General features: G+C 41.0%; 3 protein-coding genes across 4 annotated transcripts in view; 2 read left to right on the forward strand and 1 right to left on the reverse strand.

Annotated features, from left to right (window-relative positions):
* The window catches only part of LOC115138729 (alpha-(1,6)-fucosyltransferase-like), a 177,964-nt gene extending 164,419 nt beyond the window's left edge, over positions 1–13,545 (reverse strand). For both annotated transcript variants that reach the window (XM_065025806.1, XM_065025805.1), the window contains exon 1: positions 13,377–13,545. The gene's annotated coding sequence lies outside the window, so the exon portion shown is untranslated. The remainder of the gene's footprint in view (positions 1–13,376) is intronic.
* Positions 13,546–17,549: 4,004 nt separating this feature from the next.
* On the forward strand, positions 17,550–24,587 carry dnal1 (dynein, axonemal, light chain 1). Its single transcript, XM_029647845.2, has 8 exons — positions 17,550–17,649; positions 18,459–18,497; positions 18,680–18,789; positions 19,066–19,121; positions 19,262–19,317; positions 19,431–19,557; positions 21,111–21,251; positions 21,499–24,587. The coding sequence occupies exons 1-8, from the start codon at positions 17,647–17,649 to the stop codon at positions 21,543–21,545; spliced, it is 579 nt and encodes a 192-aa protein (XP_029503705.1). The 5' UTR covers positions 17,550–17,646; the 3' UTR covers positions 21,546–24,587.
* A 2,300-nt stretch (positions 24,588–26,887) lies between these two features.
* On the forward strand, positions 26,888–45,700 carry tedc1 (tubulin epsilon and delta complex 1). Its single transcript, XM_029647844.2, has 8 exons — positions 26,888–27,087; positions 31,001–31,085; positions 31,206–31,411; positions 34,965–35,135; positions 35,335–35,424; positions 38,213–38,299; positions 43,727–43,912; positions 44,923–45,700. The coding sequence occupies exons 1-8, from the start codon at positions 26,953–26,955 to the stop codon at positions 45,352–45,354; spliced, it is 1,392 nt and encodes a 463-aa protein (XP_029503704.2). The 5' UTR covers positions 26,888–26,952; the 3' UTR covers positions 45,355–45,700.
* The last annotated feature ends 26,389 nt before the right edge of the window (positions 45,701–72,089 follow it).

Below are 72,089 nucleotides of genomic sequence, written 5' to 3' on the forward strand. Positions count from 1 at the left end.
GATTAGCAGTATGGTTAAGGTTAGGGCGAGGCATACGATTAGCAGTATGGTTAAGGTTAGGGCGAGGCATACGATTAGCAGTATGGTTAAGGTTAGGGGCGAGGCATACGATTAGCAGTATGGTTAAGGTTAGGGCGAGGCATACGATTAGCAGTATGGTTAAGGTTAGGGCGAGGCATACGATTAGCAGTATGGTTAAGGTTAGGGCGAGGCATACGATTAGCAGTATGGTTAAGGTTAGGGCGAGGCATACGATTAGCAGTATGGTTAAGGTTAGGGCGAGGCATACGATTAGCAGTATGGTTAAGGTTAGGGCGAGGCATACGATTAGCAGTATGGTTAAGGTTAGGGCGAGGCATACGATTAGCAGTATGGTTAAGGTTAGTTTAGCAGTATGGTTAAGGTTAGGGCGAGGCATACGATTAGCAGTATGGTTAAGGTTAGGGCGAGGCATACGATTAGCAGTATGGTTAAGGTTAGGGCGAGGCATACGATTAGCAGTATGGTTAAGGTTAGGGCGAGGCATACGATTAGCAGTATGGTTAAGGTTAGGGCGAGGCATACGATTAGCAGTATGGTTAAGGTTAGGGCGAGGCATACGATTAGCAGTATGGTTAAGGTTAGGGCGAGGCATACGATTAGCAGTATGGTTAAGGTTAGGGCGAGGCATACGATTAGCAGTATGGTTAAGGTTAGGGCGAGGCATACGATTAGCAGTATGGTTAAGGTTAGGGCGAGGCATACGATTAGCAGTATGGTTAAGGTTAGGTTAGCGAGGCATACGATTAGCAGTATGGTTAAGGTTAGGGGCGAGGCATACGATTAGCAGTATGGTTAAGGTTAGGGCGAGGCATACGATTAGCAGTATGGTTAAGGTTAGGGCGAGGCATACGATTAGCAGTATGGTTAAGGTTAGGAGGCGAGGCATACGATTAGCAGTATGGTTAAGGTTAGGGCGAGGCATACGATTAGCAGTATGGTTAAGGTTAGGGCGAGGCATACGATTAGCAGTATGGTTAAGGTTAGGGCGAGGCATACGATTAGCAGTATGGTTAAGGTTAGGGCGAGGCATACGATTAGCAGTATGGTTAAGGTTAGGGCGAGGCATACGATTAGCAGTATGGTTAAGGTTAGGTTTAAAATGATACTTTAAGAAGTGAAATTGTAGATACAGGCAGGGTTTATGACTTTCTGGTTGTGGAAACTGACGTTAGTGTTCAATGTAGAATTGTTAATCCATTTACAAAATTCCAAAGAACATAAATAAACTAAATCGAACGTCTCTATATCGAAAATAAGACTGATGTTGGTTTGTAACCCTGAAAAATGTGTCCTTCTACAATCAATTACCACACTGCTGAGGTTACTACCTTTTTGAAGATTGTGTTCCACTATATAATATAACCAATTAATCTTAAATGGCACTTGTTTTTGTATTGAATGAATATACAGTATATGAGGCAATTTAGCAATTAGGATTCGTTATCTATAATGGTTATGATAAATTAGGAGTTGTTGCTGACTGTTGGCACCAAAAATGTCCCAGTGCCGCCATTGTTCTAAAGATATAGTTTTTCATTTTTTTTTTTTCATTCCAGTACTATTCAACAACAAAAAAGGCCAAAAAAGGTCTCGAACAGTCCAAAAATGTAAAATGTCCATCCCTAGGAAAGAAGGGGTATGGAGCGAAAGAGAGAAATAAAGAGAGCAAGGAGAGGGAGAGGGAGAGAGAGAGGTGGGGCAGAGTGGGCTAGAGAAAGACAGAGAGAAATAGAGAAAAATAAAGAGAGAGAGAAGGATAAAGAAATACAGTGAGAGATATACAACCCCTCCCCCCAATATGCTACAAACACTGTCAGGCTGTGTGTGTAACAGTCAGTGGTGTAGGTGAGGCTGTTCGGGTCTGTGATGTGGACTAGGATCCCCATATGACCTCACTGGTATCAGATCCGCCTCAACTTCCTCCTGCACACTGAGGCCACAGTGAGTGGTAGGCTACAGACTGGAGAAAGCCACATGTTGTTGCAGGGACTTGGGCAGATAACACAAGCCTTTCTGGTAATGTTTGACTAACAAACACTGTGACTGTAAGGTTTACAGAGTTTTACAGATAACCCACACAAGGTGTGTTACATTTCAGCAACACTACCCCAGAGAGACTAGAGCTTGCTCCTACAGCAAACATGATATGTTTCAAACTTTTCGGGAATACAAAAGAACAAGGATATGGAAAATAACACTTTTGGGCTGATGTATTGTTATATCTAAATTCACACATTCACTGCCAAACAAAGCTTGCTGAGTTTTCAAGTAAAATGTAATATGAGTATTCCATTTGCGAACAAGGCAACAATGGCCTCTTAGACATCTGCCATGTTATCAAAATACATTGTAGCCTCGGCTATAAGATAGACTTGTTAAATAACACAGTGAGCAGTGCCAGAATGCATATATTTACTCTAGGCCTAGTGCATCTGTATATACTATGGGAAACAAACAGGGACATTGGAATATAAAGGAGACTATTATCAAGGCTCCAGCCTTGCGGCTATACTACAGACACCTTATACATTAGGGCTGGGAATTGCCAGGGACCTCACGATATGATATCATTACGATACTTTGGTGCCGATACGATATGTATTGTGATTGTATTGTGATTGTCATGATTCTATATATATTGCGATTCGATACTCTGATTGTATTGCAATTCCGTGTTCCAAACATTTTGCTCACCATATGTCTGAGAGAGAGCCATGAGAAAATGAGTTTTGATCATTCATGCAAATAAAAGGTCTCCCTATTTAAAAAGATGGAAAATAAACTATGAAGGAAAAATTAACCTGCTGGTACACCCAACTAGTGCAAAAATAACATTGCACTATTGTCAAAACGATACTATACGATATATCGTCAAAGATAATATCCCATATATGAAAGTGTATTGATTTTCTACCCCATAACTATAATACAGATTATACACTTCATACAGATTATAAATTTTATACAAAATATACACTTTTATACATAATATACACTTCATACAGATTATACACTTCATACAGATTATACACTATACAGATTATACACTTTATACAGATTATACACTTTATACAGATTATACACTTTATACAGATTATACACTTTATACAGATTATACACTATACAGATTATACACTATACAGATTATACACTTTACAGATTATACACTATACAGATTAAACACTTTATACAGATTATACACTATACAGATTATACACTTTACAGATTATACACTATACAGATTATACACTATACAGATTAAACACTTTATACAGATTATACACTTTATACATAATATATACACTTTATAAAGATTATACACTTTATACAGATTAAACACTTTATACAGATTATACACTTTACAGATTATACACTTTATACAGATTATACACTTTATACAAATTAAAACACTTTATACAGATTATACACTTTATACAGATTAAACACTTTATACAAATTAAACACTTTATACAGATTATACACTATACAGATTATACACTTTATACAGATTATACACTTTATACAGATTAAACACTTTATACAAATTAAAACACTTTATACAGATTATACACTTTATACAAATTAAAACACTTTATACAGATTATACACTTTATAAAGATTATACACTTTATAAAGATTATACACTTTATACAGATTATACACTTTATACAGATTATACACTTTATACAGATTATACACTTTATACAGATTATACACTTTATACAGATTATACACTTTATAAAGATTATACACTTTATACAGATTATACACTTTATACAGATTATACACTTTATACAGATTAAAACACTTTATACAGATTAAAACACTTTATACAGATTATACACTTTATACAGATTATACACTTTATACAGATTATACACTTTATACAGATTAAAACACTTTATACAGATTAAAACACTTTATACAGATTATACACTTTATCTAAATTAAACACTTTATACAGATTATACACTTTATACAAATTAAACACTTTATACAGATTATACACTTTATACAAATTAAACACTTTATAAAGATTAAACACTTTATACAGATTATACACTTTATACAAATTAAACACTTTATACAGATTATACACTATACAGATTATACACTATACAGATTATACACTATATACAGATTATACACTTTATACAGATTATACACTTTATACAGATTATACACTTTATCTAAATTAAACACTTTATACAGATTATACACTTTATACAGATTATACACTTTATACAGATTAAACACTTTATACAGATTATACACTTTATCTAAATTAAACACTTTATACAGATTATACACTTTATACAGATTAAAACACTTTATACAGATTAAAACACTTTATACAGATTATACACTTTATACAGATTATACACTTTATACAGATTATACACTTTATACAGATTAAACACTTTATACAGATTATACACTTTATCTAAATTAAACACTTTATACAGATTATACACTTTATACAAATTAAACACTTTATACAGATTATACACTTTATACAAATTAAACACTTTATAAAGATTAAACACTTTATACAGATTATACACTTTATACAAATTAAACACTTTATACAGATTATACACTATACAGATTATACACTATACAGATTATACACTATACAGATTATACACTTTATACAAATTAAACACTTTATACAGATTATACACTTTATACAAATTAAACACTTTATAAAGATTATACACTTTATACAGATTATACACTTTATACAGATTATACACTATACAGATTATACACTATACAGATTATACACTTTATACAAATTAAACACTTTATACAGATTATACACTTTATACAAATTAAACACTTTATAAAGATTATACACTTTATACAGATTATACACTTTATACAGATTATACACTTTATACAGATTATACACTATACAGATTATACACTTTATACAGATTATACACTTTATACAGATTATACACTATACAGATTATACACTTTATACAGATTATACACTTTATCTAGGTGGGGCACACAGGTGGTCGCATATAAATTATCCCGGAAACCATGGTTTAATCAACCCAAGCCCAGGATGATGCAAACAGACAGAGTTATGATTAAATACTTGGAGATGGCCCATCATCTATTCTATGCTATTATGTCTCTACCTGTTTGTGGCAGATATGAGTCATAGGGTTACAAAAGCTCAAGGAGGTGGTGTGGGGAGTACGGACCATACATTAGCTTTTTTCCATAATCCTCAAACTCTTAAGGGAAAATAACACCTTGACTATATACAGTGCCTTCAAAAAAAATGTCACTGGCCTACACACAATAACATTAAAGTGGAATTATAACATTAAAGTGGAATTATGTTTTTCGAACTATGTACAAATTAATTCAAATTAAAAGCTGAAATGTCTTGAGTACCTTATCTCTGTGCTCCAAACATACACCTATCTGTAATGTCCGCAGGTGAGCAGTGAATTTCAAACACATATTCAACCTCAAAGACCAGGGAGGTTTTCCAATGCCTCGCAAAGAAGGGCATCTATTGGTAGATGGGTATATATATTTTAAAAAAGCAGACATTGAATATTCCTTTGAGCATGGTGAAGTTATTCATTACACTTTGGCTGGTGTATCAACACCCAGTCACTACAAAAATACAGGCATCCTTCCTAACTCAGTTGCTAGAGAGGACGGAAACCACTCAGGGATTTAACAATGAGGCCAGTGGTGACTTTAAAACAGATACAGAGTTAAATGGCTGTGATAGGAGAAAACTGATGATGGATGAACAACATTATAGTTACTCCACAATACCAACCTAATTGACAGAGTGAAAGGAACGAAGCCTGTACAGAATACAAATATTCCAAAACATGCATCTTCTTTGCAGTAAGGCACTAAATTAATACTTCAAAAGAATGAGGCATTGCAAAGTGTTATGTTTCGGGCAAATCCAATACAACACATTACTGAGTACCACTCTCCATATTTTCAAGCATAGTGGTGGCTGCATCATGTTATGGGTATGCTTGTAATTGTTAAGGACTGGGGAGTTTTTCAGGATAAAAATGAATGGAATGGAGCTAAGCATGGGCAAAATCCTAGAGGAAAACCTGGTTTAGTCTGCTTTCCACCAGACACTGCGAAACAAATTCACCTTTCAGCAGGACAATAACCTACAACCAAATCTACACTGGAGTTGCTTACCAAGAATACAGTGAATGTTCCTGAGTAGCCGAGTTACAGTTTTGCCTTAAATCTGCTTGAAAATCTAAGGCAAGACCTGAAAATGACTGTCTAGCAATGACCAACAGTCATTTTGACAGAATTTTGAAAATAATAATGAGCAAATGTTGCACAATCCAGGTGTGGAAAGCTCTTAGAGACTTACCCAGAAAGACTCACAGCTGTAATTGCTGTAAAGGTGCTTCTACAAAATATTGACTCAGTAGTGTGAATACTTAGATATTGTAATTAATTAGATATTAATTAGTAATGTAATTTTGATATTTATGTATTTCATTTTCAATACATTTACAAACACTTCTAAAAACATGTTTTCACTTTGTCATTATCAGAGTATTGTGTGTAGATATATCCATTTTAAATTCAGGCACAACAGGCACAACAAAATGTGGAATAAGTCAAGGGGTATGAATACTTTCTGAAGGCACTGTGTATATCATATTGTCTATAGGTCCATAGGGAGGGAAACTATGTCCTGTAACCAAGCTGCCCAAAGGGAGAGAGACCCTGTTCTGTTATTCATTAGGAGAGGTGGTTGATTGACTGACTAATGACCACACCCGTCATTTACTGACAATGTGTGTAGGTGTTACAGGTTGTTGCCAGGTAGTCCTTCTGACACTCAAGGTATCTGATGCTATTGTGCTGACTGCTGAGAAGGTGTGGAGATCAGGGGTGGACTGGGACGAATAATCGGCCCTGGCATTTCTAGCACACCGGCCATTTTTCCTTGAAACCCTCATTATTCAGAGGGGTTGGGTTAAATGTGGAAGACACATTTCAGTTGAATGCATTCAGTTGTACAACTGAATTCCCTTTCCCTTTCATTATTAGCCAGATAATTATAATTTTGCGCCAAATAAAAACGAGTTAGACAGTCCCACTAGGCTAAAAATGGACCGAAATGCCAGATACCAGTCCGCCCCTGGGTGGAGTGACAGGTAGAACAATATTTCAATGGACCACATCATTAAAGTTATTTATTTGAAATTTTGCCGGATGATATCTCTTGATGCACCGACTCGTTTTCAAGAGAGTCCAAAAGTATTTTTTTATAATAAAACAACAAAAATAATTAGTTACAAGAAAAATATGGCAACTACCGTCTAACAATAATAACAATGAAATAATATATATATATATTACATTATTACATTAACAGCATAAACAAGTTATTGTACAACTACTAATAGGCCTAAAGCTACTGCTACAACTACTAATACAACTAATAAAAACTACTGCTACAACTAATAAAAACTACTGCTACAACTACTGCCACAACTAATAAAACTACTGCTACAACTACTAATACAACTAATAAAACTACTGCTACAACTAACAACTAATAAAACTACTGCTACAACTACTGCCACAACTAATAAAACTACTGCTACAACTACTGCCACAACTAATAAAACTACTGCTACAACTACTAATACAACTAATAAAAACTACTGCTACAACTAATAAAAACTACTGCTACAACTAATAAAACTACTGCTACAACTAATAAAAACTACTGCTACAACTAATAATACAAATAATAAAACTACTGCTACAACTACTAACACAACTAATAAAAACTACTGTTACAACTACTAATACAACTAATAAAAACTACTGCTACAACTACTGCCACAACTAATAAAACTACTGCTACAACTACTAATACAACTAATTAAAACTACTGCTACAACTACTAATACAACTAATAAAAACTACTGCTACATCTACTGCTACAACTAATAAAAACTACTGCTACAACTACTAATACAACTAATAAAAACTACTGCTACAACTACTAATACAACTAATAAAAACTACTGCTACAACTACTAATACAAATAATAAAACTACTGCTACAACTACTAACACAACTAATAAAAACTACTGTTACAACTACTAATACAACTAATAAAAACTACTGCTACAAGTAATAAAAACTACTGCTACAACTACTAATACAAATAATAAAACTACTGCTACAACTACTAATACAACTAATAAAAACTACTGCTACAACTACTAATACAACTAATAAAAACTACTGCTACAACTACTAATACAAATAATAAAACTACTAAAAACTACTAACACAACTAATAAAAACTACTGTTACAACTACTAATACAACTAATAAAAACTACTGCTACAAGTAATAAAAACTACTGCTACAACTACTAATACAAATAATAAAACTACTGCTACAACTACTAACACAACTAATAAAAACTACTGTTACAACTACTAATACAACTAATAAAAACTACTGCTACAACTACTGCTACAAATAATAAAACTACTGCTATAACTACTGCTACAACTAATAAAAACTACTGCTACAACTACTGCTACAACTAATAAAACTACTGCTACAACTACTGCTACAACTAATAAAAACTACTGCTACAACTACTGCTACAACTAATAAAAACTACTGCTACAACTACTGCTACAACTAATAAAAACTACTGCTACAACTACTAATACAAATAATAAAACTACTGCTACAACTAATAAAACTACTGCTACAACTACTAATACAAATAATAAAACTACTGCTACAACTACTGCTACAACTAATAAAACAAAGTACCTATAATATATACAGTACCAGTCAAATGTTTGGACACACCTACACATTCAAGGGGTTTTCGTTATTTTTACTATTTTCTACATTGTAGAATAATAGTGAAGACATCAAAACTATTAAATAACACATGGAATCATGTAGTAAGCAAAAAAGTGCTAAACAAATCTAAATATATTTTATATATTTTTTTCTTCAAAGTAGCCACCCTTTGCCTTGATAACAGCTTTGCACATTCTTGGCATTCTCTCTTGGCCTTCCATTTGCACACTCTTGGCATTCTCTCTCTTGGCATTCTCTCAGCTTCATGAGGAATGCTTTTCCAACAGTTGTGAAGGAGTTCCTACATATGCTGAGCACTTGTTGGCTGCTTTCCTTCATTCTGATGTCCAACTCATCTCAATTGGGTTGAGGTTGGGTGATTGTAGAGGCCAGGTCATCTGATGCAGCACTCTCCTTGGTCAAAGAGCCCTTACACAGCCTGGAGGTGTATTTTGGGTCATTGTCCTGTTGAAAAACAAGTGATATCACTGCAGAATTCTGTGGTTGTTTTGGTGGTTAAGTGTGCCTTGAATTCTAAATAAATCACCTGAAGTATCACCCGCAAAGCACCCCCACACCATCACACCTCCTCCTTCATGCTTCACGGTGGGAACCACACATGTGGAGATAATCTGTTCACCTTTTCTGCGTCTCACAAAGACAGGGCGGTTGGAACCAAAAATCTACCATTTGGACTCATCAGACCAAAGGACAGATTTCCACTGGTTTAATGTCCATTGCTTGTGTTTCTTGGCCCAAGCAAGTCTCTTCTTCATATTGGTGTCCTTTAGTAGAGGTTTCTTTGCAGCAATTCGACCATGAAGGCCTGATTCATGTTGTCTCCTATGAACAGTTCATGTTGAGATGTGTCGGTTACTTGAACTCTCAGAAGCATTTATTCGGGCTGCAATCTGAGGTGCAGTTAACTCTAATGAACTTATCCTCTGCAGCAGAGGTAACTCTAGGTCTTCCTTTCCTGTGGTGGTCCAAATGAGAGCCAGTTTCATCATAGTGCTTGATGGTTTTTGCGACTGCACTTGAAGAAACGTTCAAAGTTCTTGACATGTTATGCATTGACTGACCTTCTTGTCTTAAAGTAATGATGGACTGTAGTTTCTCTTTGCTTATTTGAGCTGTTCATGGCATAATATGGACTTGGTATTTTACCAAATAGGGCTATCTTCTGAATACCACCTCTACTTTGTCACAAGACAACTGATTGGCTCAAACACATTAACAATTCCTCTAGCCTAGTGGTTAGAGCATTGGACTAGTAACCGGAAGGTTGCAAGTTCAAACCCCTAGCTGACAAGGTACAAATCTGTCGTTTTGCACCTGAACAGGCAGTTAACCCACTGTTCCTAGGCCATCATTGAAAATAAGAATTTGTTTTTAACTGACTTGCCTAGTTAAATAAAGGTTAAAAACAACAACAACAAAAAACAAGGCAACCCTGTTAATTGAAATGCATTCCAGGTGACTACCTCATGAAGCTGATTGAGAGAATACCAAGAGTATGCAAAGGTGTCATCAAGGCAAAGGTTGGCTACATTGAAGAATCTCAAATATGTGTTATTTCATAGTTTTGATGTCTTCACTATTATTCTATTATGAGTAGGTGTGTCCAAACCTTTGACTGGTACTGTACATAGAACACATTTACAAATATCTTCACATGGTGATGTTTGTATTAGTTAAAAACACATTTTGAAAAATGACTTTTTAAAATTCACAGTGTACATTCTATCTATCTATCTATCTATCTATCTATCTATCTATCTATCTATCTATCTATCTATCTATCTATCTATCTATCTATCTATCTATCTATCTATCTATCTATCTATCATATAGCCTACCCCTATATACATTTTAGTAATTTGCAGTAACATGCAGTCACTATACAAATGCAGGCAAGTGGAAATGGCTTTTCATTTAGAGGGCATGATCAAGTGTAGAGTTTGAAAGGAAATGATCCCAAATCTCAATAACATAAAAGCTTTTCTAGTATGGTCACAATGGGCAGTTGCTACTTCAACAAAGCACAATATTAACTTCCTGCATGCGTTGGGTAGCAGCAGATCACGTACATCAAGTGTGTTGTTACTGTTAGCCATACTTGACAGCCAGTCCAAGGTCTAAGTTGCTGTTGGTCACTCCCTTCACAATCAAGCATTTTCAACAAGGACAACCTGGGTCAGTTTTGAACCATGTAATACATGTGAAATATGATTTGTATAAAACGAGCATGACAAGCAGGGTCTTATTCAGTCTTCTATTGCCTATGAGACAAATTAAACTGGTCATGTGGTAGGCCAGGTGCTTTCAAGTGTAACCATTACTATAGTGTCCAGGATATCCACTATACATACTGGGAAGAATTCAAATAAGGTAAAATGACCACACTGTTGTCTCTCAACCATTCACACCCTCTCTCTTTCCTGTGACTTGAATCTGTCAGATGATTGAAAAAAACTCAAATGTGAAAAAAATCTGAATCAGAATGGGGTGTAGCCTCTGTCATCATTGTGGTTCACTTAATTAATATAGTCTGTAACGGGGTAGAGTGAATAGTTACAGGAAATTAAAGATTTATGAATTGGCAATTGTGCATACAAAGGCCTTGTTAATATAATGAAACGTTGTGCAATCACCCCAAACAGAGGACAGAACGAGACATTCACATTACATAGATCATTATTGTGGTACGCTTGGCAAAGCGGGACATTTGATTTAGCAGAATATCACCTCAATTCTCTGAGACAAATTAAGCTGTGAAATGCTATCATTTCTCAATTCTGAAGCACATCAAAGATATGAAATGGTCAGAATTCTAGCATTAAATGCATTACACTAGCCTATAATAAAGGCCTAATACTAGCCTATAATAAAGGCCTAGTACTAGCCTATAATAAAGGCCTAATACTAGGCTACATTAAAGGCCTAATACTAGCCTATATTAAAGGCCTAATACTAGCCTATATTAAAGGCCTAATACAAGGCTACATTAAATGCCTGGTACTATCCTATATTAAATGCCTAGTACTAGCCTACAATAAAGGCCTAATACCAGCCTATATTAAAGGCCTAGTACTATCTAGTACTATCTAGTACTATTAAAGGCCTAGTACTAGCCTACAATAAAGGCCTAATACTAGCCTACAATAAAGGCCTAATACTAGCCTACGTTAAAGGCCTAATACTACTTTATTATGGGCATACCACTCACACAGTAATGTGTCCGGATTGAGAAGTCATTCGATGGCTACTATCCCACAGATGGACCAGGCAAGTTGGCCGGGCTCCAGTCCCTAATTGCATGTTTACATCTCAAGATATCCTATTTCAGATCCACCAGCTGTGAGCCAGTTGATCATAACTGACCACAGGGGTTTCATTGAGTTCAAAGGTTAAGTCTGTTAGATGTGCACATGCAAATAGACCTATAGGCGTATCTATCTATTTTACTACAAGTCCGTCCTACTGTGGTATGTGGTAATAACACAGCGGTCAGGGAATGAAACCATGTGAAATGAAATAATCATGTAGTAGAGCATAGCATGATTACCGAGTTTGGTCCAAAACAAACTGTAAACAATGAACACAGTATGGGAGAAAGATTCTCAGCCACCAGCTATGACAACAAAAACACTAAGAACAGAATGTGTTTGTGTGTGTGTTTGTGTGCGTGCGTGTACGTGCGAGCATGTGTGTGTTTGTGTATCAGTTAACGTTCTGATTTATGACCTACTAATAACAAATAGCAACATCAACATTATATGCGTTTTACTCAACTCTAGTCTATGGTGGGTCAACAGCACAAACACAACTGAATGCGTTTCCCCAAAAGAAGTAGGTTAGGCTACTTTTCATCGGTTTCAAACAATGTCTAAAAAATAGCGGGGTTGCTCACGATCTGCTTTGATTCGACCCAGCAAGACGGACAAGGAGGCAGCGGCCGATGCAGGCTGACTTCACAAAATAACGGTCCAATATAGCCACACAAAACATAAGCATTTCGTTTGTTTATAAGAAAGCGTCACAATACACTTGTCATTCTTGGTCAATGTGAGCGTCTTATGTCAATACAGCATTATTCATTTAAAGACGTAAGATGGAGAAACGTCGCAGTTCATTGTCCCTGGATGGTGATTGAATTGTATTTCTCATACCTAATCAAATGTTAATGAACATAACCATTATATGCACAATGTAGCAAAACTGAACGAATTCCTCTCCGAAAACTTCCTGTGCATGAATGACTTTCATAAGGAAGATGCGAATTCTATCCGAACCTTGTCCGACAACTCGTTAGTGTAAATCCGTGTCCGCTATTTTGTTACCTCTCGGCTGCGGTCGAAGCACGCAAATAGCAACAGGCCAGGATGGAGGGAGAAGGGAGACGGCGCAGACACCAATTCCTATTGTCTGCAACACAATGTATAAGAAATTGGCTTACCTGGATTTATCTCATTGAGCTTGCATTTCTTCAAGGTCTATATTCTGCCTGAACATGATGCTTTGAGTTGTAAACTGTCTGAAGACAGAAGGCGGAAACAGGAACTGGGTAGGAGCAGGACTGCTGCGCGCCTGACGAGTAGTCACTCCGCTATGCTTGGCTTCTAATGAGGAGACTCGAATTGCCACAGAGCCCCATTGCGCATGCTTGCGTCAATTCAATGACCGGTTCGATCTGCTCACACTCCATCCAGTCTTCTGGACTAGGCGACAATGATGCGTCGTCATTTAAAAAATCGGAACCTTTTGAACTTTATTGTGTTACACCCTTTTTATATGAGGCTATTTGGTATTACCAGAATATACGTTGAAATTGAACAGCTCAAATTGAACAGCTCAACAAGCAGGTGTCTTAATTATATTTATTTGTGAGGCTCTGAAAAATCTGAAGATAGTGTGCAATCATAAAATTCCATTTCTGTGGAAAGGGTTCTACATGGAACCCAAAACTGTTCTACTTGGAACCAAAAGTGTTCTACCTGCAGCCGATGAACCCTTTTAGGGTCCCCTTTTTGAAAGAAAAAAAATCTAAGTGTGGTCAGGTATACAGGAGTAGGACTAGGACTAGGTTATTTCACAAGCTATAAGTGGATTTTATCCCAGACTTAGAAAGAGTCGGTGGCAGGTGGGTGTATATCATATCATGGCATCTGTTTAGCATACTGTCCAGGAAACAGACACTTTATTGGCTAACGAATGTTTCCCTGACATTAAGCTGACACTGTCCAAACAACCATTATGTTATAGTCCCTTTATGATATGCAAATCATTTGGACAGACTCATTTCCCTAATACCTACCCTAAGATAACATTTCTAACAGCAGCACACTGTGCCTGTATTCATAAAGTACACCAGATTACTAGGAGTATTGGTATAGGATCAGTTTAGCCTTTTAAATCATAATGAATAAGACTACATGAATAGGGAGGATCCAATCTTAGACCAGACACTACTACTCTGAGACACTTTTTTAATATGGGCCCTGAACCACAGCCATATAGTCATAAACCCTGGTAAATTAGAAACACTCAATGTTCTATGCTTGCCAATAATGCAGTTTTTGTAAAACAACCTTGACTGTTTGGCAAATGTACACCTGGAAGAAGCTAGCCAAATAACCTATAGGCCTGTTACTCTAGTATACACTAGATAGCATAGCCACAGAAAGTGGTCTTGTTTTCATAAACCAACACTGTTGTGCTAGTTCCATCCAGTGGTAATAACGTTGTAATACAGGCATTGTTGAGAGGCCAGGGTTTCAAACTTTTCCTGCAAGTTGTCATAGTGCATGAAATGTAAAAAATAATAATAATAATGTTTTAAGTGAATGGCCAATGTATTGACAAAATGCATTTTCACAGTTTAAATGTTGATGTTCAAAATGAAAGATATAAAAGCTTATCCCGGTTTAGTAAGTAAACAAACCATCAAAATAAATACAACATTGTTACATATGAATCCACTAATATCCTCCTGAACAGAATGGGATACAAATGTGTCATGCCTGCTCCCGCTCTTCCCCCCTAGCGCTCGAGGGCGCCAGGTTCCCCAGCATTACACACTCCTGCAAACATCATTACACACACCGACCTTCCCCCGTCACGCGCATCAGCGATTATTGGGCTCACCTGGACTCAATCACCTCTGTCATTACCTCCCCTATATCTGTCTGTTCCCCTGCTCTGTTCCCCGCTTCAGCATTGTTTGTCGAACGCTGTGCCTGTCTTGTTTCATGCCTGTTCCTTATTAAATGTTGACTCCCAGTACCTGCTTCTCATCTCCGGCATCAGTCCTTACACAAATGTATATTTTTGGGGAGGTGTGTGGTAAGACACCGGAAGGAAGTGAGATAATGTGAAAACATAAGAATGGCACTGTCAAGATCAGATATTCGTCTCCTGAGTATTCCCTAAGTATTCCCCTAACACCTTAGTTTGAGGTGTACTTACCTACGCTACAAACAAAATAATATTGTTTGTTGAGATGTAGACCCGATGGCAATGGTGAGACTGAGAATACCTTGTCTGTTGGCCTACAGTAGGATCAGATCAGATCAAATCAAATTGTATTAGTCACATGTGCCGAATACAACATGTGTAGACCTTACAGTGGAATGCTTACCTAGAAGCCCATTACCAACAATGCAGTTTAAAAAATATGAATAAGAATTAGAAATAAAAGGAACAAGTAGTTAAAGAGAAGCAGTAAAATAACAATAGGGAGACTATATACAGGGGGTAGAGAGTCAATGTGCGGGGGCACTGGTTAGTTGTGGTAATATGTACATGTAGGTAGAGTTATTAAAGTGACTATGCATAGATAATATGCATAATATGCATCAATCTTAGTCCTGTATTGACACTTTTCCTGTTTGAGCTGCAGCTCCTTGAAAGCGGCAGCTCTAGCCTTTAGCTCGGTGTGGATGTTGCCTGTAATCCATGGCTTCTGGTTGGGGTATGTATGTACGGTCGCTGTGGGGATGACATCGTCGATGCAATTATTGATGAAGCCAATGACAGATTTGGTGTACTCCTCAATGCCATTGGAAGAATCCCAGAACATATTCCAGTCTGTGCCAGCAAAACAGTCCTGTTGCTTAGCATCTGCTTCTTCTGACCACTTTCTTAATGACCGAGTCACTGGTGCTTCCTGCTTTAATATTAGCTTGTAAGCAGGAATCAGGAGGATATAATTATGGTTTGATTTTCCTAATGGAGGGCGAGGGAGAGCTTTGTAAGCGTATCTGTGTGTGGAGTAAATGTGGTCTGGAGTTTTTCTCTCTCTGGTTGCATATTTAAAATGCTGATAGAAATTTGGTAAAATGGATTTAAGTTTCCCTGCATTAAAGTCCTCGGCCACTAGGAGCGCCGCCTCTGGATGAACGTTTTCCTGTTTGCTTATTGCACACCAGTATTTCTACTTGCACATCCTCATCTGCACATCTATGACTCCAGTGTTAATTGCTAAATTGTAATTACTTTGCCACTTACCTCCTTACTTCATTTGTACACACTGTATACAGATTTTTCTATTGTGTTATTGACTGTACGTTTGTTTATCCCATGTGTAACTCTTTGTTGTTGTTTTTGTCGCACTGCTTTGCTTTATCTTGGCCAGGTTGCATTTGTGGCCTACCTGGTTAAATAAAGGTGACATTTAAAAAATGCAAACATTTAAATTGCGGAATACAGTTCATTGAGTGAGGTCTTAGTGCCAGCATCAGTCTGTGGTGGTATGTAGACAGCTACGAAAAATACAGATGAAAACTCTCTAGGTAGATAGTGTGTTCTACAGCTTATCATGAGATACTCTACCTCAGGCGAGAAACACCTTGAGACTTCCTTAGATATCATGCACCTGCTGTTGTTTACAAATATAAATAGTCTGCCCCCTTGTCTTATCAGACACCGCTGTTCTATCCTGCCGATACAGCATATAACCAGCCAGCTGTATGTTAATAATGTCGTCGTTCAGCCACGACTCTGTGAATCAAATCAAATCAAAATGTATTTGTCACGTGCGCCGTAGACCTTATAGTGAAATGCTTACTTACAGGCTCTAACCAATAGTGCGCAAAAAGGTATGTGTGTGTAGGTTAGTAAAGAAATAAAACAACAGTAAAAAGACTATGAAAATAACAGTAGCAAGGCTATATACAGACACCGGTTAGTCAGGCTTTTTGAGATAGTATGTACATGTAGGTATGGTTAAAGTGACTATGCATATATGATGAACATATGATGAAGCATAAGATATTACAGTTTTTAATGTCCCGTTGGTAATCTAACTCGTACGTCTTCAATTTTATTTTCCAATGATTGCATGTTAGCTAGTAGAATGGAAGGCAGTGTTTTTTTCCCGATCGCCTACGAATTCTCAGTAGGCAGCCCGATCTCTGTGGAATAGTGGTGAGGTTTTAGTGGGTGCAGTATTAGTTGGTAGGACAATTTTTTCACAGTGTAAAGATTTAACATAACAGTAGGATGATACACAGCCAATACAGTCGGTGGCGGCATGCACTTATAACATTTGTTTGTTGACCGCCATAATACCAAAGAAGAAGAAGGAGGAAAAATAAGAAGAAGAAGAAAAAGAAGATGAGGAGGAGGGTTTTGGTAGCGGGCGTGGGAAAGATGTTTGCTCGAGCTCCTGCACATGCGTCGTGACTTGTGAAGCTTCTGTCTGTGTCATAGCAACCGGAGAAGACAACATGGTGAGTTGTTTGGCTCATAAAATATTTTGTGAATGTCGTTTATCAGTAACTTGCTATCTTGAAAGATTATTTTGCATTCAAAAAAACAAAAACACAATGTTGACATTGTAGCTATAGTACTATTAAATGTTTGCTAGCTACTGCCATAAACACGAACGACGCAGCAACGAGTCTCAGCCCCACCTAAGGCGTTAACTTTAGCTAGCTGAACGACGTTAGTTAATGTTAACCTGGGAAAGGGCTGAAAGGACACACCTGACGCCCAAACCGATATTTCGATTCATCATTTCTAAAAAAATGTGGGTTAGGGTCAGTGGTAGGTTTTTACGTTTAAGCGTTAGCTGTGTCCATGTAGTCTCTCCCGTAACCTGTCTGCTAGGAAATAGCAATCATTCTCCAGCGGTGATCTTGTGAATGTAACATAACGTTAATATATTGCATCAGTTTGACAGCTTGACAGTATGAAGATCAACTCGTGTGTGTCCAGCTACTGCTAACGTTAGCTGGCTTGCTACCTAACGTGAGCTATTAACGTTAGCTAAAGACACTCAACTAATGTTAGGGTGCTATGTTCTGTTTACGTTAGCTTTGCTAGGATCTGAATGATTGATTTGTGCATGATTCACTTCTATAACTGACAGCTGTTTGTCAGTGGTAGCATGTATGACATTAAAATAAGCTAGGCATAACGCTGTTGTAAACGTATCTAATGCAAAGGCCGGTCATAGCTGCACGATTAGCTGATGGATTTGCATGACTACTGACAGATTTTATCAGTTGAACTAGAAGTTTGTATTATTGTTTCACAGGCAAAACCAACAACCATAAAAGAAGCCCTTGTGAAATGGGTAAGTGCATCAGAGCTCTCTCTTAGCCTGGTCCCAGATAAGTTCTGTTTGTGCTGTTTTGTTAACTCTCATGGCAATTGCCAATAGGATTTGGCATTACAGCACAAACAGATTTTGGACCAGTCTAGTTCTCTCCTACATAAAAAAGGAGAACAGTTGGCGACCTTGTGTGATTTCAACAGGAGGAGAAGGCAGGAGAGAAGGTGGGGGAGGCGAAAGCAGTCAAGCTGTATGGTCAGATTCCTCCTATTGAGAAGATGGATGCTTCTCTCTCCACCCTCATCAACTGCGAGTGAGTGAAACCTTATTCCTCTTAATTCTGAGACCTAATTTCATAGTACAAGGATGGTAATTCAATATATGAATATCTGGGGCTCTATTCATTCATAAATCTGATTCTCATCTGTGAAACTTTATCCAGCTTTGGTCTGAAACCTATTTCAATAGATGGGTGGTCACACACACATAAGAATGTTATGCTGCTGTCCTTTTCTTCTATAAATCTGATTCTCCACTTCCTATCACTGTGTTGATTCTCCACTTCCTGTCACTGTGTTCTTCTGAACAGGAAATTGTCCCTGTCTACAAACTGCATTGAGAAAATTGCCAACTTGAATGGCCTCAGTGAGTATGCGTCACACTGATGTGTCTTCATGGAAACAACACTTCAACCTAGGGCCTTTTAATGTAAACGGAGAGAAGGTGTAAAATGTGTAATCATTTAAAAAGCTGAGACGTGGTGCCTTTTCTCTCTTATCTCACAGAAAACCTACGGATATTATCACTAGGGCGGAACAACATCAAAAATCTAAACGGACTGGTGATTATGGCATTTTTGTGATCTACTATATTACTTGTTGCTATGTTGTAATCTTAGCCCAATAATGTTCTTGCATAGGGTTAGGAAATTAAATCACCTTGTACTGTCTGCAGGAGGCTGTTGGTGACACGCTAGAGGAACTGTGGATTTCCTACAACCTGATAGAGAAGCTAAAAGGAATTCATGTTATGAAGAAGCTCAAGGTCCTCTACATGTCTAACAACCTGGTCAAGGAGTGGGGTAGGCAATGGTTTCATTTCCATGGGCCAAGAGTGTGCCATGTTGCCCTATGTACATAGTCATGGAACACTGGTCACTTGAATAATGTTTACATACAGTTGAAGTCGGAAGTTTACATACACTTAGGTTGGAGTCATTAAAACACATTTTTAAACCACTCCACAAATTTCTTGGTAACAAACTATAGTTTTGGCAAGTCGGTTAGAACATCTACTTCGTGCATGACACAAGTAATTTTTCCAACAATTGTTTACTATCAGATTATTTAACTTATAATTCACTGTATCACAATTCCAGTGGGTCATAAGTTTACATACACTTAGTTGACTGTGCCTTTAAAACTTCTTCGGGCTAGGGGGCAGTATTCGGAAATTTGGATGAATGAAGTGCCCAAAGTTAACTGCCTGTTACTCAGGCCCAGAAGCTAGGATATGCATGTAATTGGTAGTATTGGATAGAAAACACTCTAATGTTTCCAAAACTGTTAAAATGTCTGTGAGTATAACAGAACTGATATGGCAGGCAAAAACCCAAGAACAATCCATCCAGATTTCTTTTTTTTCAGCTCACCTCTGATTACAATGGCTGGGAATGGGGAATATAAAAGGAAGTCCTCCCAGATTGCAGTTCCTAGGGCTTCCACTAGATGTCAACAGTCTTTAGAAAGAGTTTCAGGCTTGTTTTATTTGTAGTTTTTCTAAATGGCTCCCATTTTGTCTGTAGTGTTTATAGCGCGTTCCGGTGAGTGCGCATTCTTCGATATTTGTCTCCGGTAATGGTCTCTGGTATTCTCCGTCTTAAATTTGATCGTTTATTTATATAAAAGGGTACCTGAGGATTGATTAGGAATGTTGTTGTTTGACTTGTTCAGAAGAAGTTTATTGGTAACTTACGGGATTCATTTTGTATGCATTTTGAACGAGGGAAACCGGTGGATTACTGAGTCAAGCGCGCCATTGAAACATACTTTTTTTAATATATAAAAAAGGACTTCATCGAACAAAAGGACCATTTGTTATGTAGCTGGGACCCTTGTGATTGCAACCAGATGAAGATCTTCAAATGCGACCAAATACTAACTGAGTGTATGTAAACTTCTGACCCACTGGGAATATGATGAAAGAAATAAAAGCTGAAATAAATCATTCTCTCTACTATTATTCTGACATTTCACATTCTTAAAATAAAGTGGTGATCCTAACTAACCTAAGACAGGGACTTTTTACTCTGATTAAATGACAGGAATTGTGTAAACTTCTGACTTCAACTGTACTATTTATATATCTCCTGTGGTACTAAATGTGATTGTTTTACATTTTTTATTATTGTGTGTGTGTTATTTACTGAATTGATCAATACGAACTAGAAAGATAAGCATTTCGCTGCATACACAGTCACTTCTGTGTCTGTGTTGTGGACGGTGGAAAAAATGTCCCACCTTAGAGTGGTAATTACAATGGTAATATCCTCATCATCATGCCTGCCTCATGAATAAAGTCAATTCTGATAACATGTTTGATGGTCGCCATTAGAACTGTGGTTTTCCATTACAGCTGAGTTTGTGAAGCTAGCTGACCTTCCATCCTTAGTGGACATGGTGTTTGTTGGAAACCCCCTGGAGGAGAAGTACTCCGCTGAGGGGAACTGGCTAGAAGAGGCCACCAAGAGGCTGCCCAAGCTGAAGAAACTAGATGGTAAGACTGTCCACCTTCTATTTGTTTTCTCTAATAGGATGCTATATTCCTAGGACTGTATTGATGTCATCCTAAGCTACTTACTTACTATCGGGCTGATCCAAAGTACACTATTTTGAGCCTATCTTTAAATAGTGTGTCTCCGTATAGAACAGCCTGCTGTCATTTCACATTGCTTATTTCAGTAGTTTTTGCTATTGATGTGTCAACAATCCTTACAGCTTCGGTCTCCATCTCTCCTCTTTAGGGAACCCAGTGATCAAGGCGGATGATGATGACGAGGGAGACAGTTAACACATTCTATTTAATCTCTTACAGTTTACAGATTGTTGTTTTTAAAATATTTTTATTGAAATGGTTTCTATACCAGCATCATTGAGAATCAATCCACCAGGCAATATCCTATTATCCTATTTGATCTCTTTTTAGATGTTGAATAAGCTCATTCCACTGGTTGGGAGATGACCTCTCATAGAAGCACATTAATGAAACTTTTACAGCTCCATGGATTTCATGAAATAAAAAGTAATACGAAAGAGGTAATACAGTTAATGTTTGATGTATGTACAGTGGGGCAAAAAAGTATTTAGTCAACCATCAATTGTGCAAGTTCTCCCACTTCAAAATATGAGAGAGGCCTGTAATTTTCATCATAGGTACACTTCAACTATGACAGACAAAATGAGAAAAAAAATCCAGAAAATCACATTGTAGGATTTTTTTATGAATTTATTTGCAAATTATGGTGGAAAATACATATTTGGTCAATAACAAAAGTTTATCTCAATACTTTGTTATACCCTTTGTTGGCAATGACAGAGGTCAAATGTTTTCTGTAAGTCTTCACGAGGTTTTCACACACTGTTGCTGGTATTTTGGCCCATTCCTCCATGCAGATCTCCTCTAGAGCAGTGATGTTTTGGGGCTGTTGCTGGGCAACACGGACTTTCAACTCCCTCCAAAGATTTTCTATGGGGTTGAGATCTGGAGACTGGCTAGGCCACTCCAGGACCTTGAAATGCTTCTTACGAAGCCACTCCGTTGCCTGGGCGGTGTGTTTGGGATCATTGTCATGCTGAAAGACCCAGCCACGTTTCATCTTCAATGCCCTTGCTGATGGAAGGAGGTTTTCACTCAAAATCTCACGATACATGGCCCCATTCATTCTTTCCTTTACACGGATCAGTCGTCCTGGTCCCTTTGCAGAAAAACAGCCCCAAAGCATGATGTTTCCACCCCCATGCTTCACAGTAGGTATGGTGTTCTTTGGATGCAACTCAGCATTCTTTGTCCTCCAAACACGACGAGTTGAGTTTTTACCAAAAAGTTCTATTTTGGTTTCATCTGACCATATGACATTCTCCCAATCTTCTTCTGGATCATCCAAATGCTCTCTAGCGAACTTCAGATGGGCCTGGACATGTACTGGCTTAAGCAGGGGGACACGTCTGGCACTGCAGGATATGAGTCCCTGGCGGCGTAGTGTGTTACTGATGGTAGGCTTTGTTACTTTGGTCCCAGCTCTCTGCAGGTCATTCACTAGGTGCCCCCGTGTGGTTCTGGGATTTTTGCTCACCGTTCTTGTGATCATTTTGACCCCAGAGGGTAAGATCTTGCGTGGAGCCCCAGATCGAGGGAGATTATCAGTGGTCTTGTATGTCTTCCATTTCCTAATAATTGCTCCCACAGTTGATTTCTTCAAACCAAGCTGCTTACCTATTGCAGATTCAGTCTTCCCAGCCTGGTGCAGGTCTACAATTTTGTTTCTGGTGTCCATTGACAGCTCTTTGGTCTTGGCCATAGTGGAGTTTGGAGTGTGACTGTTTTGAGGTTGTGGACAGGTGTCTTTTATACTGATAACAAGTTCAAACAGGTGCCATTAATACAGGTAACGAGTGGAGGACAGAGGAGCCTCTTAAAGAAGAAGTTACAAGTCTGTGAGAGCCAGAAATCTTGCTTGTTTGTAGGTGACCAAATATGTATTTTCCACCATAATTTGCAAATAAATTCATTAAAAATCCTACAATGTGATTTTCTGTTTTTTTCTTCTTCTAATTTTGTCTGTCATAGTTTAAGTGTACCTATGATGAACATTACAGGCCTCTCTCATCTTTTTAAGTGGGAGAACTTGCACAATTGGTGGCTGACTAAATACTTTTTGCCCCACTGTATGTCACTGTTGCACTTATGAAACAGCCTCCTCTGAGGTAACTACACAAACATTCTAAAAGGTACATGCCCATTGGTCTTGTCTATCAGCCGGCTCTCTATAGCCTGGGGACAAGGTTACATTCCCATTCGTGAGCAAAACATTTTGTATTTATTTTTAAGCAACCAACCAAGGCGGGCTATGTGCATGTTGATACCCTGCTCCAAAAAGCACATTTACATTTTTGTATGGGTGCTGATGGTCTTATTGTCTCACGATTCCTGACTCGCACTCGGCTTGAATGCATAAAGGACCTCACACTCGGCTTGAATGCATAAAGGACCTCGCACTCGGCTTGCATGCATCAAGGACCTCACACTCGGCTTGCATGCATCAAGGACCTCACACTCGGCTTGCATGCATCAAGGACCTCGCACTCGGCTTGCATGCATCAAGGACCTCGCACTCGGCTTGCATGCATCAAGGACCTCGCACTCGGCTTGCATGCATAAAGGACCTCGCACTCGGCTTGCATGCATAAAGGACATCCCACTCGGCTTGCATGCATAAAGGACATCCCACTCGGCTTGCATGCATCAAGGACCTCGCACTCGGCTTGCATGCATCAAGGACCTTGCACTCGGCTTGCATGCATCAAGGACCTCGCACTCGGCTTGCATGCATAAAGGACCTCGCACTCGGCTTGCATGCATAAAGGACCTCGCACTCGGCTTGCATGCATAAAGGACCTCGCACTCGGCTTGCATGCATAAAGGACCTCGCACTCGGCTTGCATGCATAAAGGACCTCCCACTCGGCTTGCATGCATAAAGGACCTCGCACTCGGCTTGCATGCATAAAGGACCTTGCACTCGGCTTGCATGCATAAAGGATGTTAGTTTCGGACCTGTATGCAGCCTTGAAGGAGGAATATGAGGTTGCACACAAAACGGGGTGAATTTGAAGTGTTTTCTGTGCATGGATGAATACTGTATTTTAAAAAGATGGAAGAACTAAATATATATATTTAGCTCTAGTCTTAGCTAATAGCACTTTTTTTTTCTTCTTAAGTTTGTATATTATTAGGCATGTTTTGTATAAAATAAATACCGAGATGTTTATGATTTTTTTAAATGGCATTTTAAATGTTGAAATTTGGTATGTTGCATTAAAAACTATTGAGGTCATGTTTTGTGGTGTTCTATGGGGTTCTTTCATGAGGGCATTATACATATGTAAATACACTATTATTTGACAAGACAATGGCGTAATCTATTCAGGTATAAACAATAAGTAAGTCTACTCTTGTTATTGCAGTGTTCATATCAAATCAAATCAAATTTATTTATAGCCCTCTGCCAGAGTGTATCTCAAAGTGCTGTACAGAAACCCAGCCTAAAACCCCAAACAGCAAACAATGCAGGTGTAAAAGCACTGGCTAGGAAAAACTCCCTAGAAAGGCCAAAACCTAGGAAGAAACCTGAGAGGAACCAGGCTAAAGGAGGCTGTGCCGGGTAGAGTTGACCAAGATGTTCAAATGTTCACCAGCATGGTCGAATTTTGAAACTGGAAAAAAGGTGGACTGGGGAACGGTCCTAGGGCTCAGGTCCTCCGAGAGAGAGAGAGAAAGAGAGAATTAGAGAGAGCATATGTGGGGTGGCCAGTCCTCTTCTGGCTGTGCCGGGTGGAGATTATAAAAGAACGTTGTCCAAGATGTTCAAATGTTCATAAATGACCAGCATGGTTGAATAATAGTAAGGCAGAACAGTTGAAACTGGAGCAGCAGCATGGCCAGGTGGACTGGGGACAGCAAGGAGTCATCATGTCAGGTAGTCCTGGGACATGGTCCTCTCAGGTCCTCCGAGAGAGCATCATCACACAGGACACCGAATAGGACAGGAGAAGTACTCCAGATATAACAAACTGACCCCAGCCCCCCGACATAAACAATGCAGCATAAATACTGGAGGCTGAGACAGGAGGGGTCAGGGAGACACTGTGGCCCCATCCGAGGACACCCCCGGACAGGGCCAAACAGGAAGGATATAACCCCACCCACTTTGCCAAAGCACAGCCCCCACACCACTAGAGGGATATCTTCAACCACCAACTTACCATCCTGAGACAAGGCCGAGTATAGCCCACAAGATCTCCGCCACGGCACAACCCACGCCATGAATCAACCCACCCAGGTGACGCACCCCCCCAGGGACGGCATGAGAGAGCCCCAGTAAGCCAGTGACTCAGCCCCGTTATATCACATCTATGAAATCTAGCTCTGCCAGAGTGTCTCTTTTGGGACACTTGCCTTCCCCTTGCCTGGATAAAGGAGGAGCGTTGGAATTGTGACATTTAAAAAAAAAAAAAAATTGACAGAAGAAAGTTCATTTGTCGTTCTAAACATATTTAAGGTGTTTTTTACTCACTTTTTTTGTCTCCCACAAAGTTAGTACTCTCTCCTTCAGCATCCATCCCAATTACATGACCATGGCCAATTATGCAAATGATGACGTCATTTAGCGACTTTTAGGACAGCCAATAGATACTTTCCTTACTGAGGAGTTGGCAACAACAACAATGCCTGTGCGAATTTGCTGGATATTTTGGCGGGAACTGGAACACGCTGTCATACACGTCAATCCAGAGCATCCTAAGCATGCTCAATGGGGGACATGTCTGGTGAGTATGCAGGCCATGTAAGAACTGTAACATGTTCAGCTTTGTTTCAGAACATTAAATTATCTTGCAATAACTCTGGTGGACATTCCTGCATTCAGCATGTCAATTGCACGTACCCTCAACTTGAGAGATTGTGGCATTGTGTTGTGTGACAAAACTGCACATTTTGTGGCCTTTTGTCCCCAGCACAAGGTGCACCTGTGTAATGATCATGCTATTTAATCAGCTTCTTTATGTGCGGATGGATTCTCTTGGCAAATGAGAAGTGCTCACTAACAGGGAAGTAAACAAATGTGCACACAACATTTGAGAGAAATATGCCTTTTGTGCATGTAAAATATTTGAGCAGGGTACCAACACTTTACATGTTGCATTTATATTTTGTTTAGTGTAGTTTATCGGCTTTGATTAGGGGTACAATCATACATTCCATTCACTCTGGCTATCTAGTCCAATTTCAGAGCACTCTCTTCTGAGTGTGCCAGAGCACAAGATAACTGATGAATTTACAAACGCTCAAAACTCGTTGAATATGACCGGCGTCTATAAACGCTTTAATGCCGTTCTGAGGTCAGTACGCTCGGATCAACCATTCTCCTCGGCCAGAGCGTCCAGTGTGCGCTCTGAACACTCCAAGAGCGAAATGCTCTGAATTTATAAACTGACAATCTAACAAAGCCATGAATATTACGAGTGCACTCTGGCACTCCAGAGTGAATTTACAAACACGTCGTACAATTCCATTACATTTACTACCCAATCAGACGTGTCGATGTACCCAAATACGGAAGTGAACCTATGACGAATGTACTACCCGGAAGTTTTTAGCGTCACCGGGCAAGTTGAAGAATCGATTTGTCCACAAAGTTGAAAATGCAACGTGAAAAGAGTGTCAAAGCGAAAGAAGTGATTGAATCACTTTGTAAACTTCTATATTCACTAGGTTTGGAGTGTGTACCAAGTGCAGAAACGTTCAGACGGGCTAAGTTTAACAAAGGAGAGGATGTGGTGAGTTGTTGAGCTGTATAGTGACTGGATTCAGCATACATTTGAAGCTCGTCGAAGTACAGATGTTGCTAGTGCTGGACCACTTTTGTCAAATCAAATTGTATTTGTCACATACAACAGGTGTAGACCTAACAGTGAAATGCTTACTTATAAGCCCCTAACCAACAATGCAGTTTAAAAATACGGATAAGTATAAGAAATAAAAGTAACAAGTAGTTAAAGAGCAGCAGTAAAATAACAATAGTGAGACTATATACATGGGGTACCGGTACGGAGTCAATGTGGAGACTATATACATGGGGTACCGGTACGGAGTCAATGTGCCGGGGCACTGGTTAGTCGAGGCATTTGAGGTAATATGTACACTACCGGTCAAAAGGTTTAGAACACCTACTCATTCAAAGATGTTTCTTTATTTTTACTACTCTCTACATTGTATAATAATAGTGAAGACATCAAAACTATGGAATAACACATGGAATCAATCATGTAGTAACCAAAAAGGTGTTAAACAAATCAAAATTCTTCAAGTAGCCACCCTTTGCCTAGAAGACCGCTTAGCACACTCTTGGCATTTTCTCAACCAGCTTCACCTGAAATGTTTTTCCAACGGTCTTGAAGGAGTTCCCACATATGTTCAGCACTTGTTGGCTGCTTTTCCTTCACTCTGCAGTCCGACCGATCCCAAACCATCTCAATTTGGTTGAAATTGGGGGATTGTGGAGGCCAGGTCATCTGATGCAGCACTCCATCACTCTCGTTCTTGGTCAAATAGCCCTTACACAGCCTTGATGTATGTTGGGTCATTGTCCTGTTTAAAAACAAATGACAGTCACACTAAGCCCAAACCAGATGGGATGGTGAATCGCTGCAGAATGTGTGCCTTGACTTCTAAATAAATCACAGACAGTGACACCAGCAAGCTTGGGAGGTGTGAGCATGGCCAATAAGGTGCTAGGGAAGGTTAATGCCAGGACTAAGTTTTTGGCTAGAAAGTCCAAGCTGCTTGATAAGGACTCCATGAAAGTGCTAGCTACTGCCCTCATTCAGTGCCATTTTGACTATGCTAGTACTTCCTGGTTTGGGGGCTTATCTAAATTTATGAAGGGGAAGCTCCAGATAGCCCAGAATTAGCTGATCAGGGTAGTATTGAAGGTGAGTCCACGGGAGGAGGACTCTGCTTTCAGGAACTAAACTGGAGCTGCTTTCAGGAACTAAACTGGCTGCCTGTTGAGGCTAGGGTGTCCCAGATTAGACTAGGTTTGGTTTACAGGAGTATTTATAGTCCTGCGCCCAGATATCTAAGTGATTACTTTCCTCGTGTTAGGGATGCACACAATCACAGCACCAGATCAGGTGTTGCTGATGTGTGCTTATACAGGTTCAGGAGTAATGCTGGAAAAGGTACTTTCTGTATACTGGAGCCTCAGAGTGGAATGAGTTGCCTCTGTCTATAAAAACAACGTCCTCTCTGGACAGCTTTAAACATAAAGTAAAAATATGTTTGATGTCTTCTGTGTCTATATGAATAACCCCTATGATGTAACTGGAATGACGAGAAAGATGTTCTTCTCTGTTTTTGTTTTATTATTTCACTGCCATACTGTGTTCGATCTTGTCTCAAGAGGACCACAATGGAAATAAGTCCCAGACTTTATTGTGCGTTATCCTCAATGATTTTATTCATGTGCATGTATGGCTTTTTCAAGTTTTATGTGTGATTGTTTTTTTAAATGGTCAAATTTATATAGTAAACTTAACACCCCCACACCAAAACACAACCTCCTCTTTACGGTGGGATATACACATGCGAAGATCATCTGTTCACCCACAAGACACGGCGGTTAGAACCAAAAATCTCCAATTTGGACTCAAAGGAACAAAGGACAAATTTCCACCGGTCTAATGTCCATTGATTGTGTTTCTTGGCCCAAGTAAGTCTCTTCTTCGTATTGGTGTCCTTTAGTAGTGGTTTCTTTGCAGCAATTTGACCATGAAGGCCTGATTCACACAGTCTCCTCTGAACAGTTGATGTTGAGATGTGTGTTACTTTAACTCTGTGAAGCATTTATTTGGGCTGCAATTTCTGAGGCTGGTAACTCTAATGATCTTATCCTCTGCAGCAGAGGTAACTCCGTCTCTTCCTTTCCTGTGGCGGTCCTCATGAGAGCCAGTTTCATCATAGCGCTTGATGGTTTTTCCGACTGCACTTGAAGAAACATTAAGTTTTTTAAATTTTCCGTTTTGACTGACCTTCATGTCTTAAAGTACTGATGGACTGTAATTTCTCTTTGCTTATTTGAGCTGTTCTTGCCATCATATGGACTTGGTCTTTTACCAAATAGGGCTATCTTCTGTATACCCCCCTTACCTTATCACAACACAACTGATTGGCTCAATCGCATTAAGAAGGAAATAACTGTTAATTGAAATGCATTCCAGGTGACTACCTCATGAAGCTGGTTGAGAGAATGCTAAGAGTGTGCAAAGCTGTCATCAAGGCAAAGGGTGGCTAATTGAAGAATCTCAAATATGAAATATTTTTGATTTGTTTAACACTTTTTTTGGTTACTACGTGATTCCATGTGTTTCTTCATAGTTTTGAAGTCTTCACGATTATTCTATAATGTAGAAAATATTAAAAATAAAGAAAAACCCTTGAATAAGTAGGTGTTCTAAAACTTTTGACCGGTGGTGTACATGTAGGTAGAGTTATAAAAGTGACTATGCATAGATAATAACAGAGAGTAGCTGCGGCGTAAAAGGGTAAAAGGGGCAGGCAATGCAAATAGTCTGGGTATCCATTTGATTATATGTTCAGGAGTCTTATGGCTTGGGGGTAGAATCTGTTTAGAAGCCTCTTGGACCTAGACTTGGCGCTCCAGTACCGCTTGCTGTGTGGTTGCAGAGAGAACAGTCTATGACTAGGGTGGCTGGAGTCTTTGACAATTTTTAGGGCCTTCCTCTGACACCACCTGTTATAGAGGTCCTGGATGGCAAGAAGCTTGGCCCCGGTGGTGTACTGGACCGTACGCATTACCCTCTGTAGTGCCTTACGGCCGGAGGCCGAGCAGTTGCCGTACCAGGCAGTGATGCAACCAGTCAGGATGGTGCAGCTGTAGAACCTTTTGAGGATCTGAGGACCCATGTCAAATCTTTTCAGTCTCCTGAGGGGAAATCGGTTTTGTCGTGCCCTCTTCACGACTGTCTTGGTGTGCTTGAACCATGTTAGTTTGTTGGTGATGTGTCCTCTTCACGACTGTCTTGGTGTGCTTGGACCATGTTAGTTTGTTGTTGTGGACACCAAGGGACTTGAAGCCTACATGATACACCAGTAAAGTAATAAAATATATAGCTGTCATCTATACACAACTTACCGTTCTTTGTCAAATGTCTAATTTCTTCCCACACTTTTTGCAAGTTGCAATCAATTTTTTGTTGATACAGCGTCGTCTTTATATCCGAAAATAATAATTTGGGGTATCATCTTCCCAAGGGCTCCACCTGAATTCACCCGCCGACGTTCCTCTGGACTGCCACGCACAACTTTTTCTCAGCTGGCACAATTTGATTAGCTGCACATTTTTTTTTTTTTAATAACATCAATTTTAATATTTGGGCTTATCAAGTCAGGTCGAGTCATAAGGCTCAAGTCCAAGTCACGAGTCATTGGTGTTAAAGTCGAGTTGCAAGTCATCATATTTGAGTCAGACTCGAGTCCAAGTCATGTGACTCGAGTCCACATCTCTCATAAGTGGAGCAGGTACTTTGCTCTTCACACTATCAAGGGGCTGCACTCAGTGCGCTGATAGACACATGTCCTTGGACCAGAGCTCTATCATATGACAGGAGGGATATTTGTTTATCTCCTTTAGTCATCAGGTGGTTGCTTACCTTGGAATGTGTATTTCAGGTGGTGGAGTTCTGGAAGCTCCTTCATAGTGTTCTTCTGAAAACACTGCTACTGGAATGTTCTTGCGCAACACTTTCAGACTTGGGTAAGTGTAATTATTATTTATGGAGGAGTATGTATGCTGAATGAATAGTGTCCATTGTAGCTATTATGTCCATTTCACACTCTTTGTCTTCAATTAATCATTGTGATTGTGTCTCTGCAGACAGCCATGTGAGAGAGGCACTCTGGCAGTGTGGTTACGGTGCCAGCTGGATTGTTGTGACGACTGCCGGGCTCCGTCCCAGGAGTGAAGTTGGGAGCCGAGAGCTGCTGGTGGCGTTTGGGTGGGTGTTGTCTTCAGGGAGCCTGCTGGAGGCCCTGCTGAGAGCAAGATCCCTGGAGCTGGATATCCTCTCACTCCCACCCACGGTGACATTCTTTTTCAAGTCTTACAGCAAAATATGTTTTGTGTATGAATAAAATCCACCCGTATTAACAAAAGTAAAATCTTTTTGTTTTTACACTGATTTGAAGTGGCAGTGCCATATTTGTCTAGCAGGTGGCAGTGTTGCTCTGCTGATGATGAGCTTCTGACTCAATAGAAATCCATGTCTGTAAATGGAAGGAGATGAGAGAACAAAAAACATTTCCCCCTTTCTCATAAATAAATTATAATTAGTCTCTTACGTTCTGGTCTTAAACACTTAAAACCCACCAATCACCCTAATCTGAAAATCATTCAAAATTCCATGAATATTTAAAGAGAAAAAAGATGCCTTGTAATTACCCTATGATCCCTCCACTTTGGAGATGTTGAGATGGATCTATCTTGTGGAGTGCCCTCCAGACAAACCTTTACTCTCTAGACTCAAGCCTTTGGTCGTGATTGTCAGAGGGTGAGGTAAAGGCACTCCTGCCCTCAAAGCTCATCACTAATCTAAGGAGCCTGGGACTAAACACCTCTGCAACTGGATCACATGGTAAGGGTAGGCAACAACACATCTGCCACGCTGATCCTCAACATGGGGGCCCCTCAGGGGTGCGTGCTCAGTCCCCTCCTGTACTCCCTGTTCACCCATGACTGCATGGCCAAGCACGACTCCAACACCATCATTAAGTTTGCTGACGACACAACAGTTGTAGGCCTGATCACCAACAACGATGAGACAGCCTATAGGGAGGAGGTCAGATACCTGGCTGTGTGGTGCCACGATAACAACCTCTCCCTCAACGTGATCAAGACAAAGGAGCTGATCGTGGACGTCAGGAAAAGGCAGGCCGAACAGACCCCCTTTAACATCTATGGGGCTGTAGTGAAGCGGGTCGAGAGTTTCAAGTTCTTTGGTGTCCACATCACCAACAAACAATTATGGTCCAAACACACCAAGACAGTCGTGAAGAGGGCACGACAACACCTATTCCCCCTCAGGAGACTGAAAAGATTTGGCATGGGTCCTCAGATCCTAAAAAAAGTTCCACAGCTGAACCATCGAGAGAGTTGCATCACCACCTGGTATGGCAACTGCTTGGCCTCCGACCGCAAGGCACTACAGAGGGTAGTGCGTACGGCCCAGTACATCACTGGGGTCAAGTATCCTGCCATTCAGGACCTCTATACCAGGCAGTGTCAGAGGAAGGCCCAAAAAATTGTCAAAGACTAGCCACCCTAGTCTTAGACTGTTCTCTCTGCTACTGCACGGCAAGCGGTACCGGAGTACCAAGTCTAGGTCCAAGAGGCTTTTTAACAGCTTCTACCCCCAAGCCGTAAGACTCCTGAGCAGCTGGTGGTTACCCGGACTATTTGCGTTGTCATTTTACCTCTACCTACATGTACATAATTCTCTCAACTAACCGGTGCCCACTCACATTGACTCTGTACCAGTACCCCCACTACTGTTATTTTATGGTTGCTCTTTAACCTGTCTGGGAACACACCCAATGAAATTGCAGGGCGCCAAATTCAAACAGAAATCTCATAAATCAAATTTCTCAAACATGCAAGGATTAGGCACCATTTTAAAGATAACATTCTCGTTAATCCAGCCACAGTGTCTGATTTCAAAAAGGCTTTACAGCGAAAGCTCCACAAACGATTGTTAGGTCACCACCAAGTCACAGAAAAACACAGCCATTTTTCCAGCCAAAGAGAGGAGTCACAAAAAGCAGAAATATAGATAAAATGAATCACTAACCTTTGAGGATCTTCATCAGATGACACTCATAGGACTTCATGTTACACAATAATGTATGTTTTTTTTCTTCGATATAGTGCATATTTATATCCAAAAATCTTATTTTACATTGGCGTGTTATGTACAGTAGTTCCAAAACATGCCGTGATTTTGCAGAGAGCCACATCAATTTACAGAACTACTCATAATAAACATTGATAATAGATACTACTATTATACATGGAACTTTAGATTAACTTCTCCTTAATGCAACCGCTGTGTCAGATTTCAATTTTTTTTAACGGAAAAAGCATACCATGCCATAATCTGAGTACGGCGCTCAGAGCCCAAACCAGCCAAAGAAATATCTGCCATGTTGTGGAGTCCACAGAAGTCAGAAATAGCATTATAAATATTCACTTACCTTTGATGCTCTTCATCAGAATGCACTCCCAGGAATCCCAGTTCCACAATAAATGTTTGATAAAAATAATCATTTATGTCCATATACAGTGGGGCAAAAAAGTATTTAGTCAGCCACCAATTGTGCAAGTTCTCCCACTTAAAAAGATGAGAGAGACCTGTAATTTTCATCATAGGTACACTTCAACTATGACAGACAAAATTAGAAACAAAATCCAGAAAATCACATTGTATGATTTTTAATTAATTTATTTGCAAATTATGGTGGAAAATAAGTATTTGGTCACCTACAAAAGTTTCTCAATACTTTGTTATATACCCTTTGTTGGCAATGACAGAGGTCAAACGTTTTCTGTAAGTCTTTCATATTCATGAAATATAGCGAAACATAGCTTAGCCTTTTGTTAATCACCCTGTCATCTCAGATTTTGAAATTATGCTTTACAGCAAAAGCAATACAAGCGTTTGTGTAAGTTTATCGATAGCATAGCATTATGTACACTTATCAGGAAGCTTGGTCACGAAAATCAGAAAACCAATCAAATTAACCGTTTACCTTTGATGATCTTCGGATGTTTTCACTCACGAGACTCCCAGTTAGACAGCAAATGTTCCTTTTGTTCCATAAAGATATTTTTTATATCCAAATACCTCCGTCAGTTTGGTGCGTTCACGGTCACGACAACACAGACAAAAATTCCAAATGATATCCATAATGTCGACAGAAACATGTCAAGCGTTTTTTTATAATCAATCCTCAAGGTGTTTTTCAAATATCTATTCGATAATATATCAACCGGGATAGTTGGCTTTTCACTAGGACCGGGAGGAACAATGGCCGTCTCTCTCTTTTGCGCAAAAATCACTCTGAGAGCCCCCACCTGACCACTTACGTAATGTGGTCGTTCACGCTCATTCTTCAAAATAAAGGCCTGAAACTACGTCTAAAGTCTGTAGACACCTTAGGGAAGCCATAGAAAAAGGAATCTGGTTGATATCCCTTTCAATAGTCAATAGGGATGCATAGGAACACAAAGCTTTCAAAATAAGAGTCACTTCCTGATTGGAATTTTCTCAGGCTTTCACCTGCAATATCAGTTCTGTTATACTCACAGACAATATTTTTACAGTTTTGGAAACTTTAGAGTTTTCTATCCTAAGCTGTTATATGCATATTCTAGCATCTGGTCCTGAGAAATAGGCCGTTTACTTTGGGAACGTTATTTTTCCAAAAATAAAAATAGTTCCCCCTAGCTTCAAGAGGTTAACACTTATTTTTCTTAACTGCGTTGGTGGTTAAGGGCTTGTAAGTACGCATTTCACTGTAAGGTCTACACCTGTTGTATTCGGCACATGTGACAAATCACATTTGATTTGATTTATCTCAGATCTCACTGAGTAGCCCCAGAGAGGGAGGCACCCTTGGGGATGTAGATGGCCAAGGAGGCCTGAAGGAAGACGGGCTCCTCAGGAGACTCCAATGGCAGTATGGGAAACTCAGGTTCCAGTGGCGGAGGTTGCTCTCCATTCAAGAGGAAAGAGCTAGACTCCTTCACCAGGCAAGTCATTCAACCTGGACCGTAATAATACTTCTAATTTTTAAAACACTTTTCTAAAAACCCAAAAGACACTTCACAATAATGCAACCAATGGAGTGTGAACATCATTATCATCATACTGGTTTGTTCCAATGTCTCTCAATCTGTGTGTTCTGGTGAAATGGATAACCACCATAGCCTCTGACTCGTATTTTCTTAGGTCCTTTCCTCCAGCACAATGCCCTCCACGTCCACCTCCCAGCCCTCTTCTGATGACCATCACAGCATGTGCTCAACTGCCCTGAAAAAGGTGACCGGTCCTCCTGCCCCTGTCCCCATCATGTTCAACACAGCTACCATCACCAGACACAGGCAAACCACAGATAACAAACCACAGATCACAGATGAGGAAGGAGAGGCACAGTATATCTATTTCCTCTTTGTAAAGAGTTCTTGTGAACATTGCTGGTGGGTAAAAGGATATCCTTCCTCCACTGTATCTCTCCACGCTTTAGAAATCTGTTGGTTGAGGAACAGAAGCCTTTTCCTTAAAGTGAGAGATCTTTTAAGCAGTAGGGTTTAAGGGGTACATCCTCACCATGTAACAGGTGTTTCTTAGGGCACAGTTTGTTGCAGTGGGAGTCAGTACTAGGAAGGGCACGAGGAGAGAAAGGGAGAGACAAGGAGAAATATTTATTTTTGAGTGCTTGTTTTCTGAAAAGGGAGGGAAAGAAAAATCTAGACACGACCAAAGAGCCTGTGCCTCCCAGAGTGTGTTTTGACACTATAAGTAGTAAAGGCCCTGGTGCAGCCCTCCTGGGAGAGATGTGAGTGATGTGCAAAGCCAGAGAGGGGGAGAGGGAGAGAGATCTCTACTACTTTGTTTCTTTAATAGCTGGAAAGCTCCACAGGGAGGATCATCCTGTACCTTTACTTAGCCTTTGACCGAAACAGTGCTTTGTACCAATGCCAGCCAGGGAGGCAGTGAAGGAGCTCTGGTGTCCTCTGTAGCTCAGTTGGTAGTAGTGTTGTCACGATACCAGATTTTTGATTTCGATACCAGGTTTAGTATCACGATACTCGATACCACACAAAAAAAAGGTGGATTAGCCAAAGTCACAGAATGGCAATTGATCCAGACAGACTCAGCTACTGCTCTCTTTTTATTCAAGAACAAATTCTTAATTACAATGATGGCCTAGGAACAATGGATTAACTGCCTTGTTCAGGGGCAAAATTACAGATTTTTACCTTGTCAGCTTGGGGATTAGATCAAGCAACCTTTCGGGTACTGGCCCAACGCTCTAACCACTAGGCTACCTGCCGCTCTTCAGTCGTTGGGCATCTTTTGCATTCAATTATCATTGCATATTTCTTTGAGACAGCCATGTATGCATTAATTGAATCAATTATACAATCATACATACAATTTGACTAAATACAAAACAACATTATGGTAATCATGTATTTGAATGATAAATCTCTATATTGATAAACTGGGTAAATCTCCAGAGTGGAGCAGAGGTCTAAGGCACTGCTTTGCAGTGCTTGAGGCATCACTACAGCCCAGCGTTCGATCCCAGGCTGTGTCACAGCCGTCTGTGACCAAGAGACCCATGAGGCGGCGCACAATTGGCCCAGTGTCTTGCGGGTTAGGGGAGAGTTTGGCCGTCCAGGATTTTCTTGTCCCGTCGCGCTCTAGCAACTCCTTGCGGCGGGCCCTTCGCCTGCGATCTGACTTCGGTCGCCAGTTGTACGATGTTTCCTCCAACACATTGGTGCAGCTGGCTTCCGGGTTAAGCAAGCAGTGTGTCAAGTAGCAGTGCGGCTTGGCAGGGTCGTGTTTCGGAGGACGCATGGCTCTCAACCTTTGCCTCTCCCGAGTCCGTATGGAAGTTGCATCGATGAGACAAGACTGTAACTACTAATTGGATACCACAAAAAAGGGGTATCCCTTTTTTTTACGGATAAATGGGTGAATCAAAATGTAGCCTAGGTCTATTCACAATACAAGCTAATGCATAGTATTCAATATTTTATTGTACTGATCAACAACATTTGCATAGAAGAAGCAATCTCTTATTTTCTGAAAGTGTGTAGTCTCTTTAAGAAATGATTGAGGTCATTTGCAAGGCAGAAAGTGGCTATGGAATCTGACTTTAGCTATGGAACCTAGTGGAAACCAGACAGAAGGCGAGGGAGTGAATGAGTTTTTGGTGGTGAGGGAGACCAAGTGAATTAAAAACGTTTTTGGTGACAATCAGCTTTGAAATCAGCATATATTATGTAATCAGCATATGATCATAATAAAGTACTAGGGTAGTGAATTCAGCTGTAGCCTAAGCTAGCAAGGGAAGTTTCCCTACAATTAAAGCTGGAAGCTGCCGGTATCGTCTTGCATTGTAAGTGTTCTAGTATTCAATCATGTTAACTTCTGTGCATCATGAGTGGGGTGCTAATGCAGCCCAGACAGCTCTAGCAATGGGTGAGGTAGTGGAGCAGGAACGTTGCTCTTCACACTATAAAGGGGCTGCACTGACAGACAGACTTGATCCTCTCAATCACGTGAAACACATTTGACAAAAGTACCAAACGTAACAAAAATTCTAGTATCGAACCATTTTTTTGTAGTGAAAAAGTACAGAGGTTTTCGGTATACCGTGTAAGGCTAGTTGGTAGAGAATAGCACATGCAACACCAGGGTAGTGGGTTTGATTCCCGGGACCACCTGTACTTAAAATGTATACACGCATGACTATAAGTCGCTATGGATAAAAGCATCTCCTAAATGTCATATATTATTAGCGACACAAGAAAAATACACAATGGAGAGGCAGTAACTACCTGGGGAGATGGAGTAACACTCAGAGGGAAACATGCCTGGCAGAAACTAAAGTAGGCCATAGAGCTCAGCTCACTAGCAGATGAAATCAAATAAACATGCATATGTTTTGAGGAAGACAAGACAGGCAGGTTAAACCAATGAAGATTTTTGAGAGCATTAATTATGAGCTAAATGTCTCCTGTCTGTGTGTGTTTGACAGTGGTTGAGGCAGGCTGGGTTAAAAGAATGTCCCCTGTCTGTCTGTGTGTTGCAGGAGGTGGAGCGTCTACAGACTCTCAGTCAGCTGTTGGAGGCCTACCTGGAGTGGAAGAGACAGGAGCCACTCTTCTGGTGCTGGATGGTAAGGCTAGTGCTTCCTCTGTCTTCTCAGTGCCTCAGCACTGCTTTTAACCAGAAATGTAAAATATGTTCTGTCTACTCTACAGTGTAATTGACTAGGTTTTGCATGGCATTTAAACAAAACCAACATGGAGACAGTAAGAGACAGTGAAACACAATTATTAAGGAACTAATAGCCTCCTTCTAACCTGCTCTTTCCCACTAGTACTACCTGTATCTTTTGGTATTTTATTGGGATCCCATTAGCTGTTGCAAAAGCAGCAACTACTCTTCCTGGGGTCCAACACAAAACATGAAACATAATACAGAATGACATAGACAAGAACAGCTCAAGGACAGAAGTACATACATTTACAGAACTACATATCCTCTTTCTCACTCTCATGAACTACCTCTGCAGTGTCTGACAGAATGATTCACTACCGTTCTGAGTTCTCATCTCTGTCTGAGTGTGATTCAGATTGACATGAAGTTATTAAGAGAGCCTCCATGGAGAGGAGATGTTTTTGGCATCCTGCTCTGATTCCCTCTCTGCATGCAGATCACAGAGAAGTGAATTTGAGGATTGTAGAAGTTCAAAATGAAGTGCAGTTTCATTAGAAATAAACCTATCAGAAGTCCTTTGAGTGTTTTCCCTAAAGTAAAACAGAAACCGCTTCCTTTCATGGTGTTTCTATCAGTATGTTTGAAACCCACAGTTGGACTCCCAGGGTTTTGATTATTGAAGTCCAGTCGACTACATTAATGTGAAAATTATTTAAACTAGTACTTTAATCCACCTCAAAGCCATTTAATTTCAAATAAAAAAATAAAGCTTTGTTGCCTTTTGTGAGAAATGTAATATGTCCCAATTATTAACTCGCTAGTCTTGCTGTTCACTGCCTTATCACTTACAAATTGGATAACATTTTTTGGGGACATATCTGGGAATAACTTTTAAGATTTGATGTAGATCAAATGTGAATTAATGATCCGTTTCAGAATTTCTCGAGACCTATAGGAGGAATTATAAACTGGTTACCAACATAAATTGAACAATAAACAATTATTTTTTCCATCATAGCAGTGGTATATTTTATCTGACATACAAATGGCTGGAATGCTGTTTCAGCCTATCAGCATACAGGACCCGTAGTACCTGGTTTATAATATAAAAAAATATAAACGCAACAATTTCAAATATTTTGCTGAATTACTGTTCATATAAGGAAATCAGTCAATTGAAATCAAATCATTAGGCCCTAATCTATGGATTTCACATGACTGGGAATTACGACTGACCCCATTTAGTTCACTGGTCGATTGTTTGGTCTGTAGGCTGTTGGTCAACTGAGATTTCTTTACTTGAGCAATAGCAACAAAAAATAAATAATCATGGTGTACCTGACACCTGTCTGATTGGCGCCTGTCTGAGTGGACTGATCCATTGTGGAAGCCGTGGGGGTGGCACAGTCCGTCAGTATAAGACGTGCTACTGAAATTGTATGTGGTTATATTATGTAAGAACAATGGTGCAACAAATGATTTTCTAACAAACGTTTATTCTCCCTTGCTGGATAGTGGTCGTTGTCCACGGTTCTGAAACACATCAGTACGCTGTTTTATTGGCGACTTTTTCTAGACCATGTTGCTGTGTGCATCATAGCAAACCAGCATATTGGTGTTGAGAACAATGTGGCGGAGGCAGCAGCAGAGTTAGGAGATGAGAAAACAGCCCTTGCCTTATTGTCTAAGAGGAGAGAGGAAACCCCAACTTAATTAGGTCTATAATCAACAGCCTAACTGCTAAATGTGCCTGGCTTTATAAATCATCCATATGCATGTACAGAAATAAGACAGAAGCTGCTTCTGTTGCCTGTTTGAGTGTGTGTTTAATAGCCTACTGATTCTGTGAGCACCAAGCCTCACGCAACAATATCACAGATGGTCTGTTTTTAATCTTTGCTTTGCTGTAATAAAGACTACCCGTTTTCTTTCGTGAGACCAGCCTCTCTGGTATTATTTCATTTATTTACTGTTCACACTGTTCCAAATTGTAGAAAAAAATTAGATTTATTATAATAACCTTCCCTTTTCCTTGATCTCATTATTGTTGTTATTATTATTATAATAATAAGTAATGTCATTATCATTAGTAGTCTTCGTATAGGTTCTTTGTATAACCACCATCGAGCTGTAGACCTAAGAGCGAATCCTGTTTAGTCTTAATACCGTAACTGATTTAGGCCTATAATTCAATATATATATAGGCTACTGTATCTATCAATCAATCATTCATTCGTTCATGCCATCACACAGCATACGAGACATTAATGATGTGAAATGCAATCAAGCATTTTAGTTTTAAAATTAAATAACAAAGGGAGCTGTGATAAAGACTTTATATATATACATTTTTTGGTGTTAGAACAGACTCTCTGTTACACTTATTTATTTAGTGTTCACACTGTCCCAAATGGTCAGTAAAAATAATATTGTAATCTAACAGCAACAGTTTGGTACGCATTATACTCACGCAGTGCTTGTTCCTATACCCTCCTTTATCTGAATCTCCAGTAGTTTCTACAACTAAGTCACTTGTCTTCCACACATCTGACTTCCCCTTTCCCTCCTGAGCAACCAGTAAACATTCACCCATTTCCAATGTATTTTTCACGTCCTCCACATCCATTTTGCTGTCGACATTACTATGTTCGAAGTTAGTTATAACCAATTTATTGATGTGATTATAATAGGCTATAGGTCAGGCCCTATTGGTCACATGCATGCGATGCTCACATGTTTTATGTGAAGAGAGCAAGGGTTCAGGGAATAGGGAATGTTTTTCCCCAAAAAATTAGTTATTTCGGTAACAACTTTTCAGTCAGAAATGGCTTGAATTATGTTGCAGCTCAAGCAACAGGGACAGCGCTACACACACTGATGTTCTGTGGTGGATGTTGCAGCAGGGAGGACAGAGAGGCAATGGGAGCCCGGCACACAGTCATCCACTGTGTTTTTATTTTTAACACAACGCAGAAAGTCTGAGCCAGGCAGCACAATCAAATCGATTTGTGAACTGACTCCCAATAGTCATTTGTCTCTTTTAATGATTTAATCAAACAGTGTGGTTTTAAGCATCAGACAAGCTCAGTGCATATAGTTGATTTGATTCAAACATAGGATGTGTCTATATACAGAATCAAACCAATTTTAACATTTCAACCAATCGATTGGTCGAAAGAACAGATTAATCCTGGTCGACTAAGATCTTTTTTGGTCAGGGACAGCCCAACTGGGAATACAGATATGCATCTGTTTGTCACAGATACTTTTTTTTTTTTTTAAAGGTAGGGCGTGAATCAGAAAACCAGTCAGTATCTGGTGTGACCACCATTTGCCTCATGCAGGACGACACATCTCATTTGCGTAGTTGATCAGGCTATTGATTGTAGCCTGTGGAACGTTGTCCCGCACCTCTTCAATGATTGTATGAAGTTGCTGGATGTTGGCGAGAACTGGAACACGCTGTTGTACACGTCAATCCAGAGCATCCCAAAAAGGCTCATGGGTGACAATTCAGGTGAGTGTGCAGGCCGTGGAAGAACTGGGACATTATCAGCTTCCAGAAAATGTCTACAGATCCTTGTGACATAGGGCCGTGCATTAGTGTTTGTTGTCCATAGCTTATGCATGCCCATACCATAACCCCACTGCCACCGTGGGGCACTCTGTTTACAATGTTGACATCAGTAAACCGCTCGCCCACACAATGCCATCTGCCCGGTAAAGTTGAAACCGGGATGCATCTGTGAAAAGCACACTTATCCCTCGTGCCAGTGGCCATTGAAGGTGACCATTTGTCCACTGAAGTCGGTTACGACGCCGAACTGCAGTCAGGTCAAGACCCTGGTAAGGACGAACATGCAGATGAGCTTCCCTGAGATTGTTTCTGACAGTTGGTGCAGAAATTCTTCGGTTGTGAAAATCCAGTTTCATCAGCTGTCCGGGTGGCTGGTCTCAGATGATCCCGCAGGTGAAGAAGCCGGGTGTGGAAGTCCTTGGCTGGCGTGGTTACACGTGGTCTGCGGTTCCCTAGCACAAGGTGCACCTGTGTAATGATCCTGCTGTTCAATCAGCTTCTTGATATGCCACACCTGTCAAGTGGATGGATTATCTTGGCAAAGACGAAATGCTCACTAACAGGGATGTAAACAAATTTGTGCACAATTTTTGCGAAATAAGCATTTTGTGTATATGGATAATATTTTATTTCAACTCATGAAACGTGGGACCAACACTTCACATGTTGCATTTTATATTTTGTTCAGCGTATGTGTTGAATGTATGGAGGCTCCAGGACCTGGTCTATGATGTATCGGTGTCTGTTGGAGGGTTAGTGTAGAGTCTGCCATAAGCCTGTATGGAGTTTATCCACAGTCATGGCCTGCGTCCCAAATGAAACCCTATATAGCATACTACTTTTGACCAGGGCCACATAGGGTACAATTTGCGACAATGCCTATAGTATGTATGTGCCTGGACTCTATCTGACCTCTCTCCTAGGAGGGAGGCTGCTGTTGGGCAGTTGATTAGAACTAGACCCACATGGATCAATATTGGAGGAGAGCTGCAATTACACAGGAAGTCCGATCTTGAGAAAAGCTCCTTTTAATTTTAAATTTTTTTTTTTAACCCTTATTTATCTTGGCAAGTCTGTTAAGAACAAATTCTTATTTACAATGACGGCCTACACCGGCCAAACCCTAACCCGGACAACGCTGGGCCAATTGTGTCACGGCCGGTTGTGATAACGCCTGGAATCAAACCAGGGTCTGTAGTGACGCCTCTAGCACTGAGATGCAGTGCCTTAGACCGCTGCGCCACTCAGGAGCAGAGAGTGAAAGGAGAGAGAGAAGGGAGGAGCTCAGAGAAAATCAAAGAATTTTGTTATTACATGCCATTTCCTGGTTGCTAAAATTCAAATAGTTTGCCTAATTTCAGTTTTATGTAACAAAACAAGCAAGTGTAGTGTAGAGAATCATTGTACCATCTAAACCGCTGTGAAATATATTTTCCCTGACAAAAAATATTGTATTTTCAGCTGTTTTGAAGCTGGTGTACAATACCGAAAGTAAAAGACGCAAAAACTAAACTTAAGAACGGGAATCATAGAAATAATGCACATAGAACAGATCTACCACTTTTCAGACTTGCTTTCAATGAGAATGACAGATCTATTACTCATATTTCTATGTGAATTTGGTTGGGTTACCCGAAAAGTTACATATTGCATCTTTAATTTAATAACAAAACTTTTGAGGTTTGATATTAATTTCCCAGGATCATGCATTATGAACAGTGGTTCTCTATTTCTCACTTTCTCAACCCTCTCTTTCCTTCTCTCCTCGCTCCTTCCTCCCTCTCTCCCCCCTCCCTCTCTCTGTAGGATAGTGTTGTGGACAGCCAGCTCTCAGCCCTGAGAGAGGAGGACACTGTGGAGAACATGTCACCTGTACACCAAGTTGTCAATAGGTGCTTTCCCTACGGTTACAAGGACAAGGAGGGTCTGGAACAACTGGACAACATGCTGCTGAGGCTGCACACAGGGCTGAATGACACATACACAAGACAGGTAATGCACACCCTCACACAGCAGGTGAGTACCAACTGGCAAGGAATCAATGTTTGGCTCTTTATAAATTGTATGAAATTCCGTCCTCTCGTCCTCTACTGTCTTCAATGATTGGAAAAGACTGGACAGGTGGAAGCTCATCATTAGATTGGCTTTCACCTCGTCAGTTCTTTCAGGTCATTGGACTGAAGGAGGAGAGGAAATGTTTTAGGACATTTTGAGAAAGAGAATTTGTCAGAGCAAAAAGAGGGAACTTCAATGTTCTGGAGGACTTGCATTATGCAGTTCAAGTGGGAGTGGGTCTGATGGCAATATGTGCTCCTGTTCCTCTCTCTCCTTTTCACTCTTTCTCTCTCTTTCTCTCTCTTTCTCTCTTTGGGAAATCAGTTTCTGGAATAATTTTCTCAATTGAAGTGGCTTGTGAATTGAGCTCTTTCATTTGGAATATGAATGCCTAAATCTGTGCTTTTGTGTACAGCATTACATTTCATTATGCTATATAGCCTATTTGCTTATTGCTTCTCTCCAGACTCTAGGCTTGCATAGCTTCCAATTTTATTCATATCATTACACTGATACAGCTGGGAATTATTACCAACCTCACAATCAGCACATCTAGGTCACCTAATAATATAGGCTACATTAATTATCCTCTCTCGTTCCCTCCCTCTCAATCTCTTTCTCTTTTTCTCTCTCGTTCTCGCTCTCTCTCTCTACACTAATGTGGGAAGTGTCTGGTGCAATATCAAAATGTCTGCCAAATTCTCACCCATTATCACGCATGAATGCACTAATGCCGTATGCACAAGCACACACACACTCCTCCCCCATGAGAGTCATCAGTGTAAATGAAATGCTGCTGGGGCCTAGCAGTCATTTTGTTTTAGAGATAAAAACATTTTAGTAGGAAGTAATTTTCTCAGATGATATACTGAAAGAGGCAGAGTTATCCTGCAATTCATTGCACTGAACTGTTTGTCAATGCCTCCTTTCTTCTTCTGTCCCAACAGAACAGAAAAGCGCAGAGTGTTCTTCAAGATGCTGAGGAGTTGGAGGAGATTGAGAGGAGAGTGGCTCTCAGGCTGCATGGCTTGGCTGAGTCCTGTACTTCAACTCCTACATCTGGTTGCTGTAGTTACAGGCCAAGTCTCCAGGGGCCACAGCTACTTCCAAACCATCACCAGCCTTGTAGGCCAGGGTCTGTGCTCCCACAAGCCTGTGATGGGGCAGTGCTGCCAGGCAAGGTGTCTGGGACAGGCACGGTGATGGTCCAAGTCCAGGCCTCCTCACTGATCGTCAAGCTGCAGCAAAGAGAGGATTTCCTGCTGGGGGAACTGGGCCAGATGAGGCAGGCAAAGCGGGGACAGATCCAGGAGAAGACAGCCAGCTGGCTGGAGGGGGTTGGAGTTGTCCTCATCCCCCCTCTCCCTCTCAAGAGATAAACACTAACAGGATGCTACTTCAGGGTGTCTGTGCGTGCAAGCGAGTGAACAGGATGCTGTTCAGCTCGGTGGCTGACAGACTGTCTGTCCCCAGACTACTTTCATAGAAATAGAATGACTAGAAGGTGCAAAGCTGCTCGACAATTTGTGGCTATATGTTCTATTAATTATATTTATATGTCTACTGCTACTGCTAATTTATTATGATGCGATGGACTGCATGTGATATATTTCAAATGACATCTGAAATGCACATGAATCAGTTGAAATCAAGATATTTGTGTGTGTGTGTTGATGTAATCCACTGTGGGAGACGACATAAACACCTGTGTGGGCTGGCTGTTAAGTTGCTGGGTTGTTTTTTTTTCTTGTATCTTATCTTTTCTCGGTGCCAAGCTTCCAGGAGAGAAAACAGTCTTAAAGTTCTGAAGTAGGTCAGGGTTTAGGATGTTCTCTCACTGAAGTTGGTTTATAAGTAGACCGCCTGGCGAATGCTCTCTCCGTCTCAGCCTCACACTGATTAGCTGATGTTACCCGTCCTGGCCTCACCCCTCAGAGGATTCATCCTAGTGCCTTCACCTCCTCAAATTTCAGTGTGTGTGTGTGTGTGTGTGTAAGTAACAAGCATTTCATGCAGATTAATTACCTAATGCATGGAGGAAAAAAAAGTCACGATCTGACTGATGGAAACAGGATATGCCGGTTCAATTTTATAAATGCCAACAGACAATTTGTTTGTTCGACATGGTGGGATCTTTTTGTGTCAGTAAAATGTATTTTGGGAGAAATTATGTTGAAAATGCCTTTGAGCAAATATTGATATCCACTTTGATATCCACAAAAATATAAACACAACACATTGGTCCCATGTTTCATGAGCTGAGATAAATTAATGTTTCATATGCACAAAAAGTTCTGCATTTCTCCTTTGCCAAGATGATATGCCACACATGTATGGTGGATGGATTAAGAAGCTGATTAATCAGCATGATCAGTACACAGGTGCACCTTGTGCTGGGGACAATAAAAGGCCACTCTAAAATGTGCAGTTTTGTCATCCAATACAATGCCACAGATGTCTCAAGTTTTGAGGGAGTGTGCAGTTGGCATGCTGACTGCAGGAATGTCCACCAGAGTGATTGCCAGATAATTTAACGTTAATTTCTCTACCATAAGCCGCCTCAAACGTTTTAGAGAATTTGGCACGTCTGACCGGGATCACAACCGCAGACACGTGTAACCACGACAGCCCAGGACCTCCATATTCTGCTTCTTCACCTGTGGGATCGTCTGAGACCAGCCACCCGGACAGCTGATGAAACAGGGTTTGTACAACTGAAGAATTTCTGCACAAACTGTCAGAAACCATCTCAGGGAAGCTCATCTGCGTGCTCCTCATCTTGATCTTACTGCTGTTCGGCATCCTAACTGACTTCAGTGGGTAAATGCTCACCTTCACTGGCACGCTGGAGAGGTGTGCTCTTCACGGATGAATCCCGGTTTCAGCTGTACCGGGCAGATGGCAGACCGCGTGTATGGCGTCATGTGGGTGTGCGGTTTGCTGATGTCAACGTTGTGATCAGAATGCCCAATAGTGGCAGTGGGGTTATGGTATGGGCAGGCGTAAGCTACGGACAAGGAACGCAATTGCATTTTATTGATGGCAATTTAAACGCACCGAGATACCGTGACGAGATTCAGAGGCCATTCATCCGCTGCCTTCACGTCATCTTTCAGTATGATAATGCACTGCTTCATGTCGCATACTCACCAGACGTCACCCATTGAGCATGTTTGGGATGCTCTGGATCGACATGTATAGTTCCCACCAATATCCATCGACTTTGCACAGCCATTGAAGAGTGGGACAAGGTTCCACGGGCAACAATCAATAGCCTGTTCAACTCGTTCCGAAGGAGATGTGTGACGCTGCATGATGTAAATGGTGGTCACACCAGATAATGACTGGTTTTCTGATCCACGTCTTTTATTTTAAAAAGTATCTGTGACACACAGATGCATACTTGTATTCCCAGTCATGTGAAATCCATAGATAAGGGCCTAATGAATTTATTTCAATTGACAGATTTTATTTTATGAACTGTAACTCTGTAGAATTGATGAAATTGTTGCATGTTGCATCTTATGTTTTCATTCGGTGTAATAACCATCATATAGAAGTCAACTTGGAGTCACGCGATGATATGTTCTTAGGTCCTCCCATTACGACTTGGTAAAACATGCAGTTTATTAGGCTACAGATAATATAAGTTATGGTGAATTTCACAGGGTGGTGAAAGTGCACATTCTCCTTACCAATAAATATCTTATTTTGGTGACATGATGATTGATGCTTGGATGTCGTTTGACAAACAAAAATAATATTGCTCTTATTCATAATGATCTCACAATGCATGTAGTCTACCCGCACTGTATCTTCAAGCTGTTGGCTAGAGCATATGTGCCAAGACTAGAGTGGGCAAGTTTGCAATATAACGCAACAGTTTTTTGTACAAAACCATCAGTAGGGTGGAAAATGCGATGGAAACCCATTCTATGTTTAATTTGGTACAGAATTTAATGGAAAAGTCATTTTTATGTGCACTACATTATCATTATCACAGTTTTTTTGCAATTAATCTTTTTTTTAATGAAAACCCATCTCTGCTGGGAAAATACGCATATAGTTTCCTGCAGATTTTAGAATATTCCCATGAAAATCTGTCGCAAAAACCTAGGTAGTGGTGTGCATGCATGTGATTAGCTTGTGTGTCAAGTATTAATGTTTCTCTTGCACTTGTTTCATTTGTGGAGAGCAATGTACATTTCTGTATGAAATTTGCGATAAACAGGAAACCAGTACTAAACTGGAAGAGTTTTTGATAAACATGAAACCAGTTACCAAACTGGAAGGGTGTTTGATAAACTGGAAACCAGTTACCAAACTGGAAGGGTGTTTGATAAACAAGAAACCAGTTACCAAACTGGAAGGGTTCTTGATAAACAGGAAACCAGTTACCAAACTGGAAGGGTGTTTGATAAACTGGAAACCAGTTACCAAACTGGAAGGATGTTTGATAAACAGGAAACCAGTTACCAAACTGGAAGGGTGTTTGATAAACTGGAAACCAGTTACCAAACTGGAAGGGTGTGCGATAAACAGGAAACCAGTTACCAAACTGGAAGGGTGTGCGATAAACAGGAAACCAGTTACCAAACTGGAAGGATGTTTGATAAACAGGAAACCAGTTACCAAACTGGAAGGGTGTTTGATAAACTGGAAACCAGTTACCAAACTGGAAGGATGTTTGATTACCTAGTCTGTCTGTGCCACAGTGGCGTGTGTGTGTTGATGTAATCCACTGCAGGAGACAACATAAAGACCTGTCTGGGCTGGCTGTTAAGTTGCTGGGTTTATTTTTTTCTTGTATCTTATGTTTTTTTTTTGAGCTAAGCTTTTAGGAGAGAACGTGCTAAAGTTCAGAAGTAGGTCAGGATTTTGGAATGTTTTCTCTCACTGAAGTTGTTTAAGTAGGCCGCCTGGCGAATGCTCCCTCCTCAGTCTCACAGTTATTGGCTGACATTACCAGTCCTGGCCTCACCCCTCAGATGATTAATCCTAGTGCCTTTATCTCCTCCAATATCTCTCTGTGTGTGTGTGTGTGTGTGTGTGTGTGTGTGTGTGTGTGTGTGTGTGTGTGTGTGTGTGTGTGTTGTACAGTCGTGGCCAAAAGTTTTGAGAATGACACAAATATTAACTTTCACAAAATCTGCTGCCTCAGTTTGTATGATGGCAATTTGCATATACTCCAGAATGTTATGAATATTGATTAGATGAATTGCAATTAATTGCAAAGTCCCTCTTTGCCATGCAAATGAACTGAATCCCCCCAAAAACATTTCCACTGCATTTCAGCCCTGCCACAAAAGGACCAGCTGGCATCATGTCAGTGATTCTCTTAACACAGGTGTGAGTGTTGACAAGGACAAGGCTGGAGATCACTCTGTCATGCTGATTGAGTTCAAATAACAGACTGGAAGCTTCAAAAGGAGGGTGGTGCTTGGAATCATCGTTCTTCCTCTGTCAATCATGGTTACCTGCAAGGAAACACGTGCCGTCATCATTGCTTTGCACAAAAAGGGCTTCACAGGCAAGGATATTACTGCCAGTAAGATTGCACCTAAATCAACCAATTATCGGATAATCAAGAACTTCAAGGAGAGCGGTTCAATTGTTGTGAAGAAGGCTTCAGGGCGCCCAAGAAAGTCCAGCAAGCGCCAGGACCGTCTCCTAAAGTTGATTCAGCTGCGGGATTGGGGCACCACCAGTACAGAGCTTGCTCAGGGATGGCAGCAGGCAGGTGTTAGTTTATCTGCACGCACAGTGAGGCGAAGACTTTTGGAGGATGGCTTGGTGTCAAGAAGGGCAGCAAAGAAGCCACTTCTCTCCAGGAAAAACATGAGGGACAGACTGATATTCTGCAAACGGTACAGGGATTGGACTGCTGAAGACTGGGGTAAAGTCATTTTCTCTGATGAATCCCCTTTCCGATTGTTTGGGGCATCTGGAAAAAAGCTTGTCCAGAGAAGACAAGGTGAGCGCTACCATCAGTCCTGTGTCATGCCAACAGTAAAGCATCCTGAGACTATTTATGTGGGGTTTCTTCTCAGCCAAGGGAGTGGGCTCACTCACAGTTTTGCCTAAGAACACAGCCATGAATAAAGAATGGTACCAACACATCCTCCTAGAGGAACTTCTCCCAACCATCCAGGAACAGTTTGGTGATGAACAATGCCTTTTCCAACATGATGGAGCACCTTGCCATAAGGCAAAAGTGATAACTAAGTGGCTCGGAGAACAAAACATTGATATTTTGGGTCCATGGCCAGGAAACTCCCCAGACCTTAATCCCATTGAGAACTTGTGGTCAATCCTCAAGAGGCAGGTGGACAAACAAAATCCCACAAATTCTGACAAACTCCAAGCATTGGTTATGCAAGAATGGGCTGCCATCAGTCAGGATGTGGCCCAGAAGTTAATTGACTGCATGCCAGGGCGGATTGCAGAGGTCTTGAAAAAGAAGGGTCAACACTGCAAATATTGACTCTTTGCATCAACTTCATGTAATTGTCAATAAAAGCCTTTGACACTTAAGAAATGCTTGTAATTTTACTTCAGTATTCCATAGTAACATCTGACAAAAACTATCTAAAGATACTGAAGCAGCAAACTTTGTGAAAATTAATATTTGTGTAATTCTGAATACTTTTGGCCATGACTGTACACATGCGTATGTGTGTGTCATTGGTGTGCATGCATGTGATTAGTTTGAGTGTGTGCCAAACATGAATGTTTCTCTTTCACCTGGGAGGGCTGTTAGATTTGTTAAGAGCAAATTACATGTCTGTGTGAAATGTGCGATAAACAGGAAACCAGTTACCAAAACTGGAAGGGTCTTTTGTAAACAGGAAACTAGTTACCAAACTGGAAGGGTGTTCGATAAACAGGAAACCAGTTACCAAACTGGAAGGGTGTTTGATAAACAGGAAACCAGTTACCAAACTGGAAGGGTGTTTGATAAACAGGAAACCAGTTACCAAACTGTAAGGGTGTTTGATAAACAGGAAACCAGTTACCAAACTGGAAGGGTGTTTGATAAACAGGAAACCAGTTACCAAACTGGAAGGGTGTTTGATAAACAGGAAACCAGTTACGAAACTGGAAGGGTGTTTGATAAACAGGAAACCAGTTACCAAACTGGAAGGGTGTTTGATAAACAGGAAACCAGTTACCAAACTGGAAGGGTGTTTGATAAACAGGAAACCAGTTACCAAACTGGAAGGGTGTTTGATAAACAGGAAACTAGTTACCAAACTGGAAGGGTGTTTGATAAACAGGAAACCAGTTACCAAACTGGAAGGGTTCTTGATAAACAGGAAACCAGTTACCAAACTGGAAGGGTGTTTGATAAACAGGAAACCAGTTACCAAACTGGAAGGGTGTTTGATAAACAGGAAACCAGTTACCAAACTGGAAGGGTGTTTGATAAACAGGAAACCAGTTACCAAACTGGAAGGGTGTTTGATAAACAGGAAACCAGTTACCAAACTGGAAGGGTGTTTGATAAACAGGAAACCAGTTACCAAACTGGAAGGGTGTTTGATAAACAGGAAACCAGTTACCAAACTGGAAGGGTGTTTGATAAACAGGAAACCAGTTACCAAACTGGAAGGGTGTTTGATAAACAGGAAACCAGTTACCAAACTGGAAGGGTGTTTGATAAACAGGAAACCAGTTACCAAACTGGAAGGGTGTTTGATAAACAGGAAACCAGTTACCAAACTGGAAGGGTGTTTGATAAACAGGAAACCAGTTACCAAACTGGAAGGGTGTTTGATAAACAGGAAACTAGTTACCAAACTGGAAGGGTGTTTGATAAACAGGAAGCCAGTTACCAAACTGGAAGGGTTCTTGATAAACAGGAAACCAGTTACCAAACTGGAAGGGTGTTTGATAAACAGGAAACCAGTTACCAAACTGGAAGGGTGTTTGATAAACAGGAAACCAGTTACCAAACTGGAAGGGTGTTTGATAAACAGGAAACCAGTTACCAAACTGGAAGGGTTCTTGATAAACAGGAAACTAGTTACCAAACTGGAAGGGTGTTTGATAAACAGGAAACCAGTTACCAAACTGGAAGGGTGTTTGATAAACAGGAAACCAGTTACCAAACTGGAAGGGTTCTTGATAAACAGGAAACCAGTTACCAAACTGGAAGGGTGTTTGATAAACACAGGATTAGCAGATTGGACAAAGTCAGATGCTGGATTAAAGTGATATATAGTATGTTAATATAGTGAATGAGCTTTGTGTGTGTTTGTTTGCATGTCTGTGTATGTTAATATCTCAGCTGTGTGAGTGAGTGTGAGGTCTAAGATATCACACTGGGCAAAACAGGTTGAATCAACATTGATTCCACATCATTTCAACAAAATTATTCAATGTGATGTGGTTGAATGAACACGTAAAACTGATTGGATTTGTAAAAAGTCCTTAATTTAAAGGATTTTTTTTTTTTCATCCAACCTTTAACCTAAATCCAATGACGGTGACATTTTTCATAGATTTTATGTTGAATTCACATTAGTTGAAAACTCAACCAAATGTAAATGGAAACTAGACCCAATGTCTGTGCCAAGTGGGATGTATGTGTGTGTTCATATCTCAGCTGTGTGTTCATATCTCAGCTGTGTGTTCATATCTCAGCTGTTTCAAGTTTTACTGCCAGGTGCACAAATACACTGAAATGCCTTTCTTGCAGGCTCTAAACCCAACAATGCTGCTCCCAACAAGCTGCTCCCAAACATTTTAAACCAGCATCAGAAAATATAGTCTATCATAGTTCATGTGGGATTCAATGACATTATGGAGGGCAGCTCAGAACAGCTGAATATGGATTTTAAAGAAGTGATTGGGTCTCTGCTTGACACCACAACAAACGCCCCATAATATCTGGCCCTCTGTCCTCCCTAAATCGTGGCATTGAACGGTTCAGCAGACTTTTAGCCCTCAATAACTGGCTACGGGATTACTGTATCTCTGTGGGAGTAACATTTATTGACAATGTTGATACCTTCTGGAAGCAAAGCTGGTTTTATAAGGAGGATGGAATCCACCCAAGTCATTTGGGTTCCTGGATCCTTTCACAGCATTATAAGGCTGCGTTGAGACATTGACTATATCAATGACCCAAGCCTAGCTCAGTTAATCCCTACCATTGTGTTGCTGAGTTGTCATAATGCTTCTCAAAATGTACATTATCCCAGGGGAGTTGGAAGACACAATGTAAGTCACCTAATGTCTGTCCCTCTTACTGCCCTGAATGCCTCTGCTAATCCCATAGCTATTGTATGCAGTAATCATGTGCCTATGAACCAGAGTTATACTGTTAGCACTGAGGCTGTGTGCAGCTCACCCTGCACTAACATAAATAACATGAGCATGTCTACTTCTGCTAAGTTTCATAGTAAAGCAATGAAAACAATCAAGTGTCCCATAAAAGTGCTAAAAATAGCCCACGTTAACATATGTCTCTTTATAAACAACATTCATGGAAGCAATAATTTGCTGGTAACTGTGGTGGTTCATTTCTTTACTATCAAATGAGGAGAGACAAACTTATCACACAAGTCAGAGTTATACTAAAACTAAATCTTTAATAGTGAGAGCCTTGCAATAGCAATGGCTTATCAACGATTCACCATTTCTGATGAGCCGTTGAGAGTGGCGAGCCAAGAGTACAAAGGTATTTTATAGCCAAGATACACCCATTTCAACCTACATGACGAACAACCGATACATAGAATGGGTCACAAGGTTAAGATTTGTATGAAAGATACCTATAATACATAGCAGACAGCATCTGCTGTGTCAACAGTTTTCATTGTATAGACCAGTGTCTGGCCCTGGTACGATATAGAACAGAAACATTAACTCATGCTCTGGAATGCTCTTTAGGTTTTATCACCCACAGACATCGTAAATCTCCTGTCAGTGTTATCTCCCAGAGGCCCATCCTCAGTAGAACACACACACAATAGTTAACAGAATACTATATTCTGTCGAATAAAACAACCATTTGATGCAATAAAAGCATTCTAACATAATCTTGCAATTTTTCCACAACATAACAGATGTTATTCATATGCTGACAATCTCTGAAACTCGCTTAGATAATACCTTTGATGATACAGTGGTATCAATACATGCTTATAACATCTACAAAAAATACAGAAATGCCAAAGGTGGAGGTGTTGCCATTTATATTCAGAACCACATTCCTATAAAGCTTAGAGAGGATCTCATGTTAAATACTGTTGAGGTAATATCGCTACAGGTTCATTTGCCTCATCTAAAGCCCATTCTGGTGGGAAGCTGTTATAGACCACCAAGTGCTAACAGTAAGTATCTGGATGACGTGTGAAATTCTTCATAATGTAGGTGATATCAACAGAGAGGTATATTTTCTGGGTGATTTTAAATATTGACTGGTTTTCATCAAGCTGCCCACTCAAGAGAAATCTTCAAACTGTAACTAGTGCCTGCAACCTGGTTCAGGTTATCAGTCAACCTACCAGGGTAGTTACAAACAGCACAGGAAGGAAATCATCATGTATTGATCACATCTTTACTAATGCTGCAGAAAATTGCTTTAAAGCAGTATCCAAATCCATCAGATGTAATGATCACAATATAGTAGCCATATCTAGGAAAAGCAAAGTCTGACTAAAGCCAGTGTGTCTATGGATGCAGATGACTCAACACTATACACATCAGCTACTACAGTGACTGAAATGACTGCAATGCTTAACAAAGAGCTGCAGTTAATTTCTGAGTGGTTGGCAAGAAATAAATTAGTCCTAAATATTTCAAAAACTAAAAGTATTGTATTTGGGACAAATCATTCACTAAACCCTAAACTTAAACTAAATCTTGTAATGAATAATGTGGAAATTCAGCAAGTTGAGGTGACTAAACTGCTTGGAGTAACTCTGTCATGGTCAAAACATGTTGATACAACAGTGGTTAAAATGGGGAGAAGTCTGTCCATAATAAAGCGCTGCTCTGCCTTCTTGACAACACTGTCAACAAGGCAAGTCCTACAGGACGTTTTGTTTTTTTGTTTTGTAGCACCTGGACCATGGTCTGTCATGTGATCAGGTGCCACAAAGAAGGAGTTAGGAAAATGGCAATTGGCTCATAACAGGGCAGTACTGCTGGCCCTTGGATGTACACACAGAGCTTACATTAATAATATGCATGTCAATCACTCCTGGCTGAAAGTGGAGGAGAGAGTGACTTCTTCACCCATGTTTTTGTAAGAGGTGTTGACAAACTGAATGCACCGAGGTGTCTGTTTAAACTACTAGCACACAGCTCAGATACCCATGCATACCCCACAAGACATGCCACCAGAGGTCTCTTCACAGTCCCCGGGTCCAGAACAGACTATGAGAGGCGCACAGTATTAAATAGAGCCATGACTACATGGAACTCTATGCCACATCAGGTAACTGATGCAGCAGTAGAATCAGATTTAAAGAACAGATAACAATACACCTTATGGAACAGCAGGGACTGTGAATAGATACACACACTAGCACACATTCTCTACACACACGTACATTGTAATGTTGTATTATACATCTCGTTGTGTAGATATGTAGTGGTGTAATAATGTTACATGATGTACTGTTTTCTCTTGTTTTATATGTACAGTAAGTGTCTTAATGTGTTTGGACCCTAGGAAGAGTAGCTGCTGCCTTGGCAACAGCTTTTTTATTTTTATTTTTTTATTTTATTTCACCTTTATTTAACCAGGTAGGCTAGTTGAGAACAAGTTCTCATTTGCAACTGCGACCTGGCCAAGATAAAGCATAGCAGTGTGAACAGACAACACAGAGTTACACATGGAATAAACAATTAACAAGTCAATAACACAGTAGAAAAAAATGGGCAGTCTATATACAATGTGTGCAAAAGGCATGAGGAGGTAGGTGAATAATACAATTTTGCAGATTAACACTGGGGTGATAAATGATCTGATGGTCATGTACAGGTAGAGATATTGGTGTGCAAAAGAGCAGAAAAGTAAATAAATAAATAAAAAAAACAGTATAAAAACAGTATGGGAATGAGGTAGGTGAAAATGGGTGGGCTATTTACCGATAGACTATGTACAGCTGCAGCGATCGGTTAGCTGCTCAGATAGCTGATGTTTGAAGTTGGTGAGGGAGATAAAAGTCTCCAACTTCAGCGATTTTTGCAGTTCGTTCCAGTCTAATGGGGATCTCAAATAAAATACAAAATACAATGCAGTATTCAATATGTAGTACTAAAAATAACTAAAAAGTACTAAAAATAACTTAAGGTAGAACAAAAACACACAATAAATACAAATAAGAAAACAAGAAAGTAAATAAGCTCAATACAGGGTCGGTTCCAGCACCATATTTACAATGTGCAGGGATACTGGAGTGATGGAGGTAGATACTGTATGTATAGGGGTAAGGTGATAGAGTAGCAGCTTATATGATGATTGTATATGAGTGTGTGTGTATGTGTAGAGTCAGTATAAATGTGTGTGTTAGCAAATTAAGTGAGTGTGTGAGTGTAGAGTCCTGTGAGTGTGCATTGACAGTAAAACAACAAATACAATGGTCAACTCAGATAGCCCATGTAGCCATTTAGTTAGCTATATAGTGGTCTTATAGCTTAGAAGCTGTTCAGGAGCCTGTTGGTGTCAGACTTGATGCACAAGTTTCGCTTTCCATGCAGAAGCAGAGAGAACAGAGGGTGGAGTATTCAACGATTTTCTGGGCCTTCCTTTCACACCACCTGATATAGAGATCCTGGATGGCAGGGAGCCTGATATAGAGGTCCTGGATGGCAGGGAGTTTGATGTAGAGATCCTGGATGGCAGGGAGCTTGATGTAGAGATCCTGGATGGCAGGGAGCTTGATGTAGAGGTCCTGGATGACAGGGAGCTTGATGTAGAGGTCCTGGATGGCAGGGAGCTTGATGTAGAGGTCCTGGATGGCAGGGAGCCTGATGTAGAGGTCCTGGATGGCAGGGAGTTTGATGTAGAGATCCTGGATGGCAGGGATCTTGATGTAGAGGTCCTGGATGACAGGGAGCTTGATGTAGAGATCCTGGATGGCAGGGAGCCTGATATAGAGGTCCTGGATGGCAGGGAGTTTGATGTAGAGGTCCTGGATGGCAGGGAGTTTGATGTAGAGATCCTGGATGGCAGGGAGCTTGATGTAGAGGTCCTGGGTGGCAGGGAGCTTGATATAGAGGTCCTGGATGGCAGGGAGCCTGATATAGAGGTCCTGGATGGCAGAGAGCTTGATGTAGAGGTCTTGGATGGCAGCTTAGAGCTTAGCCCCAGTAATCAGAATCAGAATCATGTTTATTGTCCTAGGAAAATCTTGACACAGCTCACACACAAATACATGAAACAGAGGAAGAAAAGAACAGTCAGGCAGAAATAGTCCAGATGCTGCATTCGATGAGTGGTGGCCATGATGCTCCGGTATGGTAGGAGGAGGAGTTTGGGTTTGATGGACAGGTTGCACATACGCCGGATGACAGACAGGCTTTGCTGTGATTTCTTAGTTGTTTCAGTGGTGTGTTGTTCGAAAGTGAGCTTCTAGTCTATTGTTATTCCGAGATATTTTAATGACGGAACCATTTCGACAGCCTCTATTTTGATGAAGATAGGGCCGTCACAGATGGTTTACTGGGCTGTCGGCAAAACCGTCAGTAGCACCATGCGATCGAGGGCGGTGCTGGTGCCATACCAAGCAGTGATGCAGCCAGTCAAGCTACTCGTAATGGTGCAGCTGTAGAACTTTTTGTGGATTTGAGGGCCCATACCAAACCATTTCAACCTCCTGAGGGGAAGAGGTGCTGTCGCACCTTCTTCACGACTGTGCGCTTGTGTGGACCATATTAAGTCCTTAGTGATTTGGACACAGAGGAACTTGAAGCTCTCGACCCACCCCATGCAGCCCCATCGATGTGGATTGGGGAGTGCTCACCCCCCATTTCCTGTAGTGCCCGATCAGCTCATTGGTCTTACTGATGTTGAGTGAGAGGTTGTTGTCCCGGAACCACGCTGCCAGGTCACTGATCTCCTCCCTGAAGGCTGCCTCGTCGTCGCAGGTGATCAGGCCTACCGCTGTCGTGTTGTCAGCAAACTAGATGATGGTGTTGGAGATGTGTGTGGCCACACAGTTGTGGGTAACAAGGAGTACAGGAAGGGACTAAGCACACACCCCTGTGTGGCCACCGTGTTGAGGGTCAGCATGGTGGAGGTGATGTTGCCTACCCTCACCTCCTGTGGTCAGTGGCCTGTCAGGAAATCCGGGATCCATTTGCAGAGGGAGGTGTTTAGTCCCAGGGTCCAAAGCTTGTTGACGTACTTGTAGAGTACAATGGTGTTGAACACTGTAGTGAATTAACATAATTCTTACATACATATTCCTCTTATCTAGGTGGGTAAGGGCAGTGTGGATTGTGTTGTCTTGTGCAAATTGGAGTGGGTCTAGGGTGTCTGGGATGATGGAATTGATGTGTGCCATAACCAGCCTCTCAAAGCTTCATGATTACAGATGTGAGTACTACAGGGCAGTAGTCATTGTGGCATGAAGCCTTAGAGGGAACAGAATGATGGTGGTCTGGGGATTACAGACTGGGACAGGGAGAGACTGAAGATGATCATGAAAATGCCTGACAGCGGTTCTGCGAATGCTCTGAGAACGCCGCCTTGTGAGTGTTGACCTGATTAAAGACCAAACTCACAACGGCTTCCGAGAGCGAGATCACCCAGTCCTCTGGGTCGGTGTGTATGTTCATATCTCAGCTGTGTGTGTTCATATCTCAGCTGTGTCTGTGTTCATATCTCAGCTGTGTGTGTTTACATCTTAGCTGTGTGTGTTCATATCTCAGCTGTGTGTGTTCATATCTTAGCTGTGTGTGTGTTCATATTTCAGCTGTGTGTGTGTTCATATTTCAGCTGTGTGTGTGTTTATATCTCAGCTGTGTGTGTTCATATCTAAGTTGTGTGTGTGTTCATATCTCAGCTGTGTGTGTGTTCATGTCTCAGCTGTGTGTGTGTGTTCATATCTTAGCTGTGTGTGTTCATATCTCGGCTGTGTGTGTTCACATCTCAGCTGTGTGTGTGTTCACATCTCAGCTGTGTGTGTGTTCTTATCTTAGTTGTGTGTGTGTTCATATCTTAGAGCATGAAGAGGAGCCCTAACATGCTTTCCTCCTAACCTCCAGTAACCCTCAGAATCCTTTTTACTGCTGGGGGTGTAACACTGGGACCCATGTCAGTCACCATGGACACACACACACACACACACACACACACACACACACACACACACACACACACACACACACACACACACACACACACACACACACACACACACACACACACACACACACACACACACACACACACACACACACACACACACACACACACAGCAGAGCTATATTCACCAAGGCTAATGTCATCAGTGCTTTAAAGCTTTAAACCTCAGTGGTAGCTTTGAACCCCTATTCCCAAACACACCTGTTCACTAGTTCACTGATATTATATCTGGATAGCTGTGTATCTCACTGTCTCTCCTGGATGGGTAATATAATCCCACTGACTGTAGTTTCACTGTCTCTCCTGGATGGGTAATATAATCCTACTGACTGTAGTTTCACTGTCTCCTGGATGGGTAATATAATCCCACTGACTGTAGTTTCACTGTCTCTACTGGATGGGTAATATAATCCTACTGACTGTAGTTTCACTGTCTCTCCTGGATGGGTAATATAATCCCACTGACTGTAGTTTCACTGTCTCTCCTGGATGGGTAATATAATCCCACTGAATGTAGTTTCACTGTCTCTCCTGGATGGGTAATATAATCCTACTGAATGTAGTTTCACTGTCTCTCCTGGATGGGTAATATAATCCCACTGACTGTAGTTTCACTGTCTCTCCTGGATGGGTAATATAATCCCACTGACTGTAGTTTCACTGTCTCTCCTGGATGGGTAATATAATCCCACTGACTGTAGTTTCACTGTCTCTCCTGGATGGGTAATATAATCCTACTGACTGTAGTTTCACTGTCTCCTGGATGGGTAATATAATCCCACTGACTGTAGTTTCACTGTCTCTACTGGATGGGTAATATAATCCTACTGACTGTAGTTTCACTGTCTCTCCTGGATGGGTAATATAATCCCACTGACTGTAGTTTCACTGTCTCTCCTGGATGGGTAATATAATCCCACTGAATGTAGTTTCACTGTCTCTCCTGGATGGGTAATATAATCCTACTGAATGTAGTTTCACTGTCTCTCCTGGATGGGTAATATAATCCCACTGACTGTAGTTTCACTGTCTCTCCTGGATGGGTAATATAATCCCACTGACTGTAGTTTCACTGTCTCTCCTGGATGGGTAATATAATCCTACTGAATGTAGTTTCACTGTCTCTCCTGGATGGGTAATATAATCCTACTGACTGTAGTTTTACTGTCTCTCCTGGATGGGTAATATAATCCCACTGACTGTAGTTTTACTGTCTCTCCTGGATGGTTAATATAATCCCACTGACTGTCGTTTTACTGTCTCTCCTGGATGGGTAATATAATCCCACTGACTGTCGTTTTACTGTCTCTCCTGGATGGGTAATTTAATCCCACTGACTGTAGTTTCACTGTCTCTCCTGGATGGTTAATATAATCCTACTGACTGTAGTTTCACTGTCTCTCCTGGATGGGTAATATAATCCCACTGACTGTAGTTTTACTGTCTCTCCTGGATGGTTAATATAATCCCACTGACTGTCGTTTTACTGTCTCTCCTGGATGGGTAATATAATCCCACTGACTGTAGTTTCACTGTCTCTCCTGGATGGGTAATATAATCCCACTGAATGTAGTTTCACTGTCTCTCCTGGATGGGTAATATAATCCTACTGACTGTAGTTTCACTGTCTCTCCTGGATGGGTAATATAATCCCTGAATGTAGTTTCACTGACTGGATGGGTTTAATCCCACTGACTGTAGTTTCACTGTCTCTCCTGGATGGGTAATATAATCCCACTGACTGTCGTTTTACTGTCTCTCCTGGATGGGTAATATAATCCCACTGACTGTCGTTTTACTGTCTCTCCTGGATGGGTAATATAATCCCACTGACTGTCGTTTTACTGTCTCTCCTGGATGGGTAATATAATCCCACTGACTGTAGTTTCACTGTCTCTCCTGGATGGGTAATATAATCCCACTGACTGTCTCTCCTGGATGGGTAATATAATCCTACTGACTGTAGTTTCACTGTCTCTCCTGGATGGGTAATATAATCCCACTGACTGTAGTTTCACTGTCTCTCCTGGATGGGTAATATAATCCCACTGACTGTAGTTTCACTGTCTCTCCTGGATGGGTAATATAATCCTACTGACTGTAGTTTCACTGTCTCTCCTGGATGGGTAATATAATCCCACTGACTGTAGTTTTACTGTCTCTCCTGGATGGGTAATATAATCCCACTGACTGTCGTTTTACTGTCTCTCCTGGATGGGTAATATAATCCCACTGACTGTAGTTTCACTGTCTCTCCTGGATGGTTAATATAATCCTACTGAATGTAGTTTCACTGTCTCTCCTGGATGGGTAATATAATCCTACTGAATGTAGTTTCACTGTCTCTCCTGGATGGGTAATATAATCCTACTGACTGTCGTTTTACTGTCTCTCCTGGATGGGTAATATAATCCCACTGACTGTCGTTTTACTGTCTCTCCTGGATGGGTAATATAATCCCACTGACTGTCGTTTTACTGTCTCTCCTGGATGGGTAATATAATCCCACTGACTGTCTTTCACTCCTCCTGGATGGGTAATATAATCCCACTGACTGTCGTTTTACTGTCTCTCCTGGATGGGTAATATAATCCCACTGACTGTCGTTTTACACTGTCTCTCCTGGATGGGTAATATAATCCCACTGACTGTCGTTTTACTGTCTCTCCTGGATGGGTAATATAATCCCACTGACTGTCGTTTTACTGTCTCTCCTGGATGGGTAATATAATCCCACTGACTGTCGTTTTACTGTCTCTCCTGGATGGGTAATATAATCCCACTGACTGTAGTTTCACTGTCTCTCCTGGATGGGTAATATAATCCCACTGACTGTAGTTTCACTGTCTCTCCTGGATGGGTAATATAATCCTACTGACTGTAGTTTCACTGTCTCTCCTGGATGGGTAATATAATCCCATTGACTGTAGTTTCACTGTCTCTCCTGGATGGGTAATATATTCCTACTGACTGTAGTTTCACTGTCTCCTCCTGGATGGGTAATATAATCCTACTGACTGTAGTTTCACTGTCTCTCCTGGATGGGTAATATAATCCCACTGACTGTCGTTTTACTGTCTCTCCTGGATGGGTAATATAATCCCACTGACTGTAGTTTCACTGTCTCTCCTGGATGGGTAATATAATCCCACTGACTGTAGTTTCACTGTCTCTCCTGGATGGGTAATATAATCCTACTAACTGTAGTTTCACTGTCTCTCCTGGATGGGTAATATAATCCCATTGACTGTAGTTTCACTGTCTCTCCTGGATGGGTAATATATTCCTACTGACTGTAGTTTCACTGTCTCCTCCTGGATGGGTAATATAATCCTACTGACTGTAGTTTCACTGTCTCTCCTGGATGGGTAATATAATCCCACTGACTGTAGTTTCACTGTCTCTCCTGGATGGGTAATATAATCCCATTGACTGTAGTTTCACTGTCTCTCCTGGATGGGTAATATAATCCTACTGACTGTCGTTTTACTGTCTCTCCTGGATGGGTAATATAATCCCACTGACTGTAGTTTCACTGTCTCTCCTGGATGGTTAATATAATCCCACTGACTGTAGTTTCACTGTCTCTCCTGGATGGGTAATATAATCCTACTGACTGTAGTTTCACTGTCTCTCCTGGATGGGTAATATAATCCTACTGACTGTAGTTTTACTGTCTCTCCTGGATGGGTAATATAATCCTACTGACTGTAGTTGCACTGTCTCTCCTGGATGGGTAATTCACTGACAGCACTGTTTCTCTGTGAGCGGCCCCTGTGTTCAGCCACTACCAGTACATCTGAATGCACAACTGTTTTGAAGTTCCTGTGGAACTCCCTTTTGTGACATAGAGATGTATGGCTGTGGGTCTCGCTGTATCTCCTTAAATGTATAATGTACTAACTTGTAGTTGAGACTGTTTCTCTGAGTTCTCTTTTCAGCCCTATGGAATGAGAATAGGCTGTACAAATAAACATTTTCTTGCTTTTTCTTACATTTATTGATGGCAATTGAACCAGCAAACCCATTTTGGCTTTGCCTTTTTCAAGGGAAGATGAAGTTCTTCTACTAAGGCACTGCATCTTAGTGCAAGAGGCTTCACTACAGTCCCTGGTTTGATTCCAGGTTGTATCACATCTGGCCGTGATTGGCTGGGGTAGGCCATCATTGTAAATAATAATTTGTTCTTAACTGACACTCCTAGTTAAATAAAGGTACAAATAATTCATTTTATTTACTAGGAGAGGGTGGGCTGTCACACAGAATAATCAACCCCTAGCCCACAGGCCCTTGCATTCACCTATCCAATCCTCTCAGATCTACACAAGTGCCTAGGGGGGTAGAAGATAAAAGTGCCTAGGGGGGTAGAGGATTATAGTGCCTAGGGGGGTAGAGGATTAAAGTGCCTAGGAGGTTAGAGGATAAAATGTCCTAGGGGGGTAGAGGATTATAGTGCCTAGGGGGGTAGAGGCTTAAAGTGCCTAGGAGGTTAGAGGATTAAAGTGCCTCGGGGTTAGAGGATAAAGTGCCTAGGAGGTTAGAGGATACAATTTCCTAGGGGGGTAGAGGATAAAAGTGCCTAGGGGGGTAGTCAGAGGCTATCCTAAGGGTTGATTTGAGATTCAAGGAGTGTGTGAGTCAGCTGACTATGGTGATGTAGTGATATAGTGGTATAGATGGGTGATGTAGAGATGTAGGTGGTGATTTAGGGGTATAGAGGGGTGACATAGCGATATAGGTGGTGATATAGTGGTATAGGTGGTGATATAGTGATATAGGTGGTGATAGAGGGGTGATATAGTGGTATAGAGAGATTATATAGTTATATAGGTGGTGCTATAGGGGTATAGAGGGGTGATATAGCGATATAGGTGGTGATATAGTGGTATAGGCGGTGATAGAGGGGTGATATAGTGGTATAGAGGGGTATTATAGTGATATAGGTGGTGATATAGTGGTATAGAGGGGTGATATAGTGATATAGGTGGTGATATAGGGGTGATATAGTGGTATAGAGGGGTGATATAGTGGTATAGTGAGATTATATACTTATATAGGTGGTGATATATGGGTATAGAGGGGTGATATAGCGATATAGGTGGTGATATAGTGGTATAGGTGGTGATATAGGTGGTGATAGAGGGGTGATATAGTGGTATAGAGGGGTATTATAGTGACATAGGTGGTGATATAGTGGTATAGAGGGGTGATATAGTGATATAGGTGGTGATATAGGGGTATAGAGGGGTGATATAGTGATATAGAGGGGTGATATAGTGATATAGGTGGCAATATAGGGGTATAGAGGGGTTATATAGGGGTATAGGTGGTGATATAGTGGTATAATTGGTGATATAGTGGTATAGAGTGGTGATATAGGGGTATAGAAGGGGGTGATATAGTGGTATAGAGGGGTGATATAGTGGTATAGTGAGATTATATACTTATATAGGTGGTGATATATGGGTATAGATGGGTGATATAGGGGTATAGGTGGTGATATAGGTGGCAATATAGGGGTATAGAGGGGTGATATAGTGGTATAGAGGGGTGATATAGGGGTATAGAGATATTATATAATTATATAGGTGGTGATATAGGGGTATAGAGGGGTGACTCCTCTAGCTCTAACTCCTTTAGCTCCACAATGAAATAGGGTGCAGGCCAGGCAGCAGGCTGTTAGCCAGCCTGCCAGCTTAGTGGAGTCTGCCACTAGCACAGTCAGTGTCGTCAGCTCAGCTATCCCCATTGAGACCGTTTCTGTGCCTCGACCTAGGATGGGCCTTAGCAATCTCACTAGGATAAAGACCTCCTCCATTCCTGTCATTATTGAAAGAGATCGTGATACCTCACATCTCAAAATAGTGCTACTTAATGTTAAATCCCTTACTTCAATGGCAATTATAGTCAATGAACTAATCACTGATCATAATCTTGATGTGATTGGCCTGAATGAAACATGGCTTAAGCCTGATGAATTTACTGTGTTAAATGAGGCCTCACCTCCTGGCTACACTAGTGACCATATCCCCCGTGCATCCCGCAAAGGCGGAGGTGTTGCTAACATTTACGATAGCAAATTTCAATTTACAAAAAGAAAAATGACGTTTTCGTCTTTTGAGCTTCTAGTCATGAAATCTATGCAGCCTACTCAATCACTTTTTATAGCTACTGTTTACAGGCCTCCTGGGCCATATATAGCGTTCCTCATTGAGTTCCCTGAATTCCTATCAGACCTTGTAGTCATAGCAGATAATATTCACATTTTTGGTGACTTTAATATTCACATGGAAAAGTCCACAGACCCACTCCAAAAGGCTTTTGGAGCAATCATCGACTCAGTGTGTTTTCTCCAACATGTCTCTGGACCTACTCACTGTCACAGTCATACTCTGGACCTAAATTTGTCCCATGGAATAAATGTGGATCTTAATGTCTTTCCTCATAATCCTGGACTATCGGACCACCATTTTATTATGTTTGCAATTACAACAAATAATCTGCTCAGACAACAACCAGGGAACATCAAAAGTCATGCTATAAATTCACAGAAAACACAAAGATTACTTGATGTCCTTCCAGACTCCCTCTGTCTATCCAAGGATGTCAGAGGACAAAAATCAGTTAACCACCTAACTGAGGAACTCAATTTAACCTTGCACAATACCCTAGATGCAGTTGCACCCCTAAAAACTAAAAACCTTTCTCATAAGAAACAAGCTCCCTAGTATACAGAAAATACCCGAGCTCTGAAGCAAGCTTCCGGAAAATTGGAACGGAAATGGCACCACGCCAAACTGGAAGTCTTCCGACTAGTTTGGAAAGACAGTACCGTGTAGTATCGAAGAGCCCTTACAGCTGCTCGATCATCATATTTTTCCAACTTAATTGAGGAAAATAAGAACAATCCGAAATTTATTTTTGATACTGTCCCAAAGCTAACTAAAAAGCAACATTCCCCAAGAGAGGATGGCTTTCACTTCAGCAGTAATAAAATTCATGAACTTCTTTGTGGAAAAGATCATAATTATTAGAAAGCAAATTACAGACTCCTCTTTAAATCTGCGTATTCCTTCGAAGCTCATTTGTCCTGAGTCTGCACAACTCTGCCAGGACCTAGGATCAAGAGAGACACTCAAGTGTTTTAGTACTATATCTCTTGACACAATGATGAAAATAATCATGGCCTCTAAACCTTCAAGCTGCATACTAAACTACTGAAAGAGCTGCTTCCTGTGCTTGGCCCTCCTTTGTTGAACACAATAAACGGCTCTCTATCCACCGGATGTGTACCAAACTCACTAAAAGTGGCAGTAATAAAGCCTCTCTTGAAAAAGCTAAACCTTGACCCAGAAAATATAAAAAACTATTGGCCTATATTGAATCTTCCATTCCTCTCAAAATGTTTAGAAAAGGCTGTTGCGCAGCAACTCACTGCCTTTCTGAAGACAAAACAATGTATACGAAATGCTTCAGTCTGGTTTTACACCCCATCATAGCACTGAGACTGCACTTGTGAAGGTGGTAAATTACCTTATAATGGCATCAGACCAAGGCTTTGCATCTGTCCTCGTGCTCCTAGACCTTAGTGCTGCTTTTGATACCATCGATCACCACATTCTTTTGGGGAGATTGGAAACCCAAATTGGTCTACATGGACAAGTTCTGGCCTGGTTTAGATCTTATCTGTGGGAAAGATATCAGTTTGTCTCTGTGAATGCTTTGTCCTCTGACAAATCAACTGTAAATTTCGGTGTTCCTCAAGGTTCCGTTTTAGGACCACTATTGTTTTCACTATATATTTCACCTCTTGGGGATGTCATTCGAAAACATAATGTTAACATTCACTGCTATGCGGATGACACACAGCTGTACATTTCAATGAAACATGGTGAAGCCCCAAAATTGCCCTCGCTAAAGCATGTGTTTCAGACATAAGGAAGTGGATGGCTGCAAACTTTCTACTTTTAAATTCGGACAAAACAGAGATGCTTGTTCTAGGTCCCAAGAAACAAAGAGATCTTCTGTTGAATCTGACAAATAATCTTAATGGTTGTGCAGTCGTCTCAAATAAAACTGTGAAGGACCTCGGCGTTACTCTGGACCTTGATCTCTCTTTTGACGAACATATCAAGACTGTTTCAAGGACATCTTTTTTCCATCTACGTAACATTGCAAAAATCAGAAACTTTCTGTCCAAAAATGATGCAGAAAAATTAATCCATGCTTTTGTTACTTCTAGGTTAGAGTACTGCAATGCTCTACTTTCCGGCTACCCGGATAAAGCACTAAATAAACTTCAGTTAGTGCTAAATACGGCTGCTAGATTCCTGACTAGAACCCCAAAAATTGATCATATTACTCCAGTGCTAGGCAAGGGCTGATTTCAAGGTTTTACTGCTAACCTACAAAGCATTACATGGGCATGCTCCTACCTATGTCTCTGATTTGGTCCTGCCGTACATACCTACACGTACGCTACGGTCACAAGATGCAGGCCTCCTAATTGCCCCTAGAATTTCTAAGCAAACAGCTGGAGGCAGGGCTTTCTCCTATAGAGCTCCATTTTTATGGAATGGTCTGCCTACCCATGTGAGAGACGCAGACTCGGTCTCAACCTTTATGTCTTTACTGAAGACTCATCTCTTCAGTGGGTCATATGATTGAGTGTAGTCTGGCCCAGGAGTGTGAAGGTGAACGGAAGACTCTGGAGCAACGAACCGCCCTTGCTGTCTCTGCTTAGCCGGTTCCCCTCTTTCTACTGGGATTCGCTGCCTCTAACCCTATTACAGGGGCTGAGTCACTGGCTTACTGGTGCTCTTTCATGCCGTCCCTAGGAGGGTTTGTCACTTGAGTGGGTCGAGTCACTGATGTGATCTTCCTGTCTGGGTTGGCACCCCCCCTTGGGTTGTGTCGTGGCGGAGATCTTTGTGGGCTATACTCGGCCTTGTCTCAGGATGGTAAGTTGGTGGTTGACGTTATCCCTCTAGTGGTGTGGGGGCTGTGCTTTGGCAAAGTGGGTGGGGTTATATCCTTCCTGTTTGGCCCTGTCTGGGGGTATCATCCTCCAGTATTTATGCTGCAGTAGTTTGTGTCGGGGGGCTAGGGTCAGTTTGTTATATCTGGAGTACTTCTCCCGTCTTATCCGGTGTCCTGTGTGAATTTAAGTATGCTCTCTCTAATTCTCTCTTTCTCTCTCTCGGAGGATCTGAGCCCTAGGACCATGCTTCTGGACGACCTGGCATGATGACTCCTTGCTGTCCCCAGTCCACCTGGCCGTGCTGCTGCTCCAGTGATAATTTTAATATTTGGCCATTGTTGGTCATTTATGAACATTTTGGCCATGTTCTTTTATAATCTCCACCCGGCACAGACAGAAGAGGACTGGCCACCCCTCATAGCCTGGTTCCTCTCTAGGTTTCTTCCTAGGTTTTGGCCTTTCTGGGAGTTTTTCCTTACCCACCTGCATTGCTTGCTGTTTGGGGTTTTAGGCTGGGTTTCTGTACAGTACTTTGAGATATCAGCTGATGTACGAAGGGCTATATAAATACATTTGATTTGATATAGTGATATAGAGGGGTGATATGGTGGTATATGTGGTGATATAGAGGGGTGATATATCAAATAAAATAAAATCAAATTGTATTTGTCACATACACATGGTTAGCAGATGTTAATGCGAGTGTAGCGAAATGCTTGTGCTTCTAGTTCCGACAATGCAGTAATAACCAACAAGTAATCTAACTAACAATTCCAAAACTACTGTCTTATACACAGTGTAAGGGTATAGTGGTATATGTGGTGATATAGGGGTATATAGTGGTACAGAGTGGTGATATAGGGGTATAGATGGGTGATATAGAGCTATAGAGGGGTGATATAGTGGTGTAGAAGGGTGATATATGGGTATAGAGGTGTGATAGAGGGGTGATATAGTGGTATAGAGGGGTGGTAATTGTGATATTAGAGGGGTGATATGGTGGTATAGAGTGGTATAGAGGGGTGGTATTGTGGTTTTAGAGTGGTGATATAGTGGTGTAGAAGGGTGATATAGTGGTGTAGAAGGGTGATACAGGGGTATAGAGGGGTGATATAGTGGTATAGAGGGGTGATATAGTGGTGTAGAAGGGTGATTATAGTGGTGTAGAGGGGTGATATAGTGGTGTAGAAGGGTGATTATAGTGGTGTAGAAGGGTGGTATAGAGGGGTGATATAGTGGTGTAGAAGGGTGATTATAGTGGTGTAGAAGGGTGGTATAGTGGTATAGAGGGGTGATATAGTGGTGTAGAAGGGTGATATAGTGGTATAGAGGGGTGATATAGTGGTGTAGAAGGGTGATATAGTGGTGTAGAAGGGTGATATATGGGTATAGAGGGGTGATATAGTGGTATAGAGGGGTGATATAGTGGTGTAGAAGGGTGATATAGTGGTATAGAGGGGTGATATAGTGGTATAGAGGGGTGATATAATGATGTAGAAGGGTGATATAGTGGTGTAGAAGGGTGATATAGTGGTATAGAGGGGTGATATAGTGGTGGAGAAGGGTGATTATAGTGGTGTAGAAGGGTGGTATAGAGGGGTGATATAGTGGTGTAGAAGGGTGATATAGTGGTATAGAGGGGTGATATAGTGGTGTAGAAGGGTGATAGAGTGGTGTAGAAGGGTGATATAGGGGTATAGAGGGGTGATATAGTGGTATAGAGGGGTGATATAATGGTGTAGAAGGGTGATTATAGTGGTGTAGAAGGGTGGTATAGTGGTATAGAGGGGTGATATAGTGGTGTAGAAGGGTGATATAGTGGTATAGAGGGGTGATATAGTGGTGTAGAAGGGTGATTATAGTGGTGTAGAAGGGTGGTATAGAGGGGTGATATAGTGGTGTAGAAGTGTGATATAGTGGTATAGAGGGGTGATATAGTGGTGTAGAAGGGTGATATAGTGGTGTAGAAGGGTGATATAGGGGTATAGAGGGGTGATATAGTTGTATAGAGGGGTGATATAGTGGTATAGGTGTAGAATGGTCTACTTCCGGGTTGGAGCGAGCGGTCGCATCCGCATTTCGGTCCGCAGGTAGTACAACTTTTCATTACATTTCATTACATTTCATTATAGTACAACGGTTTGATTAGTCTAATCTTAGCAATTTCTTCTTAGCTAGCTACATAGCCGTCTTTGTATCAAAGATAATTGCGTAATTATCGTATTTCGTCGTCCTAACGTAGTCTACACTGCTATCTGCCTAGCAGCTAGCCAGCTAGCAAACGTCCACCGTCTACCGAATAGCAGCACTGTAGAAACCATTACACTCAACTGAACGACTTGATTAGTGTAGTGTTAGCTAGCTACATAGTTGTCTTTGCTGTCTTCGTATCCAAGATAATTGTGTAGTTTAGAGTGTGTAGTTTTAGAGTGATTATCTTAATTTACCGAGGTTAGCTAGCCAGCTATTTGTCGTCCTTAACGTAGGAGACACTGCTAGCTAGCCAACAGCTAGCCAACGTCTACCGAATAGAACTTCCGCTCTCAACAACCCGGTCGCATTCCGCTTCGCTCCACAGGTAGTATCACATTTTCATCTCATTTCATTACAGTACAACGGTTTGATTTGTTTGATCGTAGCTAGCTACATAGCTAGCTACATAGCCGTCTTTGTATCAAAGATAATTGTGTAGTCTAGAGCAATTTTCTAGGTTAGCTAGCCAGCTATTGTCGTTCTTTTAACGCAACGTAACGTAATCAACACTGCTAGCTAGCCAGCTAGCCCCCGAATAGCAGCACTGTAGAAACTTTTACACTCAACGGAACGACTTAATTAGTGTAGTGTCAACAACGCAGCCACTGCCAGCTAGCCTACAAAGTCAACAACGCAGCCACTGCCAGCTAGCCTACTTCAGCAGTACTGTATCATTTTAATCATTTTAGTCAATAAGATTCTTGCTACGTAAGCTTAACTTTCTGAACATTCGAGACGTGTAGTCCACTTGTCATTCCAATCTCCTTTGCATTAGCGTAGCCTCTTCTGTAGCCTGTCAACTATGTGTCTGTCTATCCCTGTTCTCTCCTCTCTGCACAGACCATACAAACGCTCCACACCGCGTGGCCGCGGCCACCCTAATCTGGTGGTCCCAGCGCGCACGACCCACGTGGAGTTCCAGGTCTCCGGCAGCCTCTGGAACTGCCGATCTGCGGCCAACAAGGCAGAGTTCATCTCAGCCTATGCCTCCCTCCAGTCCCTCGACTTCTTGGCACTGACGGAAACATGGATCACCACAGATAACACTGCTACTCCTACTGCTCTCTCTTCGTCCGCCCACGTGTTCTCGCACACCCCGAGAGCTTCTGGTCAGCGGGGTGGTGGCACCGGGATCCTCATCTCTCCCAAGTGGTTATTCTCTCTTTCTCCCCTTACCCATCTGTCTATCGCCTCCTTTGAATTCCATGCTGTCACAGTTACCAGCCCTTTCAAGCTTAACATCCTTATCATTTATCGCCCTCCAGGTTCCCTCGGAGAGTTCATCAATGAGCTTGATGCCTTGATAAGCTCCTTTCCTGAGGACGGCTCACCTCTCACAGTTCTGGGCGACTTTAACCTCCCCACGTCTACCTTTGACTCCTTCCTCTCTGCCTCCTTCTTTCCACTCTTCTCCTCTTTTGACCTCACCCTCTCACCTTCCCCCCCTACTCACAAGGCAGGCAATACGCTCGACCTCATCTTTACTAGATGCTGTTCTTCCACTAACCTCATTGCAACTCCCTCCAAGTCTCCGACCACTACCTTGTATCCTT

Source organism: Oncorhynchus nerka, linkage group LG12 (assembly GCF_034236695.1).
Source record: "Oncorhynchus nerka isolate Pitt River linkage group LG12, Oner_Uvic_2.0, whole genome shotgun sequence".
In the NCBI taxonomy this organism is placed as follows: domain Eukaryota; kingdom Metazoa; phylum Chordata; class Actinopteri; order Salmoniformes; family Salmonidae; genus Oncorhynchus; species Oncorhynchus nerka.

Excerpts from the sequence above, each read along its gene's own strand:
- dnal1 (XM_029647845.2), top strand. Across the intron at positions 18,498-18,679 it reads AAGAAGCCCTTGTGAAATGG|GAGGAGAAGGCAGGAGAGAA; the intron begins GTAAGTGCATCA and ends TGATTTCAACAG. Across the intron at positions 19,122-19,261 it reads TGCCAACTTGAATGGCCTCA|AAAACCTACGGATATTATCA; the intron begins GTGAGTATGCGT and ends CTTATCTCACAG.
- tedc1 (XM_029647844.2), top strand. The coding sequence starts at position 26,953 with ATGCAACGTGAAAAGAGTGTCAAAGCGAAAGAAGTGATTGAATCACTT. Across the intron at positions 27,088-31,000 it reads TTAACAAAGGAGAGGATGTG|GTGGTGGAGTTCTGGAAGCT; the intron begins GTGAGTTGTTGA and ends TGTGTATTTCAG. Across the intron at positions 38,300-43,726 it reads CACTCTTCTGGTGCTGGATG|GATAGTGTTGTGGACAGCCA; the intron begins GTAAGGCTAGTG and ends CTCTCTCTGTAG.